This window comes from Salvelinus alpinus, chromosome 12, assembly GCF_045679555.1.
Source record: "Salvelinus alpinus chromosome 12, SLU_Salpinus.1, whole genome shotgun sequence".
Taxonomy (NCBI): domain Eukaryota; kingdom Metazoa; phylum Chordata; class Actinopteri; order Salmoniformes; family Salmonidae; genus Salvelinus; species Salvelinus alpinus.
In genome coordinates this window covers 44,842,285-44,903,127 of record NC_092097.1, presented here as the reverse complement: position 1 = coordinate 44,903,127, position 60,843 = coordinate 44,842,285, and the positions used below count along the sequence as shown (strand labels likewise).

The window sequence follows — 60,843 nt, the reverse complement described above, 5'->3', positions numbered from 1 at the left end:
TTTGGTAAAAAGCTGAGGGATGGGCCTGGAGAAATGTGACCACTCTCAGATTAATATACAGAGCTATGGATGCAAGGACTAACCATCCATGATATAAAAAATGTTGTTTTAACCATGTTATGAGGCTACTCAGTGTTTGTTTACATTTACAATGTTTACAAACATTGGAATAAAACAAGCTTATATTTTTGGTTCTCATGAGTGTGACAGTTGAACTAAGCTCATGAAACATTTAAGTTATATTCTTCAAGAATCAATGAAGACATATATTTATATTACCGTTCAAAAGTTTGGGTTCACTTAGAAATGTCCTTGTTTCCATGAAAACATACATGAAATGAGTTTCAAAATGAATAGAAAATATTGACAAGGTTATAAATAATGATTTTTAATAGAATTAATAATTGTGTCCTTCAAACTTTGTTTTCATCAAAGAATCCTCCATTTGCAGCAATTACAGCCTTCCAGACCTTTGGCATTCTAGTTGTCAATTTGTTGAAGTAATCTGAAGAGATTTGACCCCATGCTTCCTGAAGCACCTCCCACAAGTTGGATTGGCTTGATGGGCACTTCTTATGTACCATACGATCAAGCTGCTCCCACAACAGCTCAATAGGGATGAGATCCGGTGACAGTGCTGGCCACTCCATTATAGACAGAATACCAGCTGACTGCTTCTTCCCTAAATAGTTCTTGCATAGTTTGGAGCTATGCTTTGGGTCATTGTCCTGTTATAGGAGGAAATTGGTTCCAATTAAACGCCGTCCACAGGGTATGGCATTGCAAAATGGAGTGATAGCCTTCCTTCTTCAAGATCCCTTTAACCCTGTACAAATCTCCCACTTAACCACCACCAATGCATCCCCAGACCATGCTTGACAAATGGCGTCAAGCACTCCTCCAGCATCTTTTCATTTTTTTCTGCTTCTCACAAATGTTGTTCTTTGTGATCCGAACACCTCAAACTTAGATTCGTCTGTCCTTAACACTTTTTTCCACAATCTTCTTCTGTCCAGTGTCTGTGATCTTTTGGCCATCTTAATCATTTCTTTTTATTGGCCAGTCTCAGATATGGCTTTTTATTTGCAACTTTGCCTAGAAGGCCAGCATCCCGGATTCACCTTTTCACTATTGACGTTGAGACTGGTGTTTTGCGGGTACTATTTAATGAAGCTGCCAGTTGGGGACTTGTGAGACGTCTGTTTCTCAAACTAGACACTCTAATGTACTTGTCCTCTTGCTCAGTTGTGCACCGGGGCCTCTCACTCCTCTTTCTATTCTGGTTAGAGACAGTTTGCGCTGTTCTGTGAAGGGAGCGTTAAAATATATGGGGAAAAAACAAAGAACACGCCTCTGGTTTGTTTTGTACTCAATGCGTGCACCCAGAGCTACGTATTTAGACGTAAAGGGTTAATCTGGGGCAAACGCAATAAACATGCCGTAGTTTAATAAAATGTATTAAACTACGGCATCAATAGTCTTTATTTACACTTGTAAATGAAAGCAATTCTTATTGAACTGAGGATATAAAGGTTAAATAAAACATATATTATTGAATGCTGGTTGGGGAGTAACGGATTACATGTAAATCCTTACATGTAAGGGATTACAAAAAACTGTAATCCGTTACGTTACCAGCAAAAATATTGTGATCAGATTACAGATACTTTTGAAAAACTAGATGATTACTTCGAGGATTACTTTGAAATTCAGAAAATATGTTTGTGAAAAAAATCTTTGACAAATCTTTATTTTCTCAATGACATTCAAATCAGCATAGAAAAAGGCACAATTTAAAGCTCTGGGTGCACGCATGCCCCAGATTAACCCTTTACGTCTAAAGCTCTGGGTGCACGCATTGAGTACAAAACAAACCAGAGGCGTGTTCTTTGCTTTTTCCCCATATATTTTAATTGGTTATTCGAATGATTGACTTGCGTCTTCTTCCATTCATAGAATCGTGTGCGCAGCGCTTGAAGTAGGAAGTGTCACTTAATAATTTTTCGGGAACTCCGTCTGCCAGGTAAGATAAAATCAACAGAATCGTTACTTTAGCGTTGTTTAAGAGTTCCAAAATGTCAATAGAACGTTGATGTGTGAGATAATCATACGTTGATATGTTATAAAGTTTTGTTTTGTAAAGTGAACCTAATAGTTGCTATTTCAGCCAGCCGCGTCGCTGGCAGGCTGGGTCGATCCTGTTGTTATCCAGAATATGAATTCCCTGACAACTATCTAAATTAGCTATAATGGCTGGCTAGCTGGTAGCCCACCACCAACTGCTTTTAGCTACGCAACTGGTTTGAAAACGATAGATAGTTACCCAATGTAATTTGTTTTAAACACGCAGACTGCCAGGCTAAGTGTCTGGATGTTCATCATTATAAAAATAATAAATTAATCATAATTTGGAAGCGCAGTTTGTTTGTCTGACTGACTAGTTACTATAGCTAGTTAGCACAGCCACAATGTCATTTATTATTGGAATATTATGGCTACATTTACACAGGCAGCCCAATTCTGATATTTTTCCCCACAAATTGGTCTTTTCACAAATCAGATAAGATATTTTGCCAACAATGGGCAAACAAATCAGAATTGGGCTGCCTGCCTCTCAAGGTAAATTCTGTTCACGACATCTGACGTTCTCCTCCAGTTAGGCATGTCACAGTTTTTGTCCAAATAATGCCTTGTTTGAAATCTGACCCATCCCTTAAATGAATAAACTCACTATGGAGGGAGTGAGGATTTTGGCATCAAATTTGATGCTAATAGATCATGTGACCATGGCAAATTCCACCTACACCTGTTTTACAGGTCATGTCATGTGATGGCCATTATTTGCTCCACATCAGGGGCATGCTGGTAGCACATATGTCAGAGGTACACACACAGTAAGTGGATGACATTTTAACAGATGGGATGAGTCTTTATTTTTTTGCCTCTGGGCTTGTTTGCCTTTGAATTATCTCTACCACTTAGGCTAATCTGAATGAATGGCTATGATGCATGCCGTGGCTAAGAAGCATGTTGTAGCCTGTCTGACACATCAGGACATGTAGGAATCGCACGCTTTGTCTAACGCTTGAAAGGATCAGCAGCAAAGTCACAAGACATTTGCATACCGGCCATGCATAGTGATCTGAGAAGCCTTACTGCAGTAGTACTACAGTTCAACTAGCTTAATCATGGATGGACGTCTAAATGTAAAATAATAGGTCTACTCTTGGTTTGTAAGAAATTTATCAAATGTCAGTTTTCCCACACTCCCATACTCAATTTGCTCTACCTCCATTTTAGCCATCGTGGGCTTTGTGTCCAGACTCCATTTTACTACTGACCGCGCGTATTATTTTACAAAGTAGCCTAATGTATCACAAAAATCATCAACCGCAACTAGAAAAGCCTGAAATGGCAAAGAGAAGAACACAATCACACCACCATCGCTGTAGCCCAGGAGCTTTCCAGTGGTCCTGCCTACTTTTCTAGAAGCAGCATGGTTAGATTATTCAGTCAATTGCACTGTGTGGACCTCTACTCACACCATACATTCTCCCTCACCCCCTTGTGAAGTGTGCACCAACTCAACTTTTTGTGTTCAGTTCGTCTGTGAACATTGTGAGGAGGATATCCCTTCATGTTCCCAAAAGTACGGCCTTCAAGTCATCAATAGAAACTGATTGACTGTTGATAAAACAGTAGGGTTTATTCAAGTGTTGATGTTGAGTCATGGTTGCTCCTGGGCTACAGCGATGATGGTGTGATTGTGTTCTTCTCTTTGCTATTTCAGGCTTTTCTAGTTGCGGTTGATACATTTTTGTGATGCATGAGGCTACAGTGATTGGTCAACAATAGGGATTCTTCAATAAAGGTGAGTTGGTGCACACTTCACAAGGGGGTGAGGGAGAATGTATGGTGTGAGTAGAGGTCCACACAGTGCAATTGACTGAATAATCTAACCATGCTGCTTCTAGAAAAGTAGGCAGGACCACTGGAAAGCTCCTGGGCTACAGCGATGGTGGTGTGATTGTGTTCTTCTCTTTGCCATTTCAGGCTTTTCTAGTTGCGGTTGATGATTTTTGTGATACATTAGGCTACAGTGATTGTTCAACAGTAGGGATTCTCAATTAAGTATTTGTTGTCCTTCAACAAGAGACAACTTGTTTTCGTGCAAATCTTTTCATTGAGAAATACTGCACCAAACATCTTAGTTAGATGTAAAATTGTACGACTAAGATGTTCTCAGAAAAAACATCAAAACTAATGAGAGATTCCTTGAGTTAACTTAGATTAATTCTGACTTTTGAGGAAGCGTACACTGCCTACGGCATCTCAAAATGGACAAAAGGTACTCTTGCCGCTTTTTTTCTTGTTTTTCATGCAAAGGTCTTTTAAGGGAGTATACGAGCACACTTGTTCGGTTCCGAACTGAAGCATACTGACGCCTTTAGCCTTCTAAATGTTCTCTTTCTTCGAGGCTTTCATTCTAATAGGCTAGCCTGATAACTGTGTTGATCATCAGAATGAAGCTAGAACAGCCTGATTGCCTCGGTCTTCCTGTTTTGATCGTTTTTGTTATTTAGGTTTGTGGGGATTCTTCTAAACTTATATGCAAATATAAGAGTTCCTAATATTGAGTTCCTTTTGCCCTCAGAACAGCCTCAATTCATCGGGCAAGGTGTCAAGTGTTCCACAGGGATGCTGGCCCCATGTTGACTCCAATGCTTCCCACAGTTGGGTCAAGTTGGCTAATGTCCTTTGGTTGGTGGACAATTCTTGATACACATGGCAATTGATCAGAAGGAAAAACCCAGCAGCATTGCAGTTCTTGACACAAAACCGGTGCGCCTGGCACCTACTACCATACCCCATTCAAAGGCACTTACATGTTCTGATTTGTCCATTCACCCTCTGAATGGCACACATGGACAATCCATGTCTCATGGCTTAAAAATCCTTCTTTAACCGATCTCCTCCCCTTCATCTAAACTGATTTTTGAAGTGGATTTAACAAGTGACGTCAATAAGGGATCATAGCTTTCACCTGGTTAGTCTATGTCATGGAAAGACCAGGTGTTCCTAATGTTTTGTACTTTCAGTGTATGTAAATATTCTGCTTTGCCAACAAACTTGGATGATACTAGGGTATATTATATATCTCAAATCAATAAGATTGGTAAAGAATTGTGTAAACATAGGACAAGAATTACCCCTTGACCTGCTCTCTCCCCTCCAGTCCCAGACCATGAACTATGTGGGGCAGCTGGCGGAGACTGTGTTTGTGACGGTCAAAGAACTATACCGGGGCCTGAACCCAGCCACGCTCACGGGGGCCATCGATGTCATCGTGGTGCGTCAGCCCGACGGCAGCCTCCAGTGCTCTCCGTTCCATGTGCGCTTTGGCAAGCTGGGGGTGCTACGCTCCAAGGAGAAAGTGGTGAGTATGAAGAAGATTGGAGTGTGTGGTGATGTCTACAAATGGAGGGTGCATGTACTGTATATAAGCGGATAGTCTCTCACACACACACTGCCTGTGACCGTGTGTTGCAGGTGGACATCGAGATCAATGGGGAGCCAGTTCACCTGCAAATGAAACTGGGGGACAATGGAGAAGCTTTTTTTGTGGAGGAAAATGAGGATTTTGAGGTATGTTTTTAAACATTTTATTTTGACTATCTGATCCTATAGGTTTGTTCAGTCATGGAGTTGAATCTCTCTTTATAGTTGTGTTGAGCTAATAGGGAAGGTGACATGATGTAACCTATTTAGTTTCTTCTGTAGCTTATTGATGCTGTACAGTGCATTCGGAAAGTATTCAGACCCCTTTAATTTTTCCGTATTTTGTTACGTTACAGCCGTATTCTAAAATGGCTGAATTTTTATTTCCCCCCCCTTCATCAATCTACACACAATACCCCACAATGACAAAGCAAAAACAGGTTTTTAGAAATTTTAGCTAATTTATTACAAATATAAAACTGAATTATCACATTTTACATAAGTATTCAGACCCTTTACTCAGTACTTTGTTGTAGCACCTTTGGCAGCGATTACAACCTTGAGTCTTCTTGGGTATGACGCTACAAGCTTGGCACACCTGTATTTGGGGAGTTTCTTCCATTCGTCTCTCTAGATCCTCTCAAGCTCTGTCAGGCTGGATGGGGAGCGTCGTTGCACAGCTATTTTCAGTTCTCTCCAGAGATGTTCTATCGGGTTCAAGTCCAGGCTCTGGCTGGGCCACTAAAGGACATTCAGAGACTTGTTCTGAAACCACTCCTGCATTGTCATGGCTGTGTGCTTAGGGTCGTTGTCCTGTTGGAAGGTGAAACTTTGCTCCAGTCTGAGGTCCTGAGCGCTCAGCAACAGGTTTTCATCAACGATCTGTCTGTACTTTGCTCTGTTCATCTTTCCCTCGATCCTGACTAGTCTCCCAGTCCCTGCTGGTAAAAAACGTCCCCACAGCATGATGCTGCCATCACCATGCTTCACCGTAGGGATGGTGCCAGGTTTTCTCCAGATGTGATACTTGGCATTCAGGCCAAATAGTTCAATCTTGGTTTCATCAGACCAGAGAATCTTGTTTCTTATGGTCTGAGAGTTTTTAGTTGTCTTTTGGTAAACTCCAAGTGGGCTGTCATGTGCCTTTTACTGAGGAGTGGCTTCCGTCTGGCCACTCTACCATAAAGGCCTGATTGGTGGAGTACTGCAGAGATGATTGTCCTGCTGGAAGTTTTTCCCCTCCCCACAGAGGAACTCTGGAGCTCTGTCAGTCACCTCCCTGACCAAGGCCCTTCTCCCCCGATTGCTCAGTTTGGTGGTGCCAAACTTCGTCCATTTAATAAGGATGGAGGCCACTGTGTTTTTGGGGACCTTCAATGCTGCTGTGTTTTTGGTAACCTTCTCCAGATCTGTGCCCCGACACAATCCTGTCTCGGCGCTCTATGGACAATTCATTGGACCTCATGGCTTGGTTTTTGCTCTGACATTCACTGTCAACTGGGATCTTATATAGACAGGTGTGTGGACATGATTTGTAAAGGCAATCAATTGAATTGACCACAAGTGGACTCCAATCAAGTTGTAGAAACATCTGAGCTCAATTTGAGTCTCATAGCAAAGGGTCTGAATAATTATGTAAATAAGGTATTTCTGTTTTTTTATGATGAGGAACAACTTTGATTAATTTGAGAATAAGGCTGTAACGTAACAATGTGGAAAAAGTCAAGGGGTCTGAATACTTTCCCAATGCACTGTATGTGTAGCCTAGCAAGTACCTTTCTTTACCTTAGTTTGAAATGTGCATTTCCCCCACCCACCAACCAGTCCAGAGTGCCAGCCCACCTCTGCACGTCGCCCATCCACATAGAGCTGCTGGAGGTGGCTGAGGAAACCTTAGAGGGGCTCCCCAGTTCCGGAAGAACACGAAGGAAAAAGAGGCGGCGAGTACGCATACGCTCCGACTCCCACCTAAGAGAAGATGGTAGCTCCTCGTCCGACGAGAGGGAAAGAGAGAGGGAGCAGTCAGGAGAACAGGAGAGCCCCTCCAAAGAAGAGCCCAGCACGCCCATGATCGCTAGGTCACTATCAGGGTTGTTCCACGAATAGAGTACATTTTGGGTAGTGTAACAGGTGTCGTTTTAGAGTTCAGAAATCAGCATTTGAAACTTTTTCACCTGCATTTTATATTGAAAGTCACTTTTTGTTGCTTCGATAGAATGATCAGGGGCGTGCAACTATCATTTTCCTTCGCAGTAAATACATTGTTGCAACACATTTGGAAGGAAATAGCTTCATTCATCAGATGACAACAGAAGTTCCTTTGCAATTTGGCTAGCAGCCACAAAAGTAATTGAGCTTACAATGAAAAAGCAAGGTATGTTTTTGCCAAAACGATGCATATTTCGAATGTTTATCATAGAAAGAATGTAGCCAGCTACATTTCCAAATGTTTGCTTGAAATTAGTCTGGCATTTTACCCGAGAAAAGTAGGCTACACTGAGAAAAGTAGCTACACATCTCTTTGCTGATAGAATGCCCATTTGTGAATTCTCATCCGAGTGCAGCTGAAGCACAAAATTAGTCTGAGCAGAAATTACAATGAGATCTGCATTTACAAAACGCAGCAAGATATTTCATATGTGTTTTTATTTTTTGCGTGATAAACACGACCCTTGTGTAACTAAATTTTTTCGATTTTTATTGTCATAAAGAGCACACATTCAACTTAATAAAACATATATTTTTCCCATCTAAAAAAAAAATAACGGTTGAGTTTTTCCATCTTAAATCATCCATAAATAACCTTGTGACAGGGGGAATAGAAGCTTGTTGTGTGCAACAGGGAGAGCAATTGAATGCAAGCTTCACCAAAAGGTTTACATTTTAAAAGATTTCTAGACTATCTGTTAGTGCTCAGCGATGAACCGAAATGTCAGTTATGTTTTGATGTCTAATTGTCCAACTTCAGTTCAGTTGTTGTTTGAATTCCATTTAGCTCGTTACATTTTGTCCATTTCGTTCGCACGTTGCATTGCAGTTTCTCAGATAATGCCTAAACTGTGGGACATTGTAGGGAGTTGTAGTTTCCAACAGGCCAATGTTCTACATACAGTACCAGTCAAAAGTTTGGACACACCCATTCATATCATGTTTATTTATTTTTTTACTATTTTCTACATTGTAGAATAATAGTGAAGACATCAACTATGAAATCATACAGTAACCAAAAAAGTGTTCAACAAATCAAAATATATTTTACATTTGATATTCTTCAAAGTAGCCACCCTTAAAAAAAAATACAAAAAAATATGTTTAAAAAATACAATAGAAAAATAACAAATAATTAAAGGGCAACAATACAGGCTATATACAGGGGATACCAGTACAGAGTAAATGTGCGGGGGCACAGGTTAGTCAAGGTAAACGACAAATAAAACAAATGTAATATACACAACAACTGAAATATTTTAGTAATGTAAATAACTGATGGTTAAAAATTTATAAGCAGTCACTACTGTCATGGGACTTTTATATAATGGAAAACTTTTTGAATATTCAAACCGAGCCGACCTCACTACTATCTGTGGGTAACAGTTGACATGTTATGCTCGACGGGCTCAGTTTCCCACCACAAAACACCAGAAAATGGACAAAAAGATGACAACCAGCTGACCTGCTTTTACAGTATAATTTGATTCCATGTTCAATGTTTCTTTTGAAAATATAATTTTAAAAGGTATAATTTCACCATATTAAAAAGAGTTAAGTTCACATATCAGGGTTGACCTTAAAATGAGGGACCGAAGTAAAGTAATCACATGAAATAAATGATAATCTTCAGAAATGATTGTCAAAGCCAGAACGTAAGTAGGGCCTTACAATGATGGTGAAAACGTGGACAAATGGTGGCGATAAGTGGGTTAAGATCTTGCTAGAAGTCTGACAAACTAGAGGAGAGACAGATTTTTGGCAATTTAGCAAGTCTATTCATATTAAAAATCTAATTTATTGAATTTTACATGTGGTCTATAATAAAGGGCACTTAATGTAAGATAACAGGCTTTTTAAAATTAAATATTGGTGCACAAATTCTACTTAAAATATCAAAGGGATGCAAAATGTACTCTTTGTTGAACAACCATTCAACTACAATCTGAAAACATTAATTCCTTTGGTTTTAAAATTACTATTCTATCGGTTTCATTGTGCCGTCCAAGCTAAATCAGGTATACCTTGAATGTTAGGTGGAAGGCGAATACATATTCAACCCAGGTCTAATTGTTAGATTTAGCATCCGGTATGTGGCTTTGAGTGATCAGCTTTAGTGTTCTGATACCCTGTGGCTGACTTTAAAAAATAAATACAATTTGTCTCCCTAACAGTAAGTCTGTGTACTTCTCGCTGTCCGAGGAGCCGCATGAAGAGTTGGTGGCCGTGCAGACCAGGGACGTCCACCCTCACTCTGATGGAGAGTGGTCCCCCTCAGAGAGGTCAGACAATCAATCAATCAAATGTATTTTATAAATCCCTTTTTACATTAGCAGTTGTCACAGTGCTTTACAGATACCCAGCCTAAACTCCCAAAGAGCAAGCAATGCAGGCAGAAGCACCGTGGCCACGCTAAACTCCCTAGAAAGCACGAACTAAGGAAAAAACCTGGAGAGGAACCAGGCTCTGAGTGGCCATTCCTCTTCTGGCTGTACCGATTAGAGATTTAAGAGTACATTTGGACATTAAGGCCAGACAACAGGTCAGGCAATTTACCTGCACTTTAAGGGGCAGTTTCCTGGACACAGATTAAGCCTAATCCCAGACCCTAAAAAAATTCTCCAATGAGTTTGCTTTTTGATCCAGGACTAGGATAGTCTAATCTGTGTCCTAGAAACCGCCCCTGGTAGTCAGTTAAAATAAGTTTGTATTTTCATTCTCTTTTACTGTCTGTCCCCCTCTTTCTCCAGTTTATGAACCCTCTCTGTCACTTTTTCCCTCTTGTCTTTTTTTCTCCTGCTCTCTCTAATTAGGAAAAACACTCACACATCTGAGGTTAATTGTTGCAGGTGTGTGGGAATTATTTGGAACTATTGTTGAAATAAGAAAAAAAACCTGCACGCTCCGCTTGCCGCTATCAGTTGTTTATCTAGCTTAGGTTTACGTATGCATGACCTTCGTCAGAGCCTTCTGAGAGCTTCTTCTGCCCCCCCATCTCCTTCTGTCTCTCTTTTTCAACAGTTTCTCTCTCTCTTTCCTTCAATTAATTAGCCTCTCTCTGTGTCTTCTATTTCCAGTGTGTTCTATAGTCGTCCTTCCTCCCCCAAGAGTGACTCTGAGCTACTGGTGAAGCCTCCGGAGTCTTCAGGGCCTCAGATGCAGTGGAACTGGGGTGGCTTTCCTGAGGTATAACATAACAGGGCATATTGAGGCCATAACTGGGTGTACAGGTGTCATAACAGGACATATGGGTAGCATAACACGTCATAATGGGACATAGAGGTCATAACAGGGAGTACAGGTGACATAAAATGAAATTAGGGATGTAACAATTCACTGATGGGCATCCATCCCCGGTTCAAAAGTGGCATGAATTGGTATGAAAATTATTGCATACATCATGAACCGCCGCTTCACTAATGTTTTTCTATCTCATATAATTGTACCAATACAAAAATATCTAATATTTTGTGACTGAGTTGATGTGTCCTCTCCTTCAGTAGCCTAACTAACTACGCATGTAAATGTGTATGAGTCTGATAACAACTGTGCATACAGAGTGCAGCTGCTCACGCCAACCAGAGCCTTCCTGATCTAATATTCTTAGCATCTTGAGCATTCAAATGTTTGTAAAATGGCTTTCGCTATGTCAAATCATAGGCTTCATTATTTGGGTGACAACCAATGTTATTTGCTTGGTCATTGTTACCAAATACACTGTAGAAAATCGTTTTACCGACAGAGTTGTGTAGGCTACCGGCGTGGTCACAACTCACTCCTGCTGATTGGGGCTTTTCGATTGCCAGGTTCACCATAGGAAATGATGAAGGTAGTTTTGCTTTTATTTATTTTTTTCATTTTTACATGGACAGGGTAAAGTTGTAATTTCTGCTGTACTTATTTTGAGCTGCACTGTAGGCCTATGGTCTGAGCGGGAGTCGGAGTAGAGCAGCTCTCAAAGTTCTAAACATTTCTTGTCATTTGCAGATGCTCTTATCCAGAGTGACTTAGACAGGAGCAATTAGGGTTAAGTGCCTTGCTGAAGGTCACATTGACAGATTTTTTTCACCAAGTCTGCTCATGGGATTCAACACTCTTAACCGATAGGCTACCTACCGCCCCAAATGGTCAAAACCATTCGCTTTTAAGACTGGGGTGAAATCCAAAGCTGTTCTATATGAATTGCTCATTTCTACAGATAAATATTGACATATTACTCGCGCCCCCAAAAATGTGCTGCTAAAATGCCAAGTTAATTGGTGGGTGATGGAGATCCCCCCCTCTCACACACTCACACAGTACAGTCGTTCCAGTACTGTATCAGAGCCCATGTATCTAGATGCGAATCGAATCGTGCTTGAAAGGCACATCCCTACATGACATAGAATTGACATAACTGGACATACAGGTGTCATAAAAAGTTTGTTCAGTAGCTCCATCACCACACTGCTTTGTTTTCCCTGCTCCCTCTAGATGTGTCCAACGGAGAGAGGGAGGGTGGAGGTGCAGCATGTCTCCGCTGGCATCCACTGCTCGGACAGCTCCCACTTCCGCACCATCCAGCGGCAGGACTCCTTCGACATGGGCCTGGAGCCCGGGGTCAGCTTTGTCCAGCTTTGTCCAAGCAGTAGCGTGACGGTGGTGGTCAGGCCCACGCCCAGGACCGGACCAGCGGTCCAACCCACAGAAAGTTCCTGCATAGACCTGGCGAGAGCCTCCAATATGACCCACTCCACCCCGAATCACCACACCTCAGAGCTCTTCTCAGAACCGCTAACATTGGCATCGTTAGTGATGGCTAGCATAGAATCGCCCCAAGCCCCAGGGCCTAGAAAAACAAAAACGCAGCCACAAGTAGAGACCCAGCAGGCAGGGGATGAAGTAGCCGAGGAGTCCCCATCCAACCCGGAGCTGGAAGACTCCAGAAACTCCCTGGCTAACACAATTAGCATGGCCAATGTAGACAACACTGATAGACAAGCTAGCGAAGAAAGCACAGCAAATGTTGAATGTGTAGCTAACAACATTGTTAGCCAAGTTGAAAACTGTATAGACACACATATCCCATCCATAAAAGGTAGCAAAGCTGGCACAATCAGCGCAGACAGGCTAGCTAGCGACAGCACAGCTGCTTTAGCTAACAAGGCTAGTTTGGCTAACACAACTAGCTATGCCAGTGCAGCTAACTTAGGTCTCATTGCCACAGAGTATCTGGGTAGCAGAGCACAACCAGAACAGCACAGTGCCTTTCCAGAACCCAATGGACAAGGGACAGAAGTTGTCTTGAGTGAGGGTGACAGCGGGATTGAGCCCTGCACCGAGGGAGGGGAGGAGACAGAGAACGGCTCTGCAATGACGGACAAAGCCACAGACGGCTCCCTGACCAATCAGGCTGCAGAGAGTGTCGGAGTGACAGACTTGTTAGCCACTGAGGCTCTGGGGGAGGAGCAGTCTAGCTCAGCAGAGCACCAGGACAAGAAGAAAGGTGAGAAACCGATCTCGTCTCAATCCCTAAACCCTGGGCACACATCCTGTAGATCTGAGAGGATTTGACAGGTATACGCATTATAATAATATCTTCAAGAGGATTTGAGTGTTGGTTTTGACATGACATTGAATTGTGTGGTCTGTCTCTGCTGCTGTGCTGTGTGAACACAGGTAAACGCAGTCAGCACCTTGGACCCTCCGACATCTACCTGGATGACTTGTCTAACCTGGACCCAGAGGTGGCAGCTCTCTACTTCCCACCTAAAAAGTAAAGGGCTCCCAGCTCTCCTTCCGTCCGTCCTTCCTTTTCTTCCTCAATAGCATGCAGCGAATTCATATTAGATGAAAAGTCGAAACAAGTATGACATCCTAGCATTTAAAGTGCAGGTTGGCATTTATTGTAATGCATCTTGCACTGGAGGCAGCTCTGCAAAGTCAGAAAATCAGATTTTAAACTTAACCACACTACTAACCCTAAAGCCTAACCCTAACCAAGACCAAAAAAGCTCCTTTTTGTTTTCAGGAATTTATATAGCCAATTTTGACTTTGCTGGCCCATCTAGTGAAAATTGCTCAGTTCTGCCTCCAGGGCAAGATTCATGACAGTGAACGTCAACCTGCGTTTAACCCTTGTCCAACAATTCTCTCTCACACCCCCCACCCCGTGGAAATCAAATAATAAAATCTCCATTAAGAATCCATTTGCTTAAGCTAGAGTTAAGCTGAATCTGTTATTCAGTGCATTTCTATTGGCTAATAGCAGTAATGCAAAATTCAATGTTCCCTCTAGACCAGGGGTGTCAAACTCAAATACCCAGTGGGCCAAAATGTAAAACCTGAACAAAGTCGCGGGCCAACATTGAACAAATTAACCTTTTAATATGGACCCAAACAAGTTTTGCTTTAACATTGAATATGGAACAAGCATCGCTTATTACCATACAATATATAATTTAATAGTGGAGACATGCAAATTCGAATTTCAAATGAAAAAACACATCAATGGCATTCATTTATTAAATAAATAAAATGTAAATAAAAATCGTATGCCTCTTTTCTATTTGCAGCCTTCTGATTTAAATACCAAAATAAACTTTTTCCACTGGCTAATAATTTTACAAATAAAATGATAATAAATCAATCAACCATTCAAGCCCATGCCTTGTAGCAAGAAAAAGTGCACAAAGAAAACGTTAATTATTGCACACTGATCTAATCTGATGTGCCCAAGCCAGCACTTTGTGATGTGGCTTTTTTGAACATATTCTGTTGTGAAACCAAACTTCTTTTCATCTCCTCTACTTTCTGGCTCCTTTGAGTCATGTCCAGGTCCTTGTATTTGTCAATGGTGTTTCGTTTCATAGTGTCGTCTAATGTTGTACTCCTTACTTACAGCCACGTTGACTCCACAAACAAGACAAACAGGTTTGTCTTTTACATATGTAAACAGATATTCTGCCTCCCACTTGTTCAGAAAGCTCCTGTTTTCTGCCTTTCTTTTCGCCATTTTTGGGAAGGGATAGCGCGCTGACAGTTGTAGCGTCTATGTTGCTATGACTACTGTCACAGAGGAGAGGGCGTTTCTGGGTCCTGTCCTGATTGGCGCGCGAAAACAACAGCAGAGCATTATGGGATTCGTAGTATTAGCGGTGAATGCGCTGTATAATACCGGCGGGCCAGCTCTAGTAGTAATTTGGTATTGTCTCGCGGGCCAAATATAATTACCCCGCGGGCCAAATTTGGAGTTTGACACCCATGCTCTAGACGGTTAAAGCATACAAAATATTTAATGTCACATTATCTAACTTTCTATTTTTGTATACCCAAAATGCCTACTATTTAGAATGCAAGTACAGGTTTTTGGACACGGCCAGTGAGCTTACATGGTAGGTGAGTGCATGGATTTTAACATGGAGCTACTTAAAGTTAGAACAGACATTTATCAACTGGGGTTTTCATGCCCCACAGAATTATTTTTGGTATTTCCCATGGAATGGAGGTCAACAGGCAATGGATTTCATAATATGTAGCTCAAAATATGTCAAATTTCCCCCACTTCTGTCTAGGTATGAGCCAAGTTCCCAGTTGGCATGACTTCCGCATTCCACACTTACTCAGTGTCAAGGATGACACAAATCAGTTAACTCTGTGTATAATGTAGCAGGATGCGTTCCCTAATCAGATCATGAGTAATGTTATCTTAGGCTTGACTGTGTCCTCACAAGGCAGGTCACACTGGTAGGGACTCACATGGACATCAGCAGACATAAGATATCATAGACTGTATCACATCCTATACCAAATCAATAGTCATTTCTGAGTGTTTCTCAAAGTTGGAACCAATTGATCCCACTCCTGAATAGCACCTGATAAATGCAACAGCGTGGAAGTTTCTATTCCCTCATAGTGATGAAATATTAGTGTTAGATTATCCATTATGTACATGGAATCAGCATGGGGATCAATTCCATTTCAACTCAGGCAATTCACTTCTCAAGTAAATACGTAAAAGGCATAGTGGTAGAAGATTTTGCTAATGGTTCTGCCTCTCCACTCAGTGAGGCAGAAGGATGCTCACGGCTCGGTGCGGAGGAAGGGTCCGGTTCTGGTAACCAGTCTCCCCAGTCGGTGGGCAGTGGTGCCATGGACAGCGGCACAGAGTACCTGTCCGACTCTACCACCAACCACATGGACGTTAGCATGTCCCTTTGCGGTCGCACCGGCCACACCAGTCAAATCAACAAAGGTGTGTGTGTGTACAGATGTAGGATCCTAATTTGATCACCCTGTTGCAGAAGAACTTTCCTGCAATGTCTATTTCTGTGCAGCTGTGTATGTGTCCGATGGAAGGAACCACATCCGCTCACCATTAGCTGCTTCTAGTGATGATCTTTAACAAGTTAGAGAGAACAATGAAGACAGACTTTTTTTTAGTTGAAATATGAACACGTGGTAACCTATGCATTCTTACCCATTTCTAACAGTTGGATTGATGAGACTTTTTCATGACTTTCTCTATTGCCATTTGCCTCTGTTCCAGATCAGTTTATGGAGCACGTTGTGAACTACCAGGATTTGGTGAGCAACCCTGGAATCATCGAAGATCCAAACCTGGTTATCTGCATCAACTCAAAGTAAGTGTTAGAGTTGCATTTGGTAGTGTACAATACGTTGCTTGCTTGTGGTTCTGCCATCATATTTTAAATGTGTCTGTCCATTGACAAATTCATGTTTTTTTTGTGCTCTTTTAGGTATTATAACTGGGCAGTGGCTGCCCCTATGGTTCTGTCAATGCAAGTTTTTCAAAAGAATATACCAAAGGTATATCTCTAATCTCGACCCTTGTTCACTTCCCTTCATGGATTTGAAATTAAATGACGAGTATAAATAAATATGAAGAGAAGTTTCTCTCTGGCTCATACTTACTGTACACCAATGTATGGGGAGTAGTGTACGAGTGTACACTTCAGGAGGAAGTAGGGACAGTGGTGACAGGTGTGCTATATGATCTTTAACCTTGTACTGTATGTAGAGTGCCATTGACCAGCTGGTGAAGGACAAGATGCCCAAAAAGTCTGGCCGCTGGTGGTTCTCCTGGAGGAGGAAGGACATGGACACTAACTCAAACCAGGTAGCCTATCACAGGGTTTTTCAATCCATGCTAGGGTTGTGTTCAGTAGGCACAAAACGGAAGAAAAAAGGAAGGTACTATCTGAATCTTTTTTGTTTTCAGTTGCAACATGTTTTGCTAGGGTGTCACTTAATTAACACGACCCAGGTTTTCTGGGAACCCCCAGCCATTACACATGTTGTTCCTGTCCAGCACACCTTATAATTAACATTTTAGTCAGTTTGGAATTTCATGAATCAATTAAGCAATAAGGCACAAAAGGCTGTGCTATATCATGAATATAGTCACAGATAAATGCTGTTGAGAGAAATTCAAGAGAAGGTTCGGACAGCATCGTGGACATGATGATATTCTTATGGCGGCGCAGTGATACCGCTGAAGGAACTGTTAGCAGGCATAGGTGTGCCAATTACAGCAAATACGCCACAGCTTTGAACACTGCTCGTCCAATCAGCATCCAGGATCCAAACTACCCGTTTTATAATGAAGGATAATGTTAAAGAGCTGCCTAACAACAACATGTTTCTTTGTCTTTCCCTACGGCAGACTGGAGAGAACTCTAAGCAGGACCAAGAGGAGGCACAGACCAAGTATGATGTCTCAACCTCTGTGTCTGTCACTGGTCCCTCAACAACCATACTGTGAGTGATTACACACAGACACACACTGTTCCTCATGCGTAACGCATATGACCGATTTGTAGTTTATTTTAGCTGATGGACTAGTAATTCTGCCATATGTGACTTTTCAGGGCGACTCTGGATGACCTGACTAGTGACGAGGAGGCGGGCCTAGGCAGAGTGGGCAACCTATCATCAGAGACCATAGAGACCATAAACACTGCCCAGTGTTTTAGCCAAATGTACCGCAAGTCCCTACGCCTCACCTCCGAACAGATAGTACGTCATCACTGCCACACACACACCAGTCATTTTTCTGCCATTTGATATCCTTGGGCGGGCTGCTTAAGCAATTTTTTGAATCGCCTAAGTCCATTCCTTTTTTGGGATCGAAAAATGTTTTCCCTGTAAACTTAAATGACTGAAACCCGATATACAGTGCTGTGAAAAAGTATTTGTCCCCGGAGCAGAATTCATGGTTCCTTCTATTAAGCCAAGTCGTCCAGGTCCTGAGGCAGCAAAGCATCCCCAAATTAACACACTACAACCACCATGCTTGACTGTTGGTATAAGGTTCTTACTGTGGAATGTAGTGTTTGATTTTCGTCAGGCATAATGGGACCCATGTCGTCCAAAAAGTTATTATTTTGACTAATCTGTCTATAGAATTCTTCCGAGAGTCTTGATGATCATCCAGGTTATTTTTGTCAAACTTGAGTCAACTTTTTGGTCAAGCATGGTGGTGGTAGTTTGCCGGTTTGGGGATTATTTGTTGCCTCAGGACCTGGACAGCTTGCCTTAATAGAAGGAACCATGAATTCTGCTCTGTATCAGACAATTCTACAGGAGAATGTCAGGCCATCCATGTGTGAGCTGAAGCACAGCTGGAACATGCAACAAGACAGACAGTGATCCAAAACACACAATCAAGTCAACATTAAATGGTTAAAACTACACATTTTTTGTTTTGGAATGGCCTAGTCAAAGTCCAGAACTAATCCCAATTGAGATGTTGCAGTTCATGCTTGAAAACCAACACATTTCGTTGAGTTAAAGCAATTCTGCATACAAGAGTGGGCCAACATTCTTCCACAGCGACGTGAAAGACTGATCAACAACTACAGGAAGCATTTGGTTGCTGTCATTGAGTGTAAGGGGCAATTACTTTTTTTACACAGGGGAATCGGGTGTTGAATAACTTTGTTAATTAAATAAAATACTTTTTTTATTTGTAAGCTCTGGTTCCCTTTATCTAATATTAGGTTTTGTTTGAAGATCCAATTTAGCATTCTGTAGCAAAAATAGAGAATCAGAAAGGGGGCAAATACTTTTTCACAGCACTAACTTGTATAGAAAAGGTAATGGACCAACAGTACCAGTCAAACGTTTGGACACACCTACTCATTCAAGTTTTTATTTTTAAACTATTTTCTATATTGTAGAATAATAGTGAACACATCAACTATGAAATAGCACACATGGAATCATGTAGTAACCAAAAAAGTGTTAAACAAATCTAATTTAGCTATTTTATATTTGAGATACTTCAAAGTAGCCACCCTTTGCCTTGATGACAGCTTTGCACACTCTTGGCATTCTCCCAACAAGCTTCACATGGAATGCTTTTCGAACAGAGTTCCCACATATGCTGAGCACTTGTTGGCTACTTTTCCTTCACTCTGCAGTCCAACTCATCCCAAACCATCTCAATTGGGTTGAGGTCGGGTGATTGTGGAGGCCAGGTCATCTGATGCAGCACTCCATCACTCTCCTTCTTGGTCAAATAGCCCTTACACAGCCTGGAGGTGTTGGGTCAGTGTCCTTCTGAAAAACAAATGATAGTCCCACTAAGCCCAAACCAGATGGGATGGCGTATCGCTGCAGAATGCTGTGGTAGCCATGCTGATTAAGTGTGCCTTCAATTCTAAATAGATCACTGACAGTGTCACCAGCAAACACCATCACCTCCATGCTTTACGGTGGGAACCACACATGCAGAGATCATCATTCACCTACTCTGCATTTCACAAAGACATGGCGGTTGGAACCAAAAACCTCAAATTTGGACTCCAGACCAAAGGACAGATTTCCACCGGTCTAATGTCCATTGCTCGTGTTTCTAGGCCCAAGAAAGTCTCTTCTTATTGTTGTCCTTTAGTAGTGGTGTATTTGCAGCAATTTGACCATGAAGGCCTGATTCACGCAGTCTCCTCTGAACATGTTGAGATTTGTCTGTTACTTGAACTCTGTGAAGCATTTATTTGGGCTGCAGTGTCTGAGGCTGTTAACTCTAATAAACGTATCCTCTGCAGCAGAGGTAACTCTGGGTCTCCCATTCCTGTGGCGGTCCTCATGAGAGCCAGTTTCATCATAGCGCTTGATGGTTTTTGTGACTGCACTTTCTAAGTTCTTGACATTGTCCGCATTGACTGACCTTCATGTCTTAAAGTAATGATGGACTGTCGTTTCTCTTTGCTTATTTGAGCTGTTCTTGCAATAATATGGACTTGGTCTATTACCAAATAGGGCTATCTTCTGTATACCACACCTCCCTTGTCAACTGATTGTCTCAAACTCATTAAGAAGGAAAGAAATTCCACAAATGAACTTTTAACAAGGCACAGCTGTTAATTGAAATGTGTTCCTGGTGACTACCTCATGAAGCTGGTTGAGAGAATGCCAAGAGCGTGCAAAGCTGTCATCCAGGCATAGGGTGGCTACTTTGAAGTATCTAAAATATATTGTTTGATTTATTTAACACTTTTTTTTTTGGTTACTGCATGATTCATAGTTTTGATGTCTTTACTACTATTCGACCAATGTAGAAAATATTTAAAATAAAGAAAAATCCTGGAATGAGGTGTCCAAACTTTTGAATGGGGGGTGTGTGTGTGTTTTGTTAACTAACAATCACAAAAATAAAAGTTAGACAGTCAGGAAGAATTGAACATTTGAAAAGCAATTTATTTAGCAGTACATTTTTTTGTTAAGTTTGAGCAAAATAACACAGCATTTGCCATGGCAAAATGCATAGAATTGTAGGAAATCACCTTTTTAAAACGGCCACATTCTTTCAGCTCCAGGGCAGAATATGTAGAATCGCAGGACATTTGCTTTAAAACTGCAAACATTTCTCAGGTCCATGGAGAAATGTGTAGAATTGCAGGAAATTGTCTTAAAAATGCTAAACGTTCTCTACACCGCCAAGATGGGGGGGCCTCTAAAATTTGGGCAAGGCAGACGAGCCGACTGTGCCCCCCTGCCACGCCCACCACCTAAGCCCGTTTGATCCAGAAAAAACCCTGCACACAGTCATACACACTGCCTCATAATCCCTACCCTGTGTTGTGATCAGGAGCGGTTGAAACTGCGTGAGGGGGCCAACAAGGTTATGTTCAGCGTAACCACTCAGTACCAGGGCACCTGTCGCTGCGAAGCCGCCATCTACCTGTGGAATTGGGACGACCACATCGTCATCTCAGACATCGATGGCACCATCACAAAGTGAGTGTGTGTTTGTGTGTATAAGAAAGGTACTACCCTGTGCTTTTAGAGACAGTTTAGCACCATCATGGCCCAGTATGATCCAATCTGTATGTACATGTGAATGTGTGTTCAATGCTATATGACCTCTCTCCTTGCCAATTACAGGTCTGATGCCCTGGGTCATATCTTACCTCAGCTGGGGAAAGACTGGACACACCACGGCATTGCCCGTCTCTACCACAAAATCCACCAGTAAGTCACACCAGGGTCCTGTTCAGTGGATGTCTAGATAGTCCCTCTCTTTTTCAGTCTGTTTTCTTCTGTTAGGTTCATAATGAACAAGATGCAGCTGTTCCCTCCACCATCAGTATTTACTGTGCATGTGTTGGTTCCAAAACTCTATTTTGAGCCAAAATGACAACATTGTGAAACAACACTTCCTGCTCTAAATGAATGTGCCATGATGTGCCTCTCATTGGAAGCCAGTGATAACTTACAAGATGCTTGTATCCAGTTGTTGCTTTATTATCAATGGGTAACCCCTCCTCCCTCTCGCGCTCCCTTCTAGAAACGGATACAAGTTCCTCTACTGTTCGGCGCGGGCCATCGGCATGGCTGACATCACCAAGGGCTACCTGCAGTGGGTGAACGACAAAGGCACCGTCCTCCCCAAGGGCCCCGTGCTGCTGGCCCCCAGCAGTTTCTTCTCTGCCCTGCACAGAGAGGTGGTAGAGAAGAAGCCGGAGGTGTTCAAGATCGCCTGCCTCACCGACATCCGAGACCTGTTCAACCCCCAGAGGAAGCCCTTCTATGCAGCCTTTGGCAACAGAACCAATGTGAGCCACACACAGTCACACACATACACAGGCCTTGTCCGATTCCCTGACTTGCGTTTTTAGTAGTAGGTGCTTTGGGAAAATATAACATTTTATAGGGGACGGGCTGTACCAAATGAACAAATGGCGGGAAACGACAAAATTATGCATTTGAGCCAAGTATGTTGATATTTTTTGCATACTGTATACCAAACATATATATTTTTGTACTTTTACCCCGTTTTCTCCCCAATTTCATGATATCCAATTGGTAGTTAGTCTTGTCCCATCGCTGCAACTCCCGTACGGACTCGGGAGAGGCGAAGGTCGAGACCCATGCGTCCTCCTGAAACACGACACTGCCAAGTCGCACTGCTTCTTGACGCACTGCTCGCTTAACCCGGAAGCCAGCCACGCCAATGTGTCGGAGGAAACACCGTACAACTCGCGACAGAAGTCAGCGTGCATGCACCGGCCCCGCCACAAGGAGTCGCTAGAGCGCAATGGAACAAGGACATCCCAGCCCGGCCAAACCCTTCCTAACCCGGACAACGCTTTGCCAATTGTGCACCGCCTCATGGGTCTCCTGGTTGCGGCCGACTGCGAGACAGCTTTGTATTGAACCCGTGTCTGTAGTGACGCCACTAGCACTGCGAGGCTGCACCACTCGGGAGGCCCACATTTTTACTAACCAGTACTTTCTAAATAGTATGTATTATGATTAGTACACAGTATGTAGTTTTAGTAGGTAAGACAGATTTCAGACACACACACACACCGCTGACTCACTGTCTGTGTTTGGCAATTGTTTCTCAGTCCGTTCCCTGGGGGATGGATTGAGTTTTTTTGTATTTTAAATAAACCTTGATTTAAGTGTTGTCTGGACTTTCCCAGGATGCCAATGCTTATAAGGAAGTGGGTGTCCCTGACACCAGGATCTTCACTGTGAACCCCAAGGGTGAGCTCATTCAGGAGAAGAACAAAGGGAGCAAGTCCTCGTAAGTACACTAGCCACAGAGGAGTGACAGTCATCAGTCCACTCCTCATAAGTGCACACTAAATACATACAGTACAGTTTTTGTCTTGATTTAATAATTATTTTATAAAATTTTTAAAATGCTCCTGATAACAGCATGTCTGTTCCAAGATGCTGAATAGATCAGACTCCTAATAATTACAGCTGAATTTATAGAGCTGTGATGGCTCCGGCACATTATTGTGTGTGTGTGTGTGTGCACCACAGGTACACTCACCTGAGCGAGCTGGTGGAGCACTTCTTCCCTATGATCTCTGAGGATGGGAGGTCGTCCTCCTTCGACTGCCCCGAGTTCAGTCACTTCTCCTACTGGAGAGAGCCCCTACCACCACTGGACCTGTCCACTCTGGATGAGACACACACACTCTCGCCACTGGACCTGTCCACTCTGGATTAGACACACATACACACACACACACTCGCCACTGGACCTGTCCACTCTGGATTAGACACACACACACACTCGCCACTGGACCTGTCCACTCTGGGTTAGACACACAGACACACTGTCTGGGGCGACAGGTAGCCTAGCCAAAAGGTTGCTGGATCAAATCCCCGAGCTGACAAGGTAAACATCTGTCGTTCTGCTCCTGAGCAAGCCAGTTAACCCACTGTTCCCCAGGCGCCGAAGACGTGGATGTTGATTAAGGCAGCCTTCCGCACCTCTCTGTTTCAGAGGGGTTGGGTTAAATGCAGAAGACACATTTCAGTTGAAGCCTTTCAGTTGTACAACTGACTAGACAACTGTACAACTGACTGGTTTTCCTTTCTATCTGTCCTTCTCTCTCATCACCCCTTTTCTCCCTTATTCGATCCCTTTCGGAGTTCAGAAATAGTTTTAATTAATAAGCATTGATGGCCTGGAATATTGTAGATGTGCAAGGTTCTCATTTAATATTCTCTGTTTTGTGTCGATTCATCTGATGCAATTAAAAACTAAAGTGTCTGGCTTTCAGCAGAGAGAAAAATGTACACATATGCACCGATGACACTGCATTTTACGCAACACTATATACTTCATATTATGCTATACTTGATTGTAAAAAGACCTACTGCACTGGCCATACCATATTGCCAATAACTAAATGATACTGGCGCAATGTGCATTTGTGCTGCTCAAGAATTCCAGTTCTATTTACATTTTAGTCGTTTAGCACGTGGTTTTCCAAACTTTTTCACTCAGGCCCACCTTTCCAGTATTTGGGAACATCCCAAATACTTTCCAGGTTTGAGTAAATTGACTGTTTGGGTAATTGAAATGGCCATGGTCTGAAACGGTGCCTTTTTGCTTATGATTTATAAGCTTTCATATTTAAAGGGATACTTAGGGATTTTATCTACTTCTCGATGGTCAGATAAACTCATGGATACAATTTGTATCTCTGCTTACAGTTTGAAGGAAGTTGCTAACTAGCACTAGCACACGTAGTCAGTTGACTGGATGTCTATTGGTATCTGCTAGTACTTCGACTTCCAAGTCATTGTGCTAATGCAAGTTAGTATTGGCTCACAAAACTACCTCTAACTTCCTTCATACTGGACACAGAGACAGAAGCTGTGTTCGAATACCCATACTACATACTTAATGAGTATATACTATTAGTTCATTTTAGTATACTGTAAACGAATGGTATTCTTTCAGTTGAGCGTACTAGCGCTTCCCCTGTCTACCGGAAGTTTTTTGCTGTTGCAATGCAACCTCTTGCTAGCTTGTTAGCATAACAAATTACTAGCGAGACATTTTAGGAGTAAATTCAATCTGGAGTGCCCGAGTGCGCTCTGAGCGTTCATAAATTCAGAGCGTTGTCAGGTTGTCCTTTCATAAATTCAGAGCGCACACTGGACACTGGCCCGTTCTGACCACGCAATGGCAGTCAAGCATCCAAGCTAACTTGCTAGCTACTTCCAGACACAAATGAAAGAACACCTCACTCTGACCATTTACTCGCCCTAGCAGAGCTGGTTAGGCTGTTTTTATGTCTTCCAGAGCGTTGGTGATTGTGCTGCTGGAAACAATTTAATTATGCTTTTTGCCGATGTTTACTGACAATGGCCATATTCAACTGGGGTTGAGCGTTAGTAAATTCATCAGTTATTCTGCGCTCTGCCACAGGTACACTCAGACGAGAGTGCTCTGGAATCAAATTGGATAGCCAGAGCGAATTTATGAACGCACAAATGTCCATTGTGAACGCACAATGACTATACGACTTAGCTAAACTAAGAATGACGGGAGTAATCAAGTCACTAAACGTTGGGTAGATAGTAAATATACTGGCAAGTTCGATGTATTAGTAGCCAACTAATGTTAGGTAGCTAGCTAACATACTGGTACATACTGCTGTAATGATATGCTATGCGCTTTGTAAGGATGGTGTAGCTAACAAATTGTCAGCCAACATAACGTAAGGTAACTTATTTGAAAAGTAATTACTTTATTACATTTCTCTTTCTTAACGTTTGTCATAATTAGTTAAACCAATGAATTTGTATCCGCTCTCGTTCGGCTGCTTATTTTCTTCAAATCTGAAAACGTTGAAGTCACGCCCATTTTCTGAATAATTACATTATAGGCCCTTAAGCACGGAAAGAGTGATCACTGCTTTTATACTTCGTATTTTGGCAAATGTGTGCGACCACCGGGAACTTTTGGCATAATAACTATATCCATACTATGACCAACAAGCATACTATAATAGTCTATTTACGTCACAAATAGTGCTGTTAGTATGAATATTCGAACACAGCTATAGACATGGTATCTACACGTTCATCGGATTCTTAAGAAGTAGATAAAGGGCCTCATTGCCAAAATGCCGAAGTATCCCTTTAATTAATTATATTTAGAAATATATATATTTTTTTGTCATCCTAAGTGATACCAATTACTCTATTTAGAGAGACATTGCATTGGACCCAAAGAGCCTTGTTATTTTCAAATGATCTACACTGAAGAAAATATAAACATAAAATGTAAAGTGTTGGTCCCATGTTTCATGAGCTGAAATAAAAGATCCCAGAAATGTTCCATGTGCGCAAGAAGCTTATTTCTCTCAAATTTGGTGAACTAATTTGTTTACATCCCTGTTAATTTGCATTTCTCCTTTGCCAAGATAACCCTTCCACCTGACAGGTGTGGCATATCAAGAAGCTAATTAAACAGCATGATCATTACACAGGTGCACCTTGTGCTGGGGACAATAAAAAGCCACTAATGTGCTATTTTCTTACACAACACAATGCCACAGATGTCTCAAGTTTTGAGGGAGCACGCAATTGGCATGCGGACTGCACGAATGTCCACAATAGCTGTTGCCAGATAGTTTAATGTTAATTTCTCTACCTTAAGCCACCTCATGTTTTAGAAAATTTGGCAACATGCAACAATTACAATTTCAAAGATTTTACTCAGTTACAGTTCATAAAAGGAAATCAGTCAATTTAAATAAATTCATTAGGCTCTAATCTATGAATTTCACATGACTGGGAATACAGATATGCATCTGTTGGCCACAGATTCCTTAAAAACAAGGTAGGGGTGTGGATCAGAACCAGTCAGTGTGACCACCATTTGCCTCATGCAGTGCAACACATCTCCTTTGCATAGAGTTGATCAGGCTGTTGATTGTGGAATGTTGTCCCACTCCTCAATGGCTGTGTGAAGTTTCTGGATATGGGCAGGAACTGGAACATGCTGTAGTACATGTTGATCCAGAGCATCCCAAACATACTCAATGGGTGACATGTCTGGTGAGTATCCAGGCCAATGAAGAACTGGGACTTTTTTCAGCTTCCAGGAATTCTGGACTGATCCTTATGACATGGGCCCGTGCATTATCTTGCTCAAACATGAAGTGATGGTGGCGGATGAATAGCACGACGATGGGCCCAGGACCTTGTCATGGTATGTGCATTCACATTGCCATCAAAATGAAATTGTTGTCTGTAGATTATACCTGCACATACCATAACCCCACTGCCACCATGGGGCACTCTGTTCACAACGTTGACATCTGCAAACCGCTCGCCCACACAATGCCATACACATGGTTTGCAGTTGTGAGGCTGGTTGGATGTACTGCCAAATTATTTATTTAAAACAACGTTGGAGGTGGCTTATGGTAGAGAAATTAACATTCAATTATCTGGCAACAGCATTTTATGACTTTTTTGTTTGTTTTGGTTTTCGGCAAGGGTTATTTCGGCTGCTAGTGCACACACAAAAATGTCTTGAGGCAAGCCAAAGTCAGTAGCCGAAGTCTATGCCCCTACGTAGGTGATTGGTTAACCGTAGGGATTCTTCAATTAAGTGTTTACAAATCGTTTTTATTCACATTTTTCCACTTGAGAAATACTGCATCAAACATCTTAGTTGGATGTAAAATCTCCTTGACAAAAATGTCTAAATTTAATAACAGCTTTTTTTTGCGTTCTTCGATTATTTCTGATTACTGGCTATGGCGTCTCAAAATTAACCAACTGTCTTTTAAGGGAGGATATGAGCACACTCGTTCGCCTTGCCGAGTTTAAACTCGAAGCATGCGGAAGGCTTAAGCAGTCTATGGAAAACCTATGGCAGCAAGCTATGCTTTGTGTTAGTTTCCCTGGCACTTTGAATATGATGCCCAAAAAATTATGTAATGGGATTTATGCCACAAATGCTAAAACGTTAGCATGTGAAAACAGTTCCAGGGACGCCTAAGCATGGACTGCTTATAGGGTAAGGAAACCGAAATGTAATCTGGATTTACTATCCCTTTTTAATATTACAGAATAGGACTGTTCCACTCTTATTTTATTGACTGTAATTACAGTGAACGCCCAGGTATCATAACAGGAAGTAGGTTAATAATTAATTTCATCATGGACAGGCACTTTTGATGTCACGGTGGAAGTAGGCTACGGCTAATTCAAGACAACTATCATGTTTCTAGTTTGTCTTCACTGTTAGTATCGACCTAACTAAATTACCATCCCCAGTTGTGCGGTGATGTACAGGTGCTGATCTGTGCAGTTCTTATCCGAATGCGCGCGAGAGAAAGTCGGATTTTAATGCAATATCAACAACGACAAGGTCTCCACGTTGAAAATATCGTGTCCTACTAAACAGGATTTTAGGTAAGATACTTTTATTATGGTTAATTGCATGTTTTGTATTACAGCGACACCGGGAATAGAAACTTCCAAAGCCACCTGATCCCGCGAGTTTACGTGAATGTGGCGCGGCAGCGTGAATTAGAAACTGAAATCCCAGGAAATCGAAAGTTATCTGCGACTCTCCTGTCGTAGACATATTGGACCTTGAGCTCACAAGGGCCACAGTTTGTGGAGAGATCTGACATGTTGCCTAAGTTTAGCCTAGTCACGCGGTATACATTTGGGATGTGTTATAAGATTTCCAAATGTCTGAGTTTCTTTATGAACTAGTATAGGTTCTGCCTCATTCAGAAGGGCTACAGGGTTGGCGGGTAAGAGTCTAGAAATGAAACAAATATGTCAAGACAAATGATATAATACGGCCTGCTCTACTGTACAAGAGTAAGTAGGTTTAATACTATTGTTTGATGGTAGCTGTTTGATTAATCAAATGATTAAACCATTACTGGGTGTATGTTTCCTCAGTTTACAACCCTGAGAGACGTAACTGCATGTTTTAGCCAACCAAACATACTCTAAGGGACAGATCGAAATTTACTGGAGGGAGGGTTTTATGTTTTTTGCCTGGTTTACTGTTGCTCTTCTGCTCGTATTTTCCCTATAAACAATAGCTTGACTTTGGTATTACCCTAATACAGTTTAGAAATGTTTGACAGTTTGGTATGGTGTGGCTATTATTAAGCTTTACATAATTCAGGCCTATGATATGAAGGCAGACCATTGTGCTCCAATTGTCTCCGACAGTTGAACGTGACGTGAGGAAGACTGTTTCAGGCCAACCAGAGTTTATCCTAAACTCAGCAACAACAAAAAAGAAAAGTCAATTTTTCAGGACCCTGTCTTTAAAAGATCACTCTTAAAAATCCAAATAACTAGACATATCTTCATTGTAAAGGGTTTAAACACTGTTTCCCATGCTTGTTCAATGCACCATAAACAATTCATGAACATGCACCTGTGGCATGGTCGTTAAGACACTAACAGCTTACAGACAGTAGGCAATTAAGATCACAGTTATAAAAACTTCAGGATGAGCCTGCAGGAAGGGTACCACGAGGGAGGAGGATGTCTTTCCTGTAACGCACAGCGTTGAGATTGCCTGCAATGACAACAAGCTCAGTCCGATGATGCTGTGACACACTGCCCCAGACCATGACGGACCATCCACCTCCAAATCAATCCCGCTCCAGAGTACAGGCCTCAGTGTAACACTCATTCCTTCACGATAAATGCAAATCCGGCACCTTTTCATTATAATGTTGGAGGACATAAGGAAGGTATTTGCTGGCCTCATAAATGCTAGCCAGCTAGATTAATATTTAGAAAAACTATTTTTTTGTTTGGCGGGAGTTATGCTAACCCTTTTGCAATCTCTTTAGCGTTGCTTGCTGGCTAGCTACAGAGGTTAGCTGGCTAGTTAGCTACAGTAGTTAGCTACTGCCATCAGTTGTGTTATCATATTTTGCCTATTCCACCTTTTTGTAGAATGCATATTGGCATTTCAATATAGTGCAGGAAAAGGGAATTCGGACTAGAGGTCGACCGATTATGATTTTTTTCAACACCGATACCGATTATTGGAGGACCAAAAAAATCCGATACCGATTAATCAGCCGATTTTTATTTATTTATTTGTTTGTAATAATGACAATTACAACAATACTGAATTTACACTTATTTTAACTTAATATAATACATAAATAAAATCAATTTAACTTCAAATAAATAATGAAACATGTTCAATTTGGTTTAAATAATGCAAAAACAGTGTTGGTGAAGAAAGTAAAAGTGCAATATGTGCCATGTAAGAAAGCTAAGGTTTAAGTTCCTTGCTCAGAACATATGAAAGCTGGTGGTTCCTTTTAACTGGGAATATTGAAGACTCATGTTAAGAAGTTTTAGGTTGTAGTTATTATAGGACTATTTCTCTCTCTACAATTTGTATTTCATATACCTTTGACTATTGGATGTTCTTATAGGCGCTTTAGTATTGCCAGTGTAACAGTATAGCTTCCATCCCTCTCCTCGCCGCTACCTGGGCTCGAACCAGGAACACATCGACAACAGCCACCCTCGAAGCAGCGTTACCCATGCAGAGCAAGGGGAACAACTACTCCAAGTCTCAGAGCGAGAGATTCTGGCAAATGAGTTCGCAATGAGCCAGGCGGCCCAAACTGTTGCATATACCCTGACTCTGCGTGCAATGAATGCAAGAGAAGTGACACAATTTCACCTGGTCAATATTGCCTGCTAACCTGGATTTCTTTTAGCTAAATATGCAGGTTTAAAAATACACTGCTCAAAAAAATAAAGGGAACACTTAAACAACACAATGTAACTCCAAGTCAATCACACTTCTGTGAAATCAAACTGTCCACTTAGGAAGCAACACTGATTGACAATACATTTCACATGCTGTTGTGCAAATGGAATAGACAACAGGTGGAAATTATAGGCAATTAGCAAGACACCCCCAATAAAGGAGTGGTTCTGCAGGTGGTGACCACAGACCACTTCTCAGTTCCTATGCTTCCTGGCTGATGTTTTGGTCACTTTTGAATGCTGGCGGTGCTTTCACTCTAGTGGTAGCATGAGACGGAGTCTACAACCCACACAAGTGGCTCAGGTAGTGCAGCTCATCCAGGATGGCACATCAATGCGAGCTGTGGCAAGAAGGTTTGCTGTGTTTGTCAGCGTAGTGTCCAGAGCATGGAGGCGCTACCAGGAGACAGGCCAGTACATCAGGAGACGTGGAGGAGGCCGTAGGAGGGTAACAACCCAGCAGCAGGACCGCTACCTCCGCCTTTGTGCAAGGAGGAGCAGGAGGAGCACTGCCAGAGCCCTGCAAAATGATCTCCAGCAGGCCACAAATGTGCATATGTCTGCTCAAACGGTCAGAAACAGACTCCATGAGGGTGGTATGAGGGCCCGACGTCCACAGGTGGGGGTTGTGCTTACAGCCCAACACCGTGCAGGACATTTGGCATTTGCCAGAGAACACCAAGATTGGCAAATTCGCCACTGGCGCCCTGTGCTCTTCACAGATGAAAGCAGGTTCACACTGAGCACATGTGACAGACGTGACAGAGTCTGGAGACGCCGTGGAGAACGTTCTGCTGCCTGCAACATCCTCCAGCATGACCGGTTTGGCGATGGGTCAGTCATGGTGTGGGGTGGCATTTCTTGAGCCCTCCATGTGCTCGCCAGAGGTAGCCTGACTGCCATTAGGTACCGAGATGAGATCCTCAGACCCCTTGTGAGACCATATGCTGGTGCGGTTGGCCCTGGGTTCCTCCTAATGCAAGACAATGCTAAACCTCATGTGGCTGGAGTGTGTCAGCAGTTCCTGCAAGAGGAAGGCATTGATGCTATGGACTGCCCCGCCCGTTCCCCAGACCTGAATCCAATTGAGCACATCTGGGACATCATGTCTCGCTCCATCCACCAACGCCACGTTGCACCACAGACTGTCCAGGAGTTGGCAGATGCTTTAGTCCAGGTCTGGGAGGAGATCCCTCAGGAGACCATCCGCCACCTCATCAGGAGCATGCCCAGGCGTTGTAGGGAGGTCATACAGGCACGTGGAGGCCACACACACTACTGAGCCTCATTTTGACTTGTTTTAAGGACATTACATCAAAGTTGGATCAGCCTGTAGTGTAGTTTTCCACTTTAATTTTGAGTGTGACTCCAAATCCAGATCTCCATGGGTTGATAAATTTGATTTCCATTGATAATTTTTGTGTGATTTTGTTGTCAGCACATTCAACTATGTAAAGAAAAAAGTATTTAATAAGAATATTTCATTCATTCAGATCTAGGATGTGTTATTTTAGTGTTCCCTTTATTTTTTTGAGCAGTGTATATACTTCTGTGTATTGATTTTAAGAAAGGCATTGATGTTTATGGTTAGGTATACGTTAGAGCAACGACAGTCCTTTTTCGCGAATGCGCACTGCATCGATTATATGCAACGCAGGACACGCTAGATAAACTAGTAATATCATCAACCATGTGTAGTTATAACTAGTGATTATGATTGATTGTTTTTTATAAGATAAGTTTAATGCTAGCTAGCAATTTACCTTGGCTACTTACTGCATTCACTTAACAGGCGGGCTCCTCGTGAGGCAGGTGGTTAGAGCGTTGGACTAGTTAACCGTAAGGTTGCAAGATTGAATCCTTGAGCTGACAAGGTAGAAATCTGTCGTTCTGCCCCTGAACAAGGCAGTTAACCCACCGTTCCTAGGCTGTCATTGAAAATAAGAATGTGTTCTTAACTGACTTGCCTAGTTAAATAAAGGTGTACTTTTTTTTTTATATATATATATATACCGATTTCCGATTGTTATGAAAACTTGAAATCGGCCCTAAGTAATCGAATATAGCACAAAGCTGCTGTTTTTTAATTTAAGTTGTTAATCAGTAACACTTCGTTCAACACTTATAAGCCATAAAATGTGCATTCTCCCTACTTATGCTACAACCAGCACTGCAGATGCAATGAGTGAGTATGGCAAAGTGTTCCGATAAGCTTGCGTTGTTATTATTGGCGGCTTGTCTTTTGTAATATCAAGGAATATTTCACTTTCTCTGGTCATAGGATGAACAACATGAATTGGTGCATGAGGCAGAAATAATGCAGTGCGACTTGTTTCGCCATCAGCTGGAAGACGGTGTTCACTTTGCTCAGTGGAGGGAGGTAGAGCGAGCAGCGGGATATGAGTCGGGTGAGAGGTAGCCTCACCGCTGCGCCCTCCCTCCACTGAGACTGACCATCAGATGCAGGCCATCAGTCCAGTAAAAAAACAATCTGGAAATTATTATGCTCACTCAGCTGTGCCTCACAAGTAATACAACAAATGATCTATTACCAGTGTGATCCTATACCTAACATGTTGAAATATAATTTCAAAATGATCAGAGAAGAACAACATTGGCAGGGCAATTCAAGCATAGCCAATATGCCGTGCTAATGTATTGGGCCCATAGCCTACTCCACTAACCTCATTGCTACAGAACTGTTTTTAATTGGTTAATGTTGCATAGGCGTACGTTTTTAAAGCCTTTTTTTATTTTTTGTTGTTGTGGAAATTCATACACTGGGACACTCAAAGTCAATCTTAAATGAATCATTCTTTATCAGCGCACTGGAGAGGTTCCAACCAACTCAATGCACCAAGTACACATGTCGATCAGGAGCTCTCACGGGGCAGTCCCGTTAGTTCTCTTATATACTTACACAAAGTAATAATTGCATGATTTAGCTTATTCATAATTAATTCTCATTAATGTTTGCTATTATTCATGTGACAGACCAATACTGGTGTATGCATGTGACAAACCAATACCTCACAAAGCTTCTTCTCTCCAAGCTGAGACATTGAAACTGAGATATCGTTCTCAAAAAAGGGTCTGGGCGTACTACCAAATTGCAGATACTATAGTGAGGATTTCTCCCAGGCATTGCATGAACAATAACCACAAGAAATTGGTTATTAGAAAAGCTCAAATGTAAAAGATTCACAGGTAGATCTTGGCTTGTATTATGACTCGGAGTGATCTTGACTCACACATTAAGGTCTCCTTAAGTTGTATTGAACTACATATAATGTAATTCAAAGTAAGAAATCCCTATATACTACTAATTGCTTGCAAAGTTACCTGAATTTAAAAAACATTAAATGTGTTTTTACAACTCTTTGTTGCTTTTTTATTGTTCATTTTAGAGCCTGCCACTGCCAGCATGTCACTGTTTGAGACTGAAGGACCCCTCGTGCTGGACCTGAGCTGCCCTATCTGCCTCCAACTCTTCTCCGACCCTGTGTCCCTGCCCTGCGGCCACGTCTACTGCTCAGCCTGCCTTGAGAAGTACATGGACACTGACACGGCCCACCACTGCTGTCCCGAATGCCAGGTTGAGTACCAGGGCCCCCAGGCCCTTGTGAAGAACTTCAAGATGTGCAGCATCATCGAGAGCTATAAAGCCACCACAACAGGAAAGGTCAGATCCGTCACAGATGGAGATGGTGGTGATTGCCACCAGGGGGTATTGTCAACTAACCAGAGAAATTATGGTAAGACCTCTGAATGTCTATTAGACATAGAGCAACAGGAGTTACAAGACACAGGCTTGGCAGATGCAGCTGCAGCGCCCCCTACTTTTCTGAAAAACCAACTGACCAAGATGGAGAAGGCGATAATGGACAAGTCTAAACTTCTATTAGCGTCTCAGGTAACGGAGTTGACGGTGAGGCTGCAGATGGCTGAGGATCAGCTGAGGAGGGAGGAGGAGAGGGAGGTCGAGATCAGGGCCGCCAATGCCCTTCTGAGAGGAAAGGCAGCCAAGCTGCTGGAGCAGATGACTGAGCTGACGATCAACTACGTTACTGGGATGACAGAGTTGATTGAAGAGGAACTGCGCCCCACCGAGGAGAGCCTAGGCACCCGAGTACACCAAGTCTCTGAGATCCGAGAGAAGTTGAGGGAGGCCCAGCTCCGAGCCAAATCCCTCCTGACCGAGGAAGACAGTGGGGTGTTCAGTGAGGGGCTTCAGGAGGCACAACCGCGCATCATGGAGTTGATGGCCCAGCAACCTCTAGAGGAGCTGGACCACGACAACACCAGTCCTGAGTCGAAAGTTAACCCAGGCCGCGCTTGCGACGAGCTGGAACGGAGGAGCGCAGAGCTGAGGGAGGGACTCGGGACGGCCCAGCGTTCCCTACGCAACGCCCTCAACCCCTCAGAGGTGACCTTTGACCTGGACACTGCCCACCCCAGCTTGGTGCTGTCGGAGGACCTGAAGACGGTGACCTTCAGCACCAAAAAGCAGCCTTACCCGGCCCTGCCAACAAGGTTTAGCAACTTCCTCCAGGTGCTGAGCACCCAGAGCTTCTACGGAGGCGAGCATCGCTGGGAGGTGGAGCTGGACGGATTTTCTCCCTGGATTATAGGGGTGTGCTACAGCGGGGTGCTAGCACGCAGCGGGCTAGCGAGTGCCCTAGAGAGTAGCCGTGGCTCCTGGTGCCTGATGTGGTTCGATAACCTGCTCAGGTCCTTTGAGCAGGGCCATGATGTCCCATTGAAGAGAACCCCGGCAGTACATAGACTGGAGATCACGCTGAGTTTTAAGACTCAGAGGTTGAGCTTCTATAACGTCAGCCAGTGCAGTGGGAAGACTCACGTGTACACCTTTAAGGCGAACCTCACGGAGCCGGTGCATCTGGCTTATAGGATGATGTCAGGCCAACCGAAGGCACGCATAACAGTATGCTCTTGAACGGTCACTGGTACAAAAGAGAACCATGCAAGATTACATACTTTTGTTTTTATTAATCCTGTATTAATACCAAACTTTTCTTATTTACATTTAATGTTGTTCATGGTTGTAGAGACATCGTTGTTTTGGTCTGTTAATAGCGGTAGGGGAGAGTGGGGTAAGTTGAGCCACCCCTTCTTTCTAGGAAACCGTACACAAAATGTATAATAGGTTATCATTTAATGGAGTCTAGAAACCACATGGAAACCACATGGGAAAAGTAGTAAGCAAGCTGGTCCAAAATACTTTTCACAAAGTCAAATAAATCTTTTGTCTTATAGGTTTCATGATTCTTGTATCTAAACCAGATCATTTTAAGATTGTTTTATAAATCAGTTTGGTTCCCCTTATGCTGCATGGAATAAACCCAGCATGAAAGTGCATCCTTGTAGCTGTGTGGGCTAATATGGTCAAAATGTTTGCCTTGGGGTAAGTTGAGCCAATGACCACCATACCCCATCCAAATGGTGATTACAGTTTGTCCGTTTTATGAATAATATGCATATTATTTTTGCAATGTGTTTTTGCAATCCATATGAAATCAAAATGGTGCATTTTTATTGTTGCAGATATCATCATACCCCGTGTATACAAGTGTAAAACAAGCAGGGGTCTAGCCCCCCTTGAGGTTCTTTAGAGAGCAGCCAAGGAAGGGAAGTTCATTTGAGCAACAGCAAGGGATGAAAAAATGTACACAATTTCACAGAGGAGGTACATTCACAAAAAAAGAAAACAAATATTTATCTGTGCGAAAGAGGCACACAACACAATTGATCTGATAACATGGAGTCCGAGCATGTTAAACATATTAAGAATCTCGCACACCAGTTTCTTGGGTTTAGTAGCTTCAAATGCAGAGAACTTCCCCACAAATTGGCACATCGAAACTACATCCCTGTCCCAGACAAGAAATGGAAGGGTATATCTGAATGTAGGCATACATTTAAGATATACAATATACCCAGAGCCCACCTTTTGTTTTTTGTTGCCTGTTTTGCATGTTTGCAAACAATGTAAAAAAACATAATTGAGTTAGTAAAGCTGCATACAAACAAGGTCTGATTTTTGCTTTCTTGAGTAAGACAGCTCCAAAATGCAGGTGTTTCAGCCTAGCTCAGTGTTTTCTGTGGTGGTGGGGCAGCCAGCAGAAAATACAGTAGGGGTTGATAATGTTCTCTAGTTGCGCTGTGATTGTCTCAGTATACTGTTACTCATGGGGACACAACATCACCGCAAAATCTACCGGGAGAGCTCGACAATTCAAGCCCGTTGGGTGCTGCCATAGAGTTACATTAGATGTGCCCATCCAAGAAGGCCACAAATAAAATGACATCAAATCACATTATAACTACCGTAGCTTTGATTGGACTGATCATGTCAACATCATACATAAATCTTAGTTAGCAAGCTAGACAAGCAGTCATCATCATGAATCACGTCGACAATCTATTGGCAAAATCCTTTTCAATCCTTGTCATATGGAGAGAAATTATAGATAAAACGTATCGGTGCTCATCGGCCATTGGACATAAACATTACACAACAACATAGGCCAAAAAAGTTTCTGTCAATCCAGCATGACAGTTCAAAACAACTGGAAACTGGAAAATCTGAAGACTTCAGTGAGTTCAAGACAACTGGGAACTCGGTAAAAATCAGTTCCAACTGGGGGGAAAAAACGCTTTGAACGGTCATCCAACTTGCGCCTCTTTCTAGAGCTCTGACCTGAAGATCACTGACATCCATGATTCAACTTTATTTCCCCCCCCCCCCCCAGAGTTACCAGTTGTCTTAAAAGCACCGTATATCCAGAGAATGACTGACTTTGATGACAAATTTTGATGACATAATTTGCACACGAAGACCACCGCGCCATCTTTCTGTTTTTGTGAGCACAGCACAACCAGGTGAGTCCAAAAATGTATTGTATGCTGCTGCATACAGCATTCGGAAAGTTTTCAGACCCCTTCACTTCTTCCAAATTTCGTTACGTTACAGCCTCTAAAATGGATTAAATAACAATTTTTCCTCATCAATCTACACGCAGTAACCTATAATGACAAAACTAAAACAGGTTTTTAGAAATGTTTACAACTTTATAACAAATATTTAAAAAAACATTTGTATTCAGACCCTTTGCTATGAGACTTGAAAGTGAGCTCAGGTGGATCCTGTTTCCATTGATCATCCTTGAGATATTTCTAGAACTTGATTGGAGTCCACCTGTGGTAAATTCAATTGATTGGACATGATTTGGAAAGGCACACCCTTGTCTATATAAGGTCCCACAGTTGACAGTGCATATCAGAGCAAAAACCAAGCCATGAGGTGGAAGGAATTGTCCGTAAAGCTCCGAGACAGGATTGTGTTGAAGCACAGATCTGGGGATGGGTGCCAAAGAATTTCTGCTGCATTGAAGGTCCCCAAGAACACAGTGGCCTCCATAATTCTTAAATGGAAGAAGTTTGGAACCACCAAGACTCTTTCTAGAGCTGGCTGCCCAGCCAAACTGAGCAATCGGGGAGAAGGGCCATGGTCAGGGAGGTGACCAAGAACCCGATGGTCACTCTGACCGAGCTCTGTGGAGATGGGAGAACCTTCCAGAAGGACAACCATCTCTGCCTTTATGGTAGAGCTCAGTAAAAGGCACATGACAGCCTGCTTGGAGTTTGCCAAAAGGCACCTAAAGGACTCTCAGACCATGAGAAACAAGATTTACTGGTCTGATGAAACCAAGATTGAAGACGGACACTATCCCTATGCTGAAGCATGGTTGTGGCAGCATCATGCTGTGGGGATGTTTTTCAGAGGCAAGGACTGGGAGACTAGTCAGGTTGAGGGAAAGATGAAAGAAGAAAGGTAGAGAAAGATCCTTGATGAAAACCACAGTGCTCAGGACCTCAGACTGGGACGAAGGTTCACCTTCCAACAGGCCAACAACCCTAAGCACATGGTCAAGACAACGCATGAGTGGCTTCGGGACAAGTGTCAATGTCCTTGAGTGGCCCAGCCAGAGCCCGGACTTGAACCTGATCAAACATCTCTGGAGATACCTGAAAATAGCTGTGCAGCGACGCTCCCCATCCAACCTGACATAGCTTGCGACGATCTGCAGAGAAGAATGGGACAAACTTGCAAAATACAGGTGTGCCAAGCTTGTAACATCATACCCAAGAAGACTCGAGGCTGTAATCGCTGCTAAAGGTGCTTCAACAAATAATTGAGTGAAGGGTCTGAATACTTATGTAAATGTAATTTTTTTTAAATTTAGAAAAACCTGTTTTTGTTTTGTCATTGTGTGTAGATTGGGGGAAACAGTTTAATCAATTTTAGAATAAGGCTGTAACAAAATGTGGAAAAAGTCAAGGGGTCTGAATACCTTCCGAATGCACTGTAACTGATGTAATATGCCAGGGAGATATGTATACTAAGGCAGCTCCAAAATGTTGGTGTTTCAGCCTAGCTCAGTGCTTTCTGTGGTGGTGGGGCAGCCAGCAGAAAATACAGTAGGGGTTGATAATGTTCTCTAGTTGCGCTGCGATTGTCTCAGTGTACTGTCACTCATGGGGACACAACGTCACTGCAAAATCTATGGGGAGAGCTCGAAAATTCAAGCCTGTTGGGTGCTGCTATAGAGTTACATTAGAAGTGCCCATCCAAGAAGGCTCAAGGTCATTGGCCACAAATAAGATTACTTCACATCACGTTATAGCTACTGTAGCTTTGATTGGACTGATCATGTCAACATCATACTTTCAAAATCTTAGCTAGCAAGCTAGATAAGCAGTCATCATCATGAATCAAGTCGATAATCTATTGGCAAAATCCTTTTCAATCCTTGTCATATGGAGAGAAATTATGGATAAAACGTATCGGTGCTCATCGGCCATTGGACATAAACATTACACAACAAGTTGGAAATTGCAAATTCAACAATGATTAGTTTGGATGGAATCAGTGTGGCTAACTGAAAGCGTTGCAAAGCAATCACTAGCATGCTATTCAGTGGAGTTGATGTGTGGTCCAAGTCTGGGTTTAAGGGTCTCTTTTCCAAACTTAAAAGGATAAACATTCAACAACATGGGCCAGAAAGGTTTCTGTCAATCCAGCATGACAGTTCAAAACAACTGGAAACTCGGATTTGGGAAATCTCAGACTTCAGTGAGTTCAAGACAACTGGGAACTTGGTAAAAAAACAGCTCCGACTGGGGGAAAAAAACGTTTTGAATGGTCATCCAACTTGCGCCTCTTTCTAGAGTTCTGACCTGAAGATCACTGACATCCATGATTCAACTTTATTTCCCCGCCCCCAGAGTTACCAGTTGTCTTAAAAGCACCGTAAATCCAGAGAATGACTGACTTTGATGACACATTTTGATGACATAATTTGCACACGAAGACCACCGCGCCATCTTTCTGTTTTTGTGAGCACAGCACAACCAGGTGAGTCCAAACATGTATTGTATGCTGCTGTGGCTGTAGCAAAATGTGGAAAAGTCAAGGGGTCTGAATACCTTCCGAATGCACTGTAAAAGATGTAATTTGCCAGGGAGATATGTATACTGTAGCTAAGAAAGTAATACTAAGTGTATGTTGTGTAGTAAGCTGTTAGTAGCCCATGTGGTTCATCCTAATAATTGGGTCCCTTTCCCCCTCATAACATAGCTTAATGTTCTGACTTGTTCTGAAAAGGCATTAAATGAGGCTGAATGAACTGTTTCGCTTTCAGACAAGGCTCTGCTGATAGCCAGGTGTAGCACTTGTAAGGATTCACTCCATGGTGCTGAAAAGAAAGCTCTGCTGTTAGGGCCTACATGAGGCTGTCCCAACAGTTTGGATTACCCAAACTCAGTAACATAATCTGATTACATTCCATTACTTTTAGATGACTTTCCCCTTAAGAGGCATTAGAAGAAGACAAATGCATGTTACCAATTGAACGACATCTATTTCAGGATAAATCAATGTTAAAGTTTACATAGCTGGCTATATATGGATGTTAAATTTTACTTTATGGGTTGGTTATGTAGGCTTCTTCTAACCCATTGTTTTCTACTACATATAATGATATCTTTACATTAAAAACCAAAGTCTAACAGAATTCCAGTCATTCCAATAAATGTTAATACCCCTTGATCTTCAAGAATAGGACTTGGAAATATTGAAGTATAGATTAGCCAAATTGTTTTACCTGATCATGACCCCAAAACTAAGGATTTATTAACCAGCGCTACTGTTTATAATTTTGTTGTCATGGAGGACTGATTGGACTCATTGATTCCAGTTGAAAAATGCTGCACTCATGGAATGGCATGCTTTGAGCACTACTGAAAAGTGCTATTTACATGTGAAAAATGAATGCCATATGCTGCATTTGCTATAGACCTATTGTTTAACTTTTTGTTGGTGACACTTGATAATATGCAGCTGTTTTAAAGGACAAATCCACAGATAAAACAATAACAAACAGTTGCCCCGCCTCTTTTGGTAAAAAGCTGAGGGATGGGCCTGGAGAAATGTAACCACTCTCAGATTAATAGACAGAGCTATGGATGCAAGGACTGACCATCCATGATATCAAATGTATTGTTTAAACCATGTCATGAGGCTACACAGTGTTTGTTTACATTTAAACAAGAGTGTGCAAAGCTGTCATCAAGGCAACGGGTGGCTACTTAGAATCTCAAATATAAAATAGATTTTGATTTGTTTAACACTCTCTTTTGGGGTTACTACATGATTCCATATGTTATTTCATAGTTTTGATGTCTTCACTAGTATTCTACAATGTAGAAAATTGTTTAACAAAAAATAAAGAAAAACCCTTGAATGAGTAGTTGTCTCCAAACTTTTGACTGGTGCGGTATGTATTTTTTTTTTTTACTGACAAATAAAATCAATAAATCAATCCAAACTGTGCAGCAGCCAATTGATGGATGGAAATAGTCATCTGTTACAAAACACCAAGAAATTGAATGACTTTCGGAGATTGTCAAGCCAAGCCTTCGATACAACGTATTTTCTGTTTGTCGAGATTGACATAGTCTATTTATTGTGGTGTTGAACAGTCAAACCATGATAATGAAGTGCCCGAAGTCGGTATGCTTTGTTTATTGGTTGTGTTGTTTATTGGCACGGAAACCTCTTGGTGGAAAATGTTTTATATATTTTATATAATCATAAATATGGCATCAAAATGTTGAAAATCTAATTTCCAACCAAGCTGACCATTGTCTGCAGCCGGCTCTAATTGTAGTGTAATGGCACATGTCGGGAGGGTGAGCTGGTCTGTGGTAGTTGGAAAACCCTCAACCTTCTGGCCTGTAGCCCAATGTGGCTCGACTTTTCCACAAAAGCATGCTGAAGTGGCAAAGTCGATATCCATGTTTATAAACAGGGTCGCTACATTTATTGTTATTTGTGGTGGTTTATGTTGTGGAAGGGGTGCATTGTTTTGTTGTTGACAGCTTTCGTTGGACCAACCCCTCCCCCCAGTACATTTCGATCTGTCCCTTAATGTTAGAGCTTGTCTTCAAAGACAAGATGCAATACTGGCAACTTATAGTTTCTGCATATAGCTGTAATACGAATTGTAAAGTATCGCATATTACTAGTTACTTATCATGATAGGTACTAATAATTGCAATAATGATGCTTATTTGCAGAAGTATGCCAAAACCATTTAATTTTTCACGTTTGCATTTGGCGATCCCTAAACTGAACCAAATCGAAGTGAAAGGGAGAATCTCAATCGCACAATTTTCGCATCTTCTCAAACCCCATTGGAGGAGAAGGTCAGAGGGACGGGACCTCTGGCTTTCTCATCCACTGTTTTGAGAAGGAGGCGAGGATAAAGAAGCGAAAGCGGTTTGTCAGGTGACTAGCTGGCTCGGATAATTCATGAATTTAACAGTCGACAAAAGTATGATATCTAGGTTGCTTGTACCAACATTATTGTCCGCAAAAAGTCCTGCACAATATACCATTTCCCCCTGGATTTGAGACTACTGAAACGGTAAGAAGATTGTTAGCGTGTTATGTTATTCAGTTTGACGTTAGCTAGTTAACTTTACTTATCTACTAATATTGTAAGTTAGAGAGCTAACGTCAGCATTTAACTTAGTAACTAACGTTACTACTGTTAGATGCGTCAGTCAGTTGGCTACTAGTAGTATAATGCTAAGTTAACAGCAAGTTTCGTGACACTGACCGTTCCTTTCACCGATACGTAATGTTTACCTCCTGACGTGGAGAAAGACGAGATTGAACAGACAGACAGTAATTTAAGGTTGTGTGGCTACAGAGCTGACAACAAGCGTGTCGAAGAAACCCTTGCTGAATAATTTCCTAATCTATCTGCATCTGTAAATATAGCTACGTTAGGGAACAAGAGAACCGCTATTAATTGACCTTGAATAACAACAACCCATTGTGGCAATTGTATCAACTGTAACACATATCTGCCCCTACTACTACTAGGCTTTGAATGTATTATGCTTGACTCCGTGACTGCGGTGGTGATGATTGCGCAATACAATGGCAGTATATTGCCTACCTCAGTGGAGAACACATCAGCAACACCAACCTGGGGACCAGAGCCTCACAGATGTTTGCAGGTCCTATACGAGGACATTGGCGAGTTAAGGTAAGCCAGTTAGGGCTGTGTTGGTCCTGTCACTATAATTGTGTTTCTTTACAACGTACTGCATTACCTCAATGCAACATTTTGAAACATGTTAAGACAAGAGGTGTCAGCTCAGGTGTGACATTCACATTGCTGGAACTGTTGAGTTGTGTATTTAGTGTGGTTATAAAGAACAACACTTTCTCTTTTGAAATAACAACCATATACACTGTAGAAAACAGACTGAGTTTCCATGACATAGACTGACCAAGAAAATCCAGGTGAAAGCTATGATCCCTTATTGACGTCACCTGTTAAATATACTTAAATCAGTGTAAATAAAGGGGAGGAGACTGGTTAAAGAAGGATTTTTAAGCCTTGAGACATGGATTATGTGTGTGTGCCATTTAGAGAGTGAATGGACAAGACAAAATATTTAAGTGCCTTTGAACGTGGTATTGTAGTAGGTGCCAGGCTCACCAGTTTGTGTCAAGAACTGCAAAGCTGCTGGGGTTTTCACACTCAACAGTGTTCTGTGTGTATCAACAATGGTCCACCACCCGAAGTTGTAGTCAACATGGGCCAGTATCCCTGTGAAATGCTGTCGACGCCTTGTAGAGTCCATGCCCTGACAAATGAAGGCTATTCTGAGGCCAAAGGGGGTGCAATTCAATATTTGGAAGGTGTTCCTAATGTTTTATACACTCTTTAGACTGCACAGCAGGTGACAGGGTTTGGATTGGTCTATAATAAGGTTTGAGTTTCACAGCCCAAGCTTCCAAGACATTTTCATGTCCTTTTGCCTGTCTCTCCCCATCAGAGTTCGGTTTTGGGACCTCATGCTGCTCATTCCCAATCTAGTTTTCTTCATGTTCTTGATGTGGAAACTGCCCTCAGCCAGGGCCAAAATCACACTCACCTCCAGCCCCATCTTTATTACCTTCTACATTCTGGTAGGTAACCACTTATATCCAATCTCTGGAAATAGAACTTGTGCAGATAAGAGGAGTGTAGACATATACAAAAAGTAGGCTCTTGATAGATTTAAAAAAAAGGCAAACATGTAGTTTGACAGCTCTCTGACATGCTTCAGATGCTGAATATAGAATTTAGCAAAAATAAAGGAATAACATAGTGGGTTAACTGAATTCATATTGATTCATTTCACAATATCAGATGGTAATTGCTATCTCAAACATGTCTTTGAGATATTGGTTTTCTACCTTACACTGATATGAACACAATGACACTGACAAATATGGATAATGACGAACCTGTTCGCCACCACTGCCCACAACCCCTCTTTTTTAATGGATGTCTGACCCTTGTCCTCCCAGGTGTTTGTGGTGGCAGCGGTGGGAATCACCCGTGCCATCGTGTCCATGACCATCAGTGCATCAAGTTCTGCCACCATCATTGACAAGGTAAGGCAACATGTAGGGCATAAATGGTGACACTATGAACCACCTGTGCTCAAGCTATTTACAGTGCCTTCTATCCCATTTGTAGTGTGAAATAGACTTTCTGTCATCATTCATAACAGCTAAAGGCTCTTTGCAACAGCTGTTGTAGATGCACAAAGACTTTGGATGTGTAATGCACTACACACAGATGAACGTTATATGGAGGTAGATCATAAGTCAATGAGTGTCCTCGGCTTCAGCCCATCTTGCGTAAAAAGGGGAAAGGGGTACCCTTTCGGATCCAGAAAAGCATAATATCACAGGACATTTCACAAGATGATTATCTCAGAACAGAAAGAGGGCAGTCAGATGTCTGCTATGATCAGGACAAACATGGCAGATATCTGAGTGTTTCTTTCTTTTCTGAGATAGTCATCTTCTAGTGTCCTGGGGTAAAATGTGTTTTATAGGTTGCTGTGATGGAAAGGGGGATACCTCGTCAGTTGAACAACTGAAATGTGTCTTCCGTATTTAACCCAACCCCTCTGAATCAGAGGGGTGCGAAGGACTGTGGCGTACTGCATTAGCATCGAATAGCCACCGCGATATGCAACTTTTCAGGGAGGTCAGGAACCAATATACACAGTCAGTTAGAAAAGCGAAGGCTGGCGTTTTCAAACAGAAATTTGCATCCTGTAGCACTAATTCCAAAAAGCTTTTGGACACCGTAAAGTCCATGGAGAATAAGATCACCTCCTCCCAGCTGTCCACTGCACTGAGGCTAGGAAACACTGTCACCACCGATAAATCTACGATAATCGAGAATTTCTACGGCCGGCCATGCTTTCCACCTGGCTACCCCTACCCCGGCCAACAGCTCTGCACCCCTCGCAGCAACCTGCCCAAGCTCCCCCGCTTCTCCTTCACCCAAATCCAGATAGCTGATGTTCTGAAAGAGCTGCAAAATCTGGATCCCTACAAATCAGCTGGGCTAGACAATCTGGACCCTCTTTCTAAAATTATTTGCCGCAATTGTTGCAACCCCTATTACTAGCCGGTTCAGCCTCTCTTTCGTATCGTCGGAGATCCCTAAAGATTGGAAAGCTGCCGCGGTCATCCCCATCTTCAAAGAGGGAGACACTCTAGACCCAAACTGTTACAGACCTATATCCATCCTGCCCTGCCTTTCTAAAGTCTTCAAAAGCCAAGTTAACAAACAGATCACCGACCATTTCGAATCCCACTGTACCTTCTCCGCTATGCAATCTGGTTTCCGAGCTGATCATGGGTGCACCTCAGCCACGCTCAAGGTCCTAAATGAAATCATAACCGCCATCGATAAAAGACAGAACTGTGCAGCCGTTTTCATCGACCTGGCCAAGGCTTTCCACTCTGTCAATCACCCCATTCTTATCGGCAGACTCAATAGCCTTGGTTTCTCAAATGACTACCTCGACTGGTTTACCAACTACTTCTCAGAGTTCAGTGTGTCAAATCGGAGGACCTGTTGTCCGGACCTCTGGCGGTCTCTATGGGGGTGCCACAGGGATCAATTCTCAGGCCGACTCTTTTCTCTGTATACATCAATGATGTCGCTCTTGCTGCTGGTGATTCTCTGATCCACCTCTACGCAGACGACACCATTCTTTATACATCTGGCTCTTTGGACACTGTGTGAACAAACCTCCAAACGTGTTTCAATGCTATACAACTCTCCTTCCGTGGCCTCCAACTGCTCTTAAACGCTAGTAAAACTAAATGCATGCTCTTTAACCCATCGCTGCCTGCACCCTCCCGCCCGACTAGCATCACTACTCTGGACGGTTCTGACTTAGAATATGTGGACAACTACAAATACCTAGGTGTCTGGTTAGACTGTAAACTCTCCTTCCAGACTCACATTAAGCATCTCCAATCCAAAATTAAATCTAGAATTGGGTTCCTATTTCGCAAACAAAGCCTTCTTCACTCATGCTGCTAAACATACCCTCGTAAAACTGACTACCGATCCTTGACTTTGGCGATGTCATTTACAAAATAGCCTCCAACACTCTACTCAACAAATTGGATGCAGTCTATCACACTGCCATCCGTTTTGTCACTAAAGCCCCATATACTACCCACCGCTGCGACCTGTATCTTCTCGTTGGCTGGCCCTCGCTACATATCCGTTGCCAAACCCACTAGCTCCAGGTCATCTGTAAGTCTTTGCTAGGTAAAGCCCCGCCTTATCTCAGCTCACTGGTCACCATAGCAATACCCACTCATAGCACACGCTCCAATAGGTATATTTCACAGGTCATCCCCAAAGCCAACACATCCTTTGGCTGCCTTTCATTCCAGTTCTCTGCTGCCAATGACTGGAATGAATTACAAAAGTCACTGAAGCTGGAGTCTCTCGCAGAAGTGCGAGAGAGAGAGAGAGAGCGAGAAGGCACGAAAGTATCTTCCGGCGCCGAAAAGAGATGGCTGCCTCGCTTCGTGTTCCTTGGAAAATATGCAGTATTTTGTTTTTTTACGTGTTATTTCTTACATCGGTACCCCGGGTAATCTTAGGTTTCATTACATACAGTCGGGAGGAACTACTGAATATACGATTAACGTCAACTCATCATCGTTCCTACCAGGAATATGACTTTCCCGAAACGGATCCAGTGTTTTGCCTTCCACACAATACAATGGATCTGATCCCAGCCGGCGACCCTGTGCGACGCCGAAAAAGGGGAAAACGTGGCGGTCTCGTGGTCAGGCTTCGGAGACGGGCACATCGCGCTCCACTCCCTAGCATACTACTCGCCAATGTCCAGTCTCTTGACAATAAGGTTGATGAAATCCGAGCACGGGTAGCATTCCAGAGAGACATCAGGGATTGCAACGTGCTCTGCTTCACGGAAACATGGCTAACTCAAGGGACGCTAACGGAGTCGGTGCAGCCAGCTGGTTTCTTCATGCATCGCGCCGACAGAAACAAACATCTTTCCGGTAAGAAGAGGGGCGGGGGGGTATGCCTTATGATTAACGAGAAGTGGTGTGATCATCATAACAACACACAAGAACTCAAGTCGTTCTGTTCACCTGATCTAGAACTCCTCACAATCAAATGTCGACCGCATTATCTACCAAGGGAATTCTCGTCAATCATAATCACAGCCGTATACATTCCCCCCCAAGCAGACACATCGATGGCCCTGAACGAACTTTATCTGACTCTTTGTAAACTGGAAACCACACACCCTGAGGCTGCATTCATCGTAGCTGGGGATTTTAACAAGGCTAATCTAAAAACAAAACTCCCTAAATTCTATCAGCATATCGATTGTGCTACCAGGGCTGGAAAAACACTAGACCATTGTTATACTAATTTCCGCGACGCTTATAAGGCCCTCCCCCGCCCCCCTTTCGGAAAAGCTGACCACGACTCCATTTTGTTGATTCCAGCCTACAAACAAAAACTCAAACAACAAGCTCCCGCGCTCAGGTCTGTTCAACGCTGGTCCGACCAATCTGAATCCACGCTTCAAGACTGCTTCGATCACGCGGATTGGAATATGTTCCGCATCGCGTCCAACAACAATATTGACGAATATGCTGATTCGGTGAGCGAGTTCATTAGGAAGTGCATTGACGATGTCGTACCCACAGCAACGATAAAAACATTCCCAAACCAGAAACCGTGGATTGACGGCAGCATTCGCGTGAAACTGAAAGCGCGAACCACTGCTTTTAACCAGGGCAAGGTGACCGGAAGCATGACCGAATACAAACAGTGTAGCTATTCTCTCCGCAAGGCAATCAAACAGGCTAAGTCTCAGTACAGAGACAAAATCGAGTCGAAATTCAACAGCTCAGACACAAGAGGTATGTGGCAGGGTCTACAGTCAATCACGGATTACAAAAAGAAAACCAGCCCCGTCGAGGACCAGGATGTCTTGCTCCCAGACAGGCTAAACAACTTTTTTGCCCGCTTTGAGGACAATACAGTGCCACTGACACGGCCCCCTACCAAAACCTGCGGGCTCTCCTTCACTGCAGCCGAGGTGAGTAAAACATTTAAACGTGTTAACCCTCGCAAGGCTGCAGGCCCAGACGGCATTCCCAGCCGCGTCCTCAGAGCATGCGCAGACCAGCTGGCTGGTGTGTTTACGGACATATTCAATCAATCCTTATCCCAGTCTGCTGTTCCCACATGCTTCAAGAGGGCCACCATTGTTCCTGTTCCCAAGAAAGCTAAGGTAACTGAGCTAAACGACTACCGCCCCGTAGCACTCACTTCCGTCATCATGAAGTGCTTTGAGAGACTAGTCAAGGACCATATCACCTCCACCCTACCGGACACCCTAGACCCACTCCAATTTGCTTACCGACCCAATAGGTCCACAGACGACGCAATCGCAACCACACTGCACACTGCCCTAACCCATCTGGACAAGAGGAATACCCATGTGAGAATGCTGTTCATCGATTACAGCTCAGCATTTAACGCCATAGTACCCTCCAAACTCGTCATCAAGCTCGAGACCCTGGGTCTCGACCCCGCCCTGTGCAACTGGGTCCTGGACTTCCTGACGGGCCGCCCCCAGGTGGTGAGGGTAGGTAACAACATCTCCACCCCGCTGATCCTCAACACTGGGGCCCCACAAGGGTGCGTTCTGAGCCCTCTCCTGTACTCCCTGTTCACCCACGACTGCGTGGCCATGCACGCCTCCAACTCAATCATCAAGTTTGCGGATGACACTACAGTGGTAGGCTTGATCACCAACAACGACGAGACGGCCTACAGGGAGGAGGTGAGGGCCCTCGGAGTGTGGTGTCAGGAAAATAACCTCATACTCAACGTCAACAAAACAAAGGAGATGATTGTGGACTTCAGGAAACAGCAGAGGGAGCACCCCCCTATCCACATCGACGGGTCAGTAGTGGAGAAGGTGGAAAGTTTTAAGTTCCTCGGTGTACACATCACGGACAAACTGAACTGGTCCACCCACACAGACAGCGTTGTGAAGAAGGCGCAGCAGCGCCTCTTCAACCTCAGGAGGCTGAAGAAATTCGGCTTGTCACCAAAAGCACTCACAAACTTCTACAGATGCACAATCGAGAGCATCCTGTCGGGCTGTATCACCGCCTGGTACGGCAACTGCTCCGCCCACAACCGTAAGGCTCTCCAGAGGGTAGTGAGGTCTGCAGAACGCATCACTGGGGGCAAACTACCTGCCCTCCAGGACACCTACACCACCCGATGTCACAGGAAGGCCATAAAGATCATCAAGGACAACAACCACCCAAGCCACTGCCTGTTCACCCCGCTATCATCCAGAAGGCGAGGTCAGTACAGGTGCATCAAAGCAGGGACCGAGAGACTGAAAAACAGCTTCTATCTCAAGGCCATCAGACTGTTAAACAGCCACCGCTAACATTTAGCGGCCGCTGCCAACATACTGACTCAACTCCAGCCACTTTAAAAATGGGAATTGATGGAAATTATGTAAAAATGTACCACTAGCCACTTTAAGCAATGCCACTTAATACAATGTTTACATACCCTACATTACCCATCTCATATGTATATATACTGTACTCTATATCATCTACTGCATCTTGCCATCTTTATGCAATACATGTACCACTAGCCACTTTAAACTATGCCACTTTATGTTTACATACCCTACAGTACTCATCTCATACGTATATACCGTACTCTATACCATCTACTGCATCTGCCATGCCGTTCTGTACCACCACTCATTCATATATCTTTATGTACATATTCTTTATCCCTTTACACTTGTGTGTGTGTGTGTAAGGTAGTAGTGTGGAATTGTTAGGTTAGATTACTGTTGGTTATTACTGCATTGTCGGAACTAGAAGCACAAGCATTTCGCTACACTCGCATTAACATCTGCTAACCATGTGTATGTGACTAATAAAATTTGATTTGATTTGATTTTGATTTATATTTCCCTTACTAACTATAAGCATCAGCTGTCAGAGCAGCTTACTGATCACTGCACCTGTACACAGCCCATCTGTAAATAGCCCACCCAACTACCTCATCCCCATATTGTTATTTTTTGTGTCTTTTGTTGGTCTCCCAGTATCTCTGCTTACACATCATCATCTGCACATCTATCACTCCAGTGTTAATGATAAAATGTAATTATTTCGCCACTATGGCCTATTTATTGCCTTACCTCCCTAACCTTACTACATTTGCACACACTGTTTCTATTGTATTATTGACTGTATGTTTGTTTGTCCCATGTGTAACTCTGTGTTGTTGTTTTTGTCTCACTGCTTTGCTTTATCTTGGCCAGCTCACAGTTGTAAATGAGAGCTTGTTCTCAACTGGCCTACCCGGTGAAATAAAAAATGAATAAAATCGACATTCTTGTCTTCGGCGCCTGGGGAACAGTGGGTTAACTGCCTTGCTAAGGGGCAGAACAACAGATTTTTACCTTGTCCGCTCGGGGATTCGATCCAGCGACCTTTCGGTTACTGGCCCAACGCTTCTACCTGCCAGGCTAGCTGCCGACCTGCACACCTTTGAGAATGTGGATAAATCCAAAACAGAGGCTAAAATGCAAAAATATGAGTAATTTATTTGGACGTCATGATGCCCAAAAAGTGCGTGGTGCAGAAAAGTGCATATATAAAATGATACTGATCTGAGGAGAGCGGATAAGTAAAAGAGAAATGCAGATTAAGGAAAGGTGAAGAGCCGCAGAGGCGATTTGAGACGGCTGAGATTTACCTCTTCTCAATGTTGTCTCCTTTAGGTGCTGTGGGAGATCAGCCGTTTCTTTCTGCTCACCGTGGAGCTCAGTGTTATTATCCTGGGACTGGCTTTTGGTGGGTCTTCCAATAACCACCACAGTATTTTGATTCATAACGACATCTCCTGCAACTCAAATCCACTGTACAGTAGCCTGGTCCCAGAATCAGCTTATGCTATCATGTCAACCGCTTGATAGCAGAAACAGACTGGCACCCAGGCTAACTGTAAAAGATATGAAAACAAACACTACCAAGCACATGCTAAATACGAAGATTTCTTAGGACAATATGGAGAAGTACATGACTTAATGTGTGTGTCCGGACAGGGTACTAAAAACAGCACATTAGTTAAACAAATGTGCAATGTACAGTCAAAATGTTTAATGATCTGCAAAACTAAAACTCTTCCTGTCGGCCCGTCTCACTTCTGCTGTAAGACTAACACTTGGGATGACTTGGTCACCGCAACTGGTATGACTACAGTCACACATATAGTCATGCACTGTATAAGCAGAGGTGAATATATGAGTTGTTTAAATTTAATGTGTCCTTAGAGGGGGGTGGGATTAGGCTGTTTATAGGCAGTATAAACAGTAAAGCTGTATGCAGATTTTGGCATAGCCAGGGGTGTGAGCAGGACAACAGATTTGTATTATTGTTTCATCAGGAAAAATCCCATCCCTGACTATTACTACAGCATTTAAAATTCTGTTTTTATTTGAATTGGCATGGTGGAATCATCGCCATATTACATTCACTTTGTGTCCGTTTCCAGTATTAAAGACCAACGCACTCAACTCCTTAGTGGTGCTGTTGAAAGCATGGCTTCTAAACGTTTCCTCTGTTGACAGGCCACCTTGAGAGTCAGTCCAGTATAAAGCGTGTGCTGGCTATCACTGCTGTACTGGCACTGGGCTACTCAATCACACAGGTAAGACTAGAGTCCTGAATGCTGATTTTTAGTTTGACGATGTTTTAAATTTTTACTATGTTGTGCCCTACGGACCAAGACCCGGGTGTTAGAAGCTGAACCAATCACAGCTCCATAGATACCACGTTTCCTCTTTGCTAGGGCTATTCCCCTTGCACCCTCAGGGCACACTGGAGATCGTGTACCCCGACGAGCACCTGTCCGCCGAGGACTTCAACATCTACGGCCACGGAGGACGCCAGTTTTGGTTGGCCAGCTCCTGCTGCTTCTTCCTGGTGAGCGGCTAGTGGCTGCAAAGCAAATGCAGTGCTTTGAATAAAAATAAAAATAAATCTTATTAATGTAATTGTATAAAAAAAAAGTTAACTTGTGTTCAAATAATACACGGACAGAGAGGATTTTAATCAGTCTTGATTTGAGAAAGGGTAGAATTTAACATGCGTGTCCCACACATTTGGACATTTAGCCGTCTCATTTGGATTGGAATGAAAATAAGCACCTATGCATCCACCACTGTGAACACAAAGCACTAACTGAATAAACTGTTTGAGAGTAAAACACTGGTCCTTTTCCTTCCAGGTCTACTCTTTGGTTGTCATCCTTCCCAAAACCCCGGTGAGGGAGAGAATATCTCTGCCATGTGAGTTATTGGGACATTTTATTCACCAAGCAAGCTACACTACATGGCCAAAAGTATGTGGACACCTGCTCGTCAAACATCTCATTCCAAAATCATGGGCATTAATGTCCCCCTTTTGCTGCTATAACACAGGTCCCCCTTTTGCTGCTGAAACAGGAAAGGGCCTTCCCCAAACTGTTGCCACAAAGTTGGAAGCACAGAATCATCTAGAATGTCATTGTATGCTGTAGCGTTAAGATTTCCCTTCACTGGAACTAAGGGGCCTGGCCCAAACCATGAAAAACAGCCCCAGACCATTATCTAAACTTTACATTTGGCACTATGCATTGGAGCAGGTAGCGTTGGTGAAGCGTGATTGATTACTCCAGAGAACGCTTTTCCACTGCTCCGGAGTCCAATGGTGGGGAGCTTTATACCACTCCAGCCGATGCTTGGCATTGAACATGGTGATTTTAGGCTTGAGTGCGGCTCCTCGGCCATGAACAGTTCTTGTGCTGATGTTGCTTCCAGAGGCAGTTTGTAACTTGGTTGGACAGATGATTTTTACTCGCTTCAGCACTCGACGTTCCCATTCTGTGAGCTTGTGTGGCCTACCACTTCGCGGCTGAACCGTTGTTGCTCCAAGACGTTTCAACTTCACAATTACAGCACTTGCAGTTGACCGGCGCAGCTCTAGCAGGGCACACATTTGACCAACTGACTTGTTGGAAAGGTGACATCCTATGACGGTGCCACGTCGGAAGTCACTGAGCTCTTCAGTAAGGCCATTCTACTGCCAGTGTTTGTCTATGAAGATAGCATGGCTGTGTGCTTGATTTTTATACACCTGTCAGCAACGGTTGTGGCTGAAATAGCTAAATCAACTAAGTTGAAGGGGTGTCCACATACTTTAGGCAATGCCGTGTATAGATGGTAGAGGGTTTTTTTCAGGGTCCTTTCCTCATCTACCACAGTTCTTTTTGACTATCTCTTATGTTAATGTTTAGCTGGAGAGTGGCCTAGTGTTCTATACAGCTGTCAACATTCTACAAGGAAAGAGCCATATAATCAACATTATATAATCATTAACCAGATTACCCTGGATACGAGACTTAGATGAGTGGTAACTCAGTTCTAGAATGTTGTCATTGATGAGAATGAATCTAAAAATCTATTGACATGTATTCACATTCAGAATTGTTTAATTGATTGTTTAGCCATCCAGAGACCAATGTTCAAATGCACAGTATCTAGTTTTTAGGAGTGGTCTGTCATAGTTCAGCAGCAGTAGATTCTATAGCTGCAGAGGTAATGCACACCCCTTGTTTCCTCTTCATCCCCTCCCTCCACAGCTAAGAAGAGTTTTTATGTGTACGCTGCCGTTCTGTCCCTGCTCAATCTGGTCCAGGGGCTGGGCAGTGCCCTTCTGTGTGCTGGCATCATAGAGGGGCTCTGGTGAGTGGCTGCTTCTGTGTGTAGAAGGATGTGCTGGAGATTCAAGAGTTTAAGCAAAAGCGTAAAAGACTAAATCATCACACGACGATGTATTCTAATGAAGATCACAACAGGCTTGAAAACATTCTTATCAATCACACTTTGAAACATTTATCACAGCGCGTAGTCCCGTTTCTTTAACATCTGTGTTTAATCAGTAAACTGTAGCCAAACTGCAAAGCAATCGGTTTCTCAAGGTTTTTATCCGCTGGCCTGTTATGATAGTGTTACGTAGACCTTATAGCTGATGGACCAAGTACATAATAACTGATGGTCCAAGTAAAAAGGACATATCTGAAATTCACTTTCCCCTCAAAGCGAAGCAGCTTGTTTGGCGTGTCCATGTTCTGATGTTTTCTGTGTAGCCTAACTGAAGCCAAGTGTTATTCTGGTGCCGGCTTATGGAGCTCTTCAAATCAAATTGTATTAGTCACATGAGCCGAATACATTAGGTGTAGACCTTACAGTGAAATGCTAACTTACGAGCCCCTAGCCAACAATGCAGTTTAAAAAAAATATTGATAAGAGATAAGTAATTAAAGAGCAGCAGTAAAATAACAATTGCGAGACTATAAAGGGGGGTACCGATACAGAGTCAATGTGCGGGGGCACTGGTTATGTACATGTAGGTAGAGTTATTAAAGTGACTGCATAGATGACAATGGAGAGTAGCAGTGGTGTAAAGAGGGGACGACAATGCAAATAGTCTGGGTAGCCATTTGACTAGATGTTCAGGAGTCTTATGGCTTGGGGGTTGAAGCCGTTTGGAAGCCTCTTGGACTTAGACTTGGTGCTCCGGTACCGATTGCCGTGCGGTAGCAAAGAGAACAGTCTAACTAGGGTGGCTGGAGTCTTTGACAATTTTTAGGGCCTTCCACTGACACCGCCTGGTATAGAGGTCCTGGATGGCAGGAAGCTTGGCCCCGGTGATGTACTGGGCCGTTTGCACTACCCTCTGTAGTGCCTTGCGGTCGGAGGCCGAGCAGTTGCCATACCAGGCAGTGATGCAACCAGTCAGGATGCTCTCGATGGTGCAGCTGTAGAACCTTTTGAGGATCTGAGGACCCATGCCAAATCTTTTCAGTCTCCTGAGGGGGTATAGGTTTTGTCGTGCCCTCTTCACGACTGTCTTGGTGTGCTTGGACGATGTTAGTTTGTTGGTGATGTGGATGCTCTCAACCTGCTCCACTGCAGCCCTGTCGATGAGAATGGGTGAGTGCGCTGTCCTCTTTTTCCTGTAGTCCACAATCATCCCCGTTGTTTTGATCACGTTGAGGGAGAGGTTGTTGTCCTGGAACCACACGGCCAGGTCTCTGTCCTCCCTATAGGCTGTCTCATCGTTCTCGGTGATCAGGCCTACCACTGTTGTGTCATCATCTGTGGATCTGTTGGGGCGGTATGCAAATTGTATTGGGTCTAGGGTTTCTGGGATGATGGTGTTGTGAGCCATGACCAGCCTTTCAAAGCACTTCATGGCTACAGATGTGAGTGCTACGGGTCGTTAGTCATTTAGGCAGGTTACCCTTTCGTTGCACATTTAACATGGTGATAGAAATTTTGTAAAACGGATTTAAGTTTCCCTGCATTAAAGTCCCCGGCTCCTAGGAGTGCCGCCTCTGGGTGAGCGTTTTCTTGTCTGCTTATGGCGGAATACAGCTCATTCAATGCTGACTTACAGCCAGCCTCTGACTGTGGTGGTATGTAAACAGCTACGAAGAATACAGATGAAAACTGTCTCTTACCAGATTCCGCTGTTCTATCCTGCCGGTACATCTTCTAACCAGTATGTTGATATTGTCGTCGTTCAGCCACAACTCCGTGAAGCATAAAATGTTAGTTTTTAATGTCCTGTTGGTAGTTTAATCTTTATTCTCCCAAGGATTGCACTTTTGCTAGCAGAATGGAGGGAAGTGGGTGATTATTGGATCACCTACTAATTCGCAGAAGGCAGCCCGCCCTTAAGGTACGGCTACTGCGTAGGGGTCACAGTCAGCCCCCTGTTAAAGTTTGTTTCTGTGTGATTTGAGCAGCTGCGTGGATGTCACCACCTTCATCTACTTCTCTGTGTTTGCCCCACTCATCTACGTCACCTTCCTCAAAGGCTTCTTCGGGTATGTAGATCAAAGGCCAAAAACAATGGCTTTGTCTGAAAATGTTACTTGATGTCAAATCCTTGCTTCCGCTGTCCTTTTGTCTTTTTTTCTCAATTCCTCTCAAGGCTCATTGAGGAGGGGTTCAAAGGAGGGGTCTTAGATCCTCTGATCCAATGCGCTTTGAGATGAATTGAGGAAAGAAGGATGGAGGACACGGCAATGTTCTCATTTGTTTGGTCGCGTTTTACTGCCACCTTGGGATACAATCGCGCTCTCCTGTCGTCTTTGGTCTCTTTATCCCTCTCACTTTCTCTCCTTGCCCCTCTCTCTACCATCTCTCTTCATCCTTCTCTCCTCCTTCCTCCAGCTCAGAGCCCAAGGTCCTCTTCTCCTACAAGTGCCAGGTGGACGAGCCTGATGACCAGACGGATGTCCACCTGCCCCCTGCCTCAGGCCTGGGCCACAAGGAGCAGCTGGAACGGGGCTCCTTCTACCCTGGCACCCAGATAGATGGCCTGACTGCTGCAACCATGGGCACCGGCATAGCTGCTTACCTGGACAATGTGGCCTCTGGTCCTTTCGGGCAGGGCAGCATAAACAGCGACCGCTGGAGAGCCATCAACGCCTGAGAAGAGAGGAAATGAGAATGCAGGATAGGGGATGTTGGACTTGTTGAGTGGAGAAGTTGGAGTTTGCTATGGCTCTCTCTCCCTCTGGAGACACTGTGAATTGACTCTCATTTCAGCCCCTGTCTGTTCTCCATTTTGGATCTTGCTGCCTTGTCCATTCTGGCTCGAACATGACAGTTTCCCCCAAAACCTGCAGGGGATATTTCTACAACTTCAGTCAAGTGTTATCCCCCCTGTAAATGAGTGTGTGGCTGACCAAGATAAGAAGATAATGTAAAGGTAATGTCCGATACATTTCCAACAAAGGATTACAACTGAGGTAAAGTCCATTAACTGTGGCCTTGTATTAGATTTGTTATCGTCTTGTATTGAATAACTGCCTCGCTCCCTATAGGCCAGCCCTGTTCTTATTGTGCCAGGAGCCTTCTCTAAATTGCATCACTCATAATGAATCAAGTGTGCTTAATTATTTTTTAAATGTTTGATATCAGTTCTTTTTTTCCCACTCTTGTTGATGATGGAAATCCTACAGTGTAACGTCATGTACAAATTGAAGACCTGTTTGGCTTGAGTCTACAGGGACTTGGTATGCCATGTCAGACAATTAGCAGTGCAACTGGTATCTATGTAACTTGATGCTGGGGCTGGGAGAGACCCAAAATGGACGCCATGTCGCACCCGCATCGCCTGTACCTATTTTATGTTATTGTTTGCCGTCCGTTTTGTTTATTTTAGTGACTGCTTGGTTTTATGTCGATAGGTAGTTCCATCAGCTGATCATTCCTGGTATTAAAGGTGCTTATGACTTAAGTAAAACTTTCCAACCACCAATCAAATGAGATGGAGAAGGCAGGAACAGCACTTGTGGCGAAACAATGTTTTTTGTGGACATTTTTATTTCAAGAAATATTCATGCCCATAAACCCAAAAGTGTGTTTTTTTTTTTTTACGACTTAAAATTAGTTTTCACTATATGAAATGATTGATGAAGTCACCTTATGGGGTTTCTCTTGTGTTCTTTATAGTCAACCCTGATTTCATCACAAAGAAAGAGCAACTTTTAAACAAAGTCCATCTGCTTGCTCATGATGCTCAACGCAAACTAAATACCAATTTTCATGAAGCCCTACTTCCTTGTGTTAATTCCTACTTGTATGTCTGCTGTGAACTTAATAGCCCACAACATGGCTTGCTGGGAATCCAATTCTATTGGTGCCTGAAAACAATGTCATTCCAGTTTGTGTGAATTACGATGTCACTTTTTTGATTTTAGTTTTGTTTATGCCCCTCTTGATTTTGTCACTATATTCATTCCCCCAAAGATTAATATTATGTTTGCTATGATAAAATGTGAAGTGGGTAAAGTTATTCATGTGACATAGCATCCAGTGGAGGCTAGTGAGGGGAGGATGGCTCATCATAATGGCTGGAACAGAGTAAATGGAATGGCTTTGGTTTCCATGTGTTTGATGTATTTTATTCAAGTCATTACCACAAGCCCGTTCTGCCCAATTTAAGGTGTCACCAACCTACTGTGATAGCATCACTACGTAATATAAGAGACATTTCTTTTATTCATAAGTGTAAGCCACCACAAAACAAGTGTTTTATATTGCCATTGTAGTATTTTATACAAGTCTTCTGCTTTGCTCTTCCCAATACCTGCCCTGCATCAACAGACTGTTGCTTGCTCTCAAACACTGCCTTATATTTCTACAGAAATGTTGGAAGAGTTGCATTTGAGGTGCAAAATTATACTATACTCAAATCATCATGAATAAGGTCTCTGGGTGTGGGTTTCAAATGCAAGTGCAGTCATGTTTAAAGATTGAATAAAATATTTAAGATGGTAAATAAAATAACTTTGAAAAAGAGTGAGGATACTTGATCCCAGCAATTTGTGAACAATTTATAGCTCAATAATACACTATTAAAATAAAAGAACAGTGTTGATGTGTTTCAGCATTCCATGAGAGACTATTAAAATATGCTTCCTTTTCATTCCTATAGCCTGCCCGTATCTATTTTCTTTGGACCGTGTCTCCCCTTGGTGTTTTGTTGTGGTATTGCAAATGGAAAAGCGGTCCCAGTAAATATTTCAGTTGTGCATGGCATGCAGTGTTTCAGTTGTCTGGGGTTAGCCAAAGCTGAATGTATGGCGTACAATTTTATATATATTTTGGACTAACCAATCATCTTTCTTGTACAAACATGCACAACATTTGGAGATTTAGATTTCTGGGAGGCAGGGGATGACTACAGAGGTACAATTCCCAGCCCCTTTATGGTCGCCTATGATACATGATAAAATGTAATTGCATTCTGATTATTTTATCCACCTATACTGTGGATAATACTGCATGTCCTGGAAAAGTGACCTTTCCTTTTGGAGGCCCAAAACAAGATTTGGTTTGAAGGGGGGGGGGTCACTTTGCAAGCAGAGCATTTTAGTGGCCCGCCCTCTTGATGGTGGGGAGAGATTTTTTTTTTTGAAAGTACATTTCCTGTAATTCTACACATTTTGCCATGGGGTCCCACATGACAAAATGATATAGTATACTTTGGTATAAATACAGAGAATGGTATATTTTATACTATCGTGTTCACTGTAGTTTTTAAAGACTTTATTGTAGTGTTTTTGCAGACATGACTAGTAGTGTGTTTGTGGACATTAGTGTACTGTATTTACTATAGTGTTTTTATTTTATTATCTTGGACATGTGGGTGCTTTCTCATTGAGGAAACCTACAGGACAAATGCTAAAAGAGCACATTTTCCAAAACCTGTAGGTAGGACTGGAGTCTGAGACCTTCTCACCTCGCTCATCAACTCATCCTTGACCGCTGGCTACGTCCCTTCCGCCTTCAAGAGAGCGAGAGTTGCACCCCTTCTGAAAAAACCTACACTCGATCCCTCTGATGTCAACAACTACAGACCAGTATCCCTTTCTTTTCTCTCAAACTCTTGAACGTGCCGTCCTTGGCCAGCTCTCCTGCTATCTCTCTCAGAATGACCTTCTTGATCCAAATCAGTCAGGTTTCAAGACTAGTCATTCAACTGAGACTGCTCTTCTCTGTGTCACGGAGGCGCTCCGCACTGCTAAAGCTAACTCTCTCTCCTCTGCTCTCATCCTTCTAGACCTATCGGCTGCCTTTGATACTGTGAACCATCAGATCCTCCTCTCCACCCTCTCCGAGTTGGGCATCTCCGGCGCGGCCCACGCTTGGATTGCGTCCTACCTGACAGGTCGCTCCTACCAGGTGGCGTGGCGAGAATCTGTCTCCGCACCACGTGTTCTCACCACTGGTGTCCCCCAGGGCTCTGTTCTAGGCCCTCTCCTATTCTCGCTATACACCAAGTCACTTGGCTCTGTCATATCCTCACATGGTCTCTCCTATCATTGCTATGCAGACGACACACAATTAATCTTCTCCTTTCCCCCTTCTGATAACCAGGTGGCGAATCGCATCTCTGCATGTCTGGCAGACATATCAGTGTGGATGACGGATCACCACCTCAAGCTGAACCTCGGCAAGACGGAGCTGCTCTTCCTCCCGGGGAAGGACTGCCCGTTCCATGATCTCGCCATCACGGTTGACAACTCCATTGTGTCCTCCTCCCAGAGCGCTAAGAACCTTGGCGTGATCCTGGACAACACCCTGTCGTTCTCAACCAACATCAAGGCGGTGACCCGTTCCTGTAGGTTCATGCTCTACAACATTCGCAGAGTACGACCCTGCCTCACACAGGAAGCGGCGCAGGTCCTAATCCAGGCACTTGTCATCTCCCGTCTGGATTACTGCAACTCGCTGTTGGCTGGGCTCCCTGCCTGTGCCATTAAACCCCTACAACTCATCCAGAACGCCGCAGCCCGTCTGGTGTTCAACCTTCCCAAGTTCTCTCACGTCACCCCGCTACTCCGCTCTCTCCACTGGCTTCCAGTTGAAGCTCGCATCCGCTACAAGACCATGGTGCTTGCCTACGGAGCTGTGAGGGGAACGGCACCTCCGTACCTTCAGGCT

At 43.1% G+C, this 60,843-nt stretch overlaps 3 protein-coding genes across 10 annotated transcripts; all 3 read left to right on the top strand.

Moving 5' to 3' along the window:
* The first annotated feature begins 1,897 nt into the window (after positions 1–1,897).
* LOC139536215 (phosphatidate phosphatase LPIN2-like) lies at positions 1,898–25,810 on the top strand. 4 transcript variants are annotated; one of them, XM_071336541.1, is made up of 21 exons: positions 1,937–2,023; positions 2,818–2,894; positions 3,791–3,871; positions 5,237–5,437; positions 5,551–5,646; positions 7,324–7,577; positions 9,882–9,989; positions 10,785–10,893; positions 12,181–13,192; positions 13,366–13,462; positions 15,753–15,940; positions 16,235–16,328; positions 16,446–16,515; positions 16,727–16,825; positions 17,372–17,466; positions 17,577–17,724; positions 20,801–20,949; positions 21,097–21,183; positions 21,500–21,767; positions 22,641–22,744; positions 22,990–25,810. In XM_071336541.1, exons 4-21 carry the CDS (start codon positions 5,246–5,248, stop codon positions 23,177–23,179), a joined length of 3,360 nt encoding a protein of 1,119 aa, XP_071192642.1. In that variant the 5' UTR covers positions 1,937–2,023; positions 2,818–2,894; positions 3,791–3,871; positions 5,237–5,245; the 3' UTR covers positions 23,180–25,810. The 4 variants fall into 4 exon arrangements, with proteins under 4 accessions (XP_071192641.1, XP_071192643.1, XP_071192642.1 ...); XM_071336540.1 differs by lacking the exon at positions 2,818–2,894 and having other exon boundaries at positions 1,898–2,023; XM_071336544.1 differs by lacking the exon at positions 3,791–3,871.
* Positions 25,811–27,345: 1,535 nt separating this feature from the next.
* Positions 27,346–36,312, top strand: LOC139536212 (E3 ubiquitin-protein ligase TRIM21-like). 4 transcript variants are annotated; one of them, XM_071336537.1, is made up of 2 exons: positions 27,346–27,502; positions 33,669–36,312. In XM_071336537.1, exon 2 carries the CDS (start codon positions 33,686–33,688, stop codon positions 35,216–35,218), a length of 1,533 nt encoding a protein of 510 aa, XP_071192638.1. In that variant the 5' UTR covers positions 27,346–27,502; positions 33,669–33,685; the 3' UTR covers positions 35,219–36,312. The 4 variants fall into 4 exon arrangements, with proteins under 4 accessions (XP_071192638.1, XP_071192636.1, XP_071192635.1 ...); XM_071336535.1 differs by lacking the exon at positions 27,346–27,502 and adding an exon at positions 27,646–27,900; XM_071336534.1 differs by lacking the exon at positions 27,346–27,502 and adding an exon at positions 28,046–28,320.
* Positions 36,313–42,078: 5,766 nt separating this feature from the next.
* Positions 42,079–58,826, top strand: LOC139536213 (transmembrane protein adipocyte-associated 1 homolog). Of its 2 annotated transcripts, XM_071336538.1 has the most exons (11): positions 42,079–42,272; positions 42,737–42,902; positions 43,702–43,834; positions 44,219–44,305; positions 51,058–51,130; positions 51,907–51,986; positions 52,151–52,261; positions 52,566–52,626; positions 53,958–54,060; positions 56,130–56,210; positions 56,560–58,826. In XM_071336538.1, exons 2-11 carry the CDS (start codon positions 42,751–42,753, stop codon positions 56,819–56,821), a joined length of 1,143 nt encoding a protein of 380 aa, XP_071192639.1. In that variant the 5' UTR covers positions 42,079–42,272; positions 42,737–42,750; the 3' UTR covers positions 56,822–58,826. The 2 variants fall into 2 exon arrangements, with proteins under 2 accessions (XP_071192639.1, XP_071192640.1); XM_071336539.1 differs by lacking the exon at positions 56,130–56,210 and having other exon boundaries at positions 56,560–56,961.
* Positions 58,827–60,843: the final 2,017 nt, after the last annotated feature.

Excerpts from the sequence above, each read along its gene's own strand:
- LOC139536215 (XM_071336540.1), top strand. The coding sequence starts at position 5,246 with ATGAACTATGTGGGGCAGCTGGCGGAGACTGTGTTTGTGACGGTCAAA. Across the intron at positions 5,647-7,323 it reads AGGAAAATGAGGATTTTGAG|TCCAGAGTGCCAGCCCACCT; the intron begins GTATGTTTTTAA and ends CCCACCAACCAG. Across the intron at positions 17,467-17,576 it reads GGTCCCTCAACAACCATACT|GGCGACTCTGGATGACCTGA; the intron begins GTGAGTGATTAC and ends GTGACTTTTCAG.
- LOC139536213 (XM_071336538.1), top strand. The coding sequence starts at position 42,751 with ATGCTTGACTCCGTGACTGCGGTGGTGATGATTGCGCAATACAATGGC. Across the intron at positions 52,262-52,565 it reads GCTCCTGCTGCTTCTTCCTG|GTCTACTCTTTGGTTGTCAT; the intron begins GTGAGCGGCTAG and ends TTTTCCTTCCAG. Across the intron at positions 52,627-53,957 it reads GGAGAGAATATCTCTGCCAT|CTAAGAAGAGTTTTTATGTG; the intron begins GTGAGTTATTGG and ends CTCCCTCCACAG.
- LOC139536212 (XM_071336537.1), top strand. The coding sequence starts at position 33,686 with ATGTCACTGTTTGAGACTGAAGGACCCCTCGTGCTGGACCTGAGCTGC.